Source organism: Cupressus sempervirens, chromosome 4, assembly GCF_028749045.1.
Source record: "Cupressus sempervirens isolate cs-2001-9-10 chromosome 4, ASM2874904v1, whole genome shotgun sequence".
In the NCBI taxonomy this organism is placed as follows: domain Eukaryota; kingdom Viridiplantae; phylum Streptophyta; class Pinopsida; order Cupressales; family Cupressaceae; genus Cupressus; species Cupressus sempervirens.
This window is the reverse complement of record NC_143121.1, coordinates 120,995,152-121,067,240: the sequence shown is the minus strand read 5'-3', so window position 1 is coordinate 121,067,240 and position 72,089 is coordinate 120,995,152. Positions and strand designations below refer to the sequence as shown.

Sequence of the window (72,089 nt, the reverse complement as noted above, 5' to 3'; positions counted from 1 at the left end):
TATATTATTATATAAATTTGAAATTCTTTTAAAATAACACATAAGCTTTTATTTTATTTGAGATTTTTGTATATATTATTAATTTATAATTATAAATTATTAGATTTTGCATATATTATTATTTAATATTTAGTATTTTATAATTTTAAAAATAATTAAAATTAGAATGATTTGTTAAATTATTTTAAAATAAAAAATAATAATTTTTTTAATGAAAGCATCATTAAATTCTAGCTCGTGGCTATCATATATGTTTTGTTTATGATATATTTGTTAGTGTAAATAATTAATTACTATTTACACTTTGCTTAAGTTTACTTAGGTTAATGCATTATTATATTAATTGTCATGTAGACACCTAGGAGTATGCATACTCATATGAGTTGTCTTGTTGACAACACGAGAGTTAGCAGCTCATTTATGCACATGGTGTCTACAACACAGGAGTTAGCAACGTGTCTACAACATCTCTATATGAGATACATCTTGTCATACTTATCCTCTCATTGTTGAACATACATTCATGCACAATGGAGGATAATCCACTTCTGGTGGATGTGTACTTAGTTGTTGAGCTTATCCCTTCACTAACTCCTAGTCATTGTAGAGGCCTTTATATATAGGCACTTCAAGTGTGTATATACATGAGATACATGAGGAAATCATCTATCATTGAATAATCTAATATCCAAAGAATCAGTTATTCATTCTCATATTGGTATGATCATACATCATTTGGTCCATATTGTGCTAAGTCTTGTGCTTCTTGATCTTGGCATTATTTTTCCCCAAGGAAAATTCTTACATGGTATCACAGTTGAGGGAACTTCATTTCATAGCCATTGGAGAACATTTTTTCTTCACCTCTTAGAGGACAATGATTCAGATCTAGAGTATCAGCGAAAATTGAGAGCATCTAGAGCCAAAGTGGACCTCACCATTGTGTCCAGAGCATCGATTCGATGAATTTTGACTATAAATTTGCCTACCCTAGGCCATAGACAAATTTGAGGCAAATTTTTTTGCAAATTGGAACCCAAATTCCCGATTTGCAAAATTGGTATGATCTTTTCAGATCTGTACAATTGATTTTTAGATCTGCATTTTTCTTTTGCATCTTTATAAAAGAAAATTGAATTTTTGAAAAAAAGAAATTGACCATTAGGCCAGTACGAGATATTTTTTGTAGGAGAAGGTTGGAGCTTGTTGGTGCAAATGAGATATTAGCATCATATTCAAAAGGTCAAAAAACCCCCAAATTGACTTTTGTTTCATCAAAATTAGACATCTGAGGTGAAATCTAGAGTCATCTCATTTTTGGAGGTGCAACAATGGCGATTCAAGAAAAATGATTACTGAGGTGATTTTCAAACAACCATATCCCCCTCATTCAAACTCCTTCTTTTGACCAATTTTTTTTCATTTTGGGGTCGAATTTCATCATCTACACATTCGTGTAGGATGTTTGAGATCTCTATTCTTGAATTTTTTTGCAAATTGCAAATCCCAATTTTTGCAACTTAAAATGCTTAATATGGGCTCATCTGGACACATAATCAAAAAAAAAATTTTGAAAGTGCATAATTTTTTGTCTACTTTCCAAATCTACAATTAGATTATAGGCTTGTGTGGATAGAAACATCACTTTCAAAAATAGGTCCTTCTTTGCATTGTATTGCTTCAAAATTATTGTATATCGAAGCTACATTGCTTAGTACTAGATTTGAACTCTAAAAGGAGGTTGTAAACAAAAAAATTAGAAGTCCACTAAGGCCTAAATTGGCAAGTGGCTATTATAATCGCACTAAGTATAAAGTGCCAAATCATTCATTAGGGGGGGTTTCTTGATTTTTTTGCATTTTGGGGGGTGCATATATTTATTGATCTCATGGAGTCTTGTTTTACATGTCAGATTGGTATGAGACCAATGTTGACAAAGAGGAACTATCACAAATATAGTTCTTTAGTGATTGATCATCTAAGAGAACATAAGGAAGTATTTCCTTTTCTATATTCCAAAGAACTTCCCTCATACACTAATTTGACACCTATTCACATAATTGTATCAACCATTTTTTCTAGTATCAGTTATGATTGTTTTGTTATCCTTAGAAAGGTCAGTGAATCTTATGATATTTGGATGACCCTTTAGAAAGAATACAAAGATCCAATAGTTCCTCCATTTCTAGAGGACATTCTAGCTGAAGTCATTCCAGTTATGGTACCTACAACTCTAGTTGAGATCTTACCTCCTGATGCTCTTGTTGCTTCTACTGATCTAGTTTCAACCACATATGCTCCTAATTTAGTGCAGTAAGAAACACCATGTCTTCCTATTTTAGCTTCATGGGATGACTTCCTTCTAGAAATTGCAGTTCTTTTTTTGGAGTCTTACATTGAAGATGTGGGAGACATCATTGATGACATCAATCTTCTGTGTGTTGAGGAGAATTCTTCTTCACTTGTTGTGAGGGAACACTCTAACCCTCAACCACTTGATCTTTCTTTTGAAACTGACATGATTGTGGACACTTCTTTTCAGCAGTTGGAGGAGGACTCTTTTACTTCAAAGGAGATATCTTAGTCTTTGGAGATTGTATTCTAGTTTCCTCAGATATCATATCTTCTAAGGATTCTTCCTACTAGTTGGGGAGCATTCTCTACTACACCTTTGGCACCATTTCTTCCTACAAGGATGGACATCATTCAACCTTCATGGTGTAGCTTCTTCAGTCATCAAGGAGCCTCTATCATGGGTGTGCATTGATCATTGAGGGGAGGTTGCATTGCTTCTCTTCCAAATCTTCCTATCAAGATGTTTCATTATCTTTGGAGGTTGATTCACTTTCATACATGGACATGCCATCTTGTTTGTCATCTTCTTTTGGGCATCCACTAGATTGGCTTGTGGCATCTACATTCATCAAGGACTTGTCAATATATGAGCATAATTTAGAGGAAGCATCCACAACATACTACATATGGATCCCTCTTCCTTCTTCCTATCCACAGTGGGAAGCATACTTGCACCTATACTTGGTGTATCTTCTTGGTAAAGGGAGAAATGTTGTTTGTAAGCATTGGATTCTCTTTTGTCTTCAAGCACTCATCATCAGGAGATCCTTCACTAAGGGGGTGATTTCATGGATGGATTCTCATTGTATGTGCATGATGTGTGTCATCATGGGGGGTCTTGATTACTCCATCCATACATGCATCTTTCTTTATTGTACTTATCTCTCTTTTTGGGGGAGGGTTTTTCCCATGAGGTTTTCCCTCTTTCCCTATTTTTAGAGAGATTTCATTGCATTGCATTGTATGTACAAAATTGCATTTGTACATGGGTACCTAACATGGCCTAGTAGTCGAGACCCATCATGCATTTTCATCATAGCTTTTGTGAGCTTAAGTACATTCCCCTAAGTTACACTTAAGGGGGGATATTAGTGTAAATAATTAATTACTATTTACACTTTAATTAAGTCTACTTAGGTTAATACATTATTATATAAGTTGTCATGTAGACACCTAGGAGTATGTGTACTCATATGAGTTGTCTTGTTGACAACATAGGAGTTAGCAAATCATTTATGCACATGGTGTTTACAACATAGGAGTTAGCAACTGATTTAAGCACATGGTGTCTACAAAATCTATATATGAGATACACCTTGTCATACTTATCCTCTCATTTTTGTACATGAATTCATGCACAATGGAGGATAATCCACTTCTGGTGGATGTGTACTTAGTTGTTGAGCTTATCTCTTCACTAACTCCAAGTCATTCTAGAGGCCTCTATATATAGGCACGTCTAGTGTGTATGTAGATGAAATACATGAGGAAATCATCTATCAGTGAATAATCTGATACCCAAAGAATCAATTATTCATTCTCATATTGTTATGATCATACATCATTTGGTCCATATTGTGCTAAGTCTTGTGCTTCTTGATCTTAGCATTATTTTTCCCTAAGGCAAATTCTTCATAGTATCATAGCTATACCAAGTTCTTACAATATTTTAGAAAGATTGTCTTTATAAAGACGGTAAAGGTTTCAATTTTTTTAACATAGTGTATTTCATTATTGATTTTTCATTGCTACATATATTTTTTATTCTTTTATAAGTTTACATGTGTACATTATCATACTTTTTTGTGTATGCAATTCAATTTACATACATTTTCTTTTTGTTTTATGACTTATTATATAGAACAAGTGCTAATAGTGGTTGAAGTTGATTATAATTATAATAATAAATATAATTTAATTAGATATAATAAGAATAATGTTAATGAAATATAAAATTGAATATCTATGTTCCCCTGAGTTGCTGGTACTAGGACGGTAGGACGGGTTCCTGGAAAGACAATTTTTTTTGGCAATTTTGGGGATGAATGAGGGGGGATAGCAAATGGGGATGACTATATATATAAGGAAATTTTTAAATATACATTGAAATTTTAAAATTCACATGTCATTCATATGAAACTAAGCACAAAGCATGTCATTTAAACATTATAGAATGATAGCATATAACATTTGAATGCCATCTAGGAAATAATATCTAATTTTAGTACCCAATTGTCAAAATGCATATCAATATCAATGAGCATTAACAATTTTCAATATCATAATGTCATAATGATAAACATGATAAATCTAAAAATCAAAATCACAATATGCCCAAAGCTATAGGCCCAAAGGGTAGATGGCTTCCATAAAGTAATAAGTATCAATGTATCATAATCATGTTCATCTTCAACATAAAAAATAAAACATAGAAAAATGAAGTAGACTGCTGGTCATATTCTGCCTCTACTGCCATGGCATCAAAATTAGAGTCCTCCTCACTATCATCTTTCATAGGAAGCATAGTCTCATCTAATGGAACCCCGACCAATTCTGGTGTTTTGTCATCCTCATCTATCTAGGCCACATCCTTAGGCTCAACATCCCATCACAAAGCTAGTGTCTGCCTATACTCTAAAGTTTGACGATTGGCAAGTCAAATAGCATGATGCATTATCACTAGCTTCTCCGCTCTTTTAGAGGTAAGTCTATTCTTCTTGTGTCATGCTCGAAATTACAAGGCAATACACGACTCCAATTTTATTATTATTATTTTTAATGTTAATTGAAACATTAACTAGGGTGTATTGAACATAAATTAGCACAAGATGCATTTATGTTAAATTACACATGCAACATTATTAGGTTGCAACATGATGATGATAAGTTAAGTATTTTTAAGGGTGGACATTCTTAAGGTATACATGGGGTTCTTTCAAGTGTTCATCGACTAGTTGTTTCTTACTATCCTCTTATGGATGTTCGACCACTTGGTTCATCCTCTTATAGAGATAACATGTCAACAAGTTACATAGAATCAATGTATCCCTACCTTACAAATATATGTTTTCATTTGAATTTTTCCTTTCTTCTCTATTTATAAGATTAATTATTATCATGATTCTTATATTAAGTCTCATTCAATTAAACATCTTTTTAATTGTTCAATATAAAAGATATACATATAATTTCATTGCCTACTGTAAGATATTCTATATACTTAATTTGTATACACACACACACACACACACACACATATATACATAAAAATCTATTAATAAATTTATCAAATAATAATTTATTAAACTTAACACATTGCTATACTAACTATCTAACCCACTCAGTTATCCCCTAACTACATAAAATAATACTCTACCGTACTAACTTTTACTAACTACCCATTATCCAAAAACTAAAAGAAAGTTTAACCCTAAATACTATACTAAATACCTTATCTTTCTAGCATCCTCCCTTATCCAACTAAGCTTTTTACCTTACCAAAATGTGGCCTTCCTAGGCTCATGTGACAAGCATGAGGGGCATCTTCTTTTTACATTTAGCTCCCTTTTTGAGCCCTCCTCCCTAGGTTTGATGGAAAGTTTATTATGCATTATGTTGAAAAGGTATGTTTAACTTTTCCCCCACCTCATCTTCCCTTTTTACACCTCCAAGGGGCATGCATTAGATTTTTTTTTTTCTTGGGGTGTGGGGTGTACTCTTCATGCAGGGAGCTCTCACATGTGTGAGATGATGGGGCAATGAGTGTGTAGAGAAGTGGTCGACTTTCTTTATGGTTGTTGTTTTAAATTGTTTTATAGTTTTTTTCTTTTGCTTATTTCAAAATGCATGACATGCCCTTGACTATGTCTTGGGTTTAGTGGAAGGTTGAGTGTGATGGGCACTCCTTAGGATAAGGTTAGTATTCTAGGGATTATTATTATTATTATTATTATTTATTATTATTATTATTATTATTATTATTATTATATATATATTTATTTATTTATTTATAATTTTATTTTTTATTATAAATTTTATATAGGGGAGCTTCCTAGGAATAAAATATTGGTTTGTAATTGGTGAGACTTTGATTTCTTATCCTTATACAAATTCGAGAGGACAAAAAGTGCACCTACAACATACCTTTCCTTATAGATTTAGAGTGTGAGTTACATTGAAATTACTTTCCTCTCCCCTACTATGGATTTTAGAGAGTTTTCTAAGTGATAGGTTAGTGATACTATAGTCCATTTGTGCATTAGTATTATGTGACTTAATTTTAACACTCACTTGCACAAACCTAGATTTGAAAGTTTTCCAAGGAATGAGTTAAAATCATGCACTAAATTTCTTTCTAAAAACTAAATCATTTGTCAAGCATATACATGGACAAATGCAATAATGGAACCTTTATTCTCATTAAATTAAGCACAAAATCTAAACTTTACAATGATTCCTCTCATCCTATTTAAACAAGTGTTTCATTGACTCTCTCTCCCATGAAGAATTCCTCAAATTTTCTATGCATTAAATTTCTTGGACCAATTTATATGCAAGAGCTATCTGCCACATGAATCTTCTAGAATGATGAATATTACTACACTTGATAATTTGCAACAAAAAATTTATATTCCTTACATGAAACTATTTCTTTCCTCATATACAAAAATGAAGCTACTATATCCACAATAATAACTACATGCATTTCATAGTCCATATGCTAGATCTCCACATTTCTTTTACATTTCAAAAAAACATGATAATGAGGATTGGACCTTCATAACACATAATAAAATAACATAACAAAAGATGAACTCATCATAGCCCTTGGTTCTTTAATAATGTTAAGGGAAAGCCCCAACTTCTCCAAGATGTTCATTTCCACAACCTGCACACAACAACACAAACTAGGAACCATGGAGGCTCACCTCCCATCCTAGGCTTCTATGAAGCCACCCACTAAGTAGGGGAAACAAGTCCAAATGGGATACACACATGCAACATTTGATAATGCATGAAAACATACAACACAACACATAACACTTCCTTCCAAGGTTTTCACATTGATTGACCATTGGAATCATTAACACAATGAGTGAAGCTAGACTCTTCAAGGAGGAGAATGCCATAGCCATAACACAAAAATCAAATTGCAATTCAATTTTTGCCTCTCAAGGCTATCATAAAATCTCCTCCTTCTTACACATACACTTATACCTCTAAAAACAACAAAAGTCATATGGTTTCAATGGAGCCCATACTCCATGAATGAAAGAACAACTCCTCACCATGAGGTACATTTTCTCAACTACAATGTTGAGCCCAACTAAGCCCTTCACCCAAGGCTTCTCTTCCCTCCCAAGGGTGAGTGAAGCCTTCACACCCATGAAAATTTCAACATTCAAACAAAACAAGGAAATCAAGAAGAAAGAATCAAGAAAATGCATGAAACACAAAGAAACAATCTCAACACAACACAAGGATTACAATAGAATACATGATCTGTAACAATACTCCATACTTGTAGTTTCATTATGCAATGCTAAAACAAAATGTGGTCATGGTTGGAGCACCAACCTTGGTCCAAGCTAATGGCAATGCTAGTTGATGAAGAGCTCCCTTAGTCCTCCTCCAAAACCCTAACTGTCTCTAAACTTAGAGAGTGGGTAAGCACCCCACTAGTTTGTCCAAGACTCTCTAAAAAAGTCTTCCCACTAAGGATTTTAACAAAAACACCAAGCCACTTCCTTTTACAAACTTGTCTCCCCTTAAGTTTGTTATTTTTTACTTAGTGGGAACATGGGAAAGAGTTCATGTGACAACTCCATTTTCGAATTGATGGAAGAAGTCATTGGTAAAGAGGTCCCTTAGGCTCTCTAGATACTATTATGTTCAAAATTAGGTCCCTAATATGTTATACTATCTTATGGGTAGCTTATTTTCACACAAAAGACACTTTGGGACCACCTAATGACCCTTCAAAACCCTAGACAAGTCTAAATTCGATTTTCCTTTGATTGTGAGCCATCCTATCCCTTGTCAAGTGGGTTTACTTAGTCATTAACAAGATAATTAGTTTTAGGGTAAAATCCTACCATGACCAAAACCCTAGGTGACATGTCATCAATACACAAAAATCCACAAGTGTCAAGTGACACATAAAAACACATTCCACATCATCATGACACATCCCTAATGCATCTTTGAGATTAAAAATTTCACACACAAGAAAGCTTACATTTACATAATAAAATACATCACAACGAGGCTTTTGAATCTTCCAAAGATTTTCCTTGGCTATACTGTGTTCACTTAAGTTTGGAACTTGTTTCCCCCAAAGATTTCCATGGTTCCACTTCCTGCACACTAAACTCAAGCATCAGTAGTCCAAGGAGGTCACATCATAAATGTATATGAATTTAAATGTTACATAATTCAATGGAATTCCTTTACTTAATCATTTCAAATAAGACATTTAAAATGTTAAAATATCAAAATCTACACATCACATTTAATCATAAATCATAATAATCAATTATAACATACTCTATTGTCATAATCAACTTGTATTTCTCAATCATTTTCATATAAAGTTTTTTAAACGTTAAAATGTCAGAATCTACATATCAACATTAATTTTCTAATCAAATGGCCGAACTAACATTCTAAACCACATCCTAATCCATTTCCTATAAAAATGATGAAATGTTGGATCTATATTACTAAATCAACCAACATAAAAATTGGTTATGATTACATACCTTAGGCCAAAACCACCAAAATGTAATCATCATGACTAGTATTCTTTGATTCAATTACATATAGTTTGATTACTAGCACCATCGCATTATCATTATGAGATATTATGTGATAAGGCATATGTCTCTAAAATCACTAATGTTAGAAAATTAGGATGTTTCCTTAATCATGTCTGCATAGGTTCAAAAGCAATCATTAGGTAAACCCAATATATATGTTAGTCAATATATTATATCTTCATCTTAATCATCATTCACTGTGGCTTATCCACCTAATACTACTTGTAGTATAATCGACCTATTATATTTACTTCATGTCGAGCTCTACTGAGTAGGCCTTTATCAAAATTGATAATAATTTATGTCTATAATTATTATTAGTACTCATAAGGGCAAGTGATAATTCATCTTTTCACAATAGCCACCTAAAAAATTTATCCTAATAGATCATAACATACTATGAACCTATCGACATAGTTTCTAAGTTATAACATCTCGAATCTTTATTCCATAGGGTCTTAGCTTACCAACCTGATAAAATTTTGAATACAATACTTATGACAATAGTGACTATAATGTATATTAGTCTCAATTAAGATCTTAGGTCCAATATCAGTAAGAAGGATGCTAATCATGAAATGCCTAAATCTCAGAACCTACTTATCCTTATTCTATCCTAAGGTGTATGGTAATAGTCTATATATAAATCACATACCATGCATGAGAGACAAAGACATGACATCTCACCTCCTTACACTTCCTAGTTCTGACCATCTTCATGTTATTTAGGGTTTATGGATACTGGGGAAAGGGGTCATACATCTTGATAGAGTGGATATATGAATGTGTGGAGCAATTCATCTCTACAATTGAGGAACTAGTAACTTGTGCAAGGAGGCGAATGAAAAGTATTTTTAACTTAGGTGTATCTCTCTCATGCCAGATCCACCATCTAATAGGATCTCTCTATGCCAAAACAACTCTATCCAACCTTATTTGTGGCTTACCCAAGTTTGGGCCATGAAGGTTGATGAAGTCAAGGAACTGTGCACAAAGAGTAGAGGCATCTTGAGTTGAATAGATCTTATCAATTGCTCTTGTGAAGCCATCCAAAACCTTAGGATCATCACATGGGAGGCCCCTTCCACCCAATTGTACATACCATTTGAGATTTAGAGAAAAGGTTACCATATGAAGCGAGGTATTCATCATGTTCCACCTTTGTTTCACAATAGGCATAATATGCTCCTCATAAAACCCCAATGTAGGATCTTTGCTGCAACAATTCTCTTCATCTTGCCCAACATACTACCAATAGTCTCATAGATCTCTCCAAAAATAGGAGCATCAATATCAGCATATCTACTGACATCTACAATGGGTGCTATGACAGAGAAAATATATCTTTAAGATGCAAACAAAAATTAAAATTAGAATTAGAATTTTAAGAATTTTAAGACTATTAGTAGGAAAATCAGCAAGCAAAAGACTAGCAGTAAATTTAAAAATTAGTAACTTACTTCATTGTGGACCACCAACTCTCATCAAGGAACCTTTGCCTCACCACTTTTCCTTCAAAGGACTTAGAATTAGACCATCATCCCCACTCTGGATTCACTGCCATCAATTGAAGGGCCTCATACACCTCAATATCCTCTCCATCAAGATGAAATATGTGCAATACCTATAGCAACAATTATAAATTAAAATATTAATAAAGTTAAACTTAAACATTAATGATTAAAATTTAAAACTAAAAGCATCACATGTAAGTAAACTTATAAATATTTTTTTTAAATAACTTAAAGTTAAAACAAATTAAAAGTAAACTATAATTAAAATTGACATACCTTGTCCCAACTAGTTTGAGGAACTCCTTTTTAGAGAAGGACCTGAATAGAGCAAGTGAAGTGTGGTGGTTTCAAATAAGCATTTACACTTCTCTAGCTTCTAGCACCACTATTTCACCCATTCAATCTTCCCTATGTCCTTCAATTCATTGTTCAAGGAATGAACACAACAAGAGGTCCAAAAGATGTGCCTATAAGAACCCTCTATCATCAAACCAGTTGATTTGCACACAGGTGCAAAATCTGTGATAACTTGTACAACACTAGACAACCCAATCTCCTCTATGGGATCTCTCAAAATGGTGAACTGGTATTATGCATCCTTCTTCTTTCCTAAGAAATCTATGACTTTCAAAAAACAAGAGCAAGTAAGGAACATGACAATGATATTGATGAGTGGCCGATGTCTAACATCAGTCCACCCATCTATCACAATAGAGAAACCCATCCTAACCCAAGTGTGTTTCATATCCTCAAATAAAAAAGCAACCTTTGAGTACCCTTCATCTAGGATGGTGGTTCGTAGCTTATGGTCACCAGGGGGTACAAATTAAGAATTTATTCTCAAAATATCTTTCACCATTTGTTTATAATATGTGGAACAAATTGCATTATATGGGATACCATTAGCAACAAAGAATCTACCAATGGATACCTCACACTTTTCCTTTGTTTGTGCATTAAACATACTTTCCACCGAACCTCTCTCACCACTACTCATCTTTCTCTTCCCTCTAGACTCAGTAGGGCTGACACTAGTACCAATGGAAGATGACATATGCCTAGATGATTATGAGGGAATAAATGGTGATGTCACTGTCAAATTGTGGCCCTCTATTTCAGCCTCTAAGTGAAATCTTTGGCATTCTAATTTTTGTTCATCAGTCAAGTTAGGAAAATTTTTGACTCCTTGGCATGAAAGACCTAAAAATGTGACTTCACTCTTGTATAGCTACCCCTAAAATCATCAAGACAAACATGACAATCCCACACTCTAGTCCCTCCCAAATTGATGTAGGTATGCTCTGATACCACTTGATAGAGGGCCACACCACCCTTACCCACTCACAATCAAGAAAGCAACAATATGGAGACCAATAAAAAAATGCTTCACAAGAAATTTTATTATACTTGAAGATCCTTACAACACCCACAAGATGATATCGAGCTTCTCCTTGAGCTTCTCCTTCCACAACTTCTACTCCTCGAGCTTGATTACAAATGATAATAAACCTTGCTTAAATAGGCACTTCTAACCCAAGACATTACAAACACAACCAATGTGGGATAAAAGGTAAATACAACTATCTTTAAATAAATATTAAATTCCCACCCAAATACAACTAAGCACCCAACAAATATTAAATACATGATTTATCCAAAACCTTCTAGAATTTCCACCTACACACCTCGATTAATGGAATGACAACTATTTTTCTTATTTTTCTATTTTATGCCACCTATGCACCTCGAAAATAGAAATTCCTCTTTTTTTCTTTTTCTCCTTTTTCCCTTTTTTTTTAATTTATTATTTCTCCTCTAATTTTCGTCACTTTCTCTCTCCTCCAGAATTTTTTTTTTAATTTTAATTTTTTTTTTTTAAAAAAAAATTCAATTTTTTTTTCCAATAATTTTTCCATGCAAGATGCTATTGCATCACAAATTCTTTTTAACTTTTGGCCTAGGTGTGACATATTGGAGAAGAGGTTTTTTCCTATTGAAAGGACCCCTTGCAAAATTCTTCATAATGTTGGAAGGGCATTTAAACAAATTAGATTTAGGATCAGATTTTTTTCTAGTCTCACTACTAGCAACATCAACCCCAACCTCATTTTCTTCATGACTACTACTACTAGTACTCCCATTGTTTCTCATTATGCTTTGTTTTGAGTCTTGAGGTTTAAATATGCAATAGATATATGAGCTAAAACAATGAAAAAATAATTTAAAAAATTAGACTTTGCAAGCTAAAAATCTATTTAAAATGATAGATGGAAGCATAAAGAATTTCATGCTTACTTGGTGCACAAAATAGAAAATCAAACCCTTGGTCAAGCTCTTGGAAGCAAAAATATCACCTCCTCTTCTTGCAAAATGAAAACTCTAGCTAGCTGCAACACAAAATGAAAACCAAACAAATGACAAAACAACTAAAATGTGTTGAGTTTAAAACTTTTAGGGCATTTGGAGGGGTGGAGCCCACCTAGCTGACCAAGTTCGAGCCTTTAAAATATATTTTTATGTTAACTTTTTTTAATTTTATGCAAACAAAAAAGGGAGACGGTTAGTCATACCTAGTACAATTGAGGGACGTCTAGATGTCCCCTTTCCATACCAGGTATGGCTGGTCATCCCCCTTTTTAACCTCTGGCATCCCCAAGTTTCTAAGATATCCCCTACATTTTTTCACTTTTTGGGGATAGCTGGGGGACGTCCTATACCTGTCCCCCCGTCCTCGGGACGTCTCCGTCCCTAAAATGCTAGGTTTGAGGCTGGGTACACATCACCAAGAAACATAGTTGAAGAATTATAAAAAAAGTTAAATATTATTCTATTTAACACAAAATTTTATAATTAAAATTCTAATATACTTAAAAATAAAAAAAATGTAATATTCAAGTAAACAAACATGATGTATCCATTAAATTCTCCAATGAACTCAAATCATGGATCCAAAAAAATTGATAAACATTATTTTCCAAAAACTCTATTGTCACAAGATTTACAAGAAAACCCTTCATCATAGGGCTAATAAAAAAGGCCTGCTATTTACCCACTAAAATTTGTACCTCAACATGGTCTAAAATAGGGAGAACTTTTACATAAGCTAAACCTTTCTTAAGATAAAAAGGAAAGATTTTTGCATCCTATCATAGTCATCTTATAAGGAACCTCTAGAGACTGCAGATCCAATGCATCTAAAAATCTTAACTTTTCAAGTTTTGTATGAGCATAGAGAAAAATAGAGCCATATTGAGATGTGAAGTGCCAATTGCTAGAAATAACATCAACCTCCATTAATATGCGCTCTTTCTAAACAATGTGAGAAGGCTGTGCAGAAAAAAGATTTTAGTATTTGATGTCATGAACGGAACTTGAAAAAGCTTGATTAGCAGTAGCCTAGAAAGAATTTCTTCAACTATTTCTTCAGGAAGAACATCAAAATGATCTATTGTTCGTGTGCTATGCCTTTTTCTTTTGCTTTTGCTTTTTCTTACTAACCACTTCGAAGAAGCCATTAACAAGGTATTTTTACAACTTGCTTTCTTTCCTTTTTCTCCATAGATACAATTTCTTGCCTTTTTTAATCCAACTTTTGAATTTATATTCATATTTATAGTTATTTTCCCCCGAGCCTGCTATTTTTAGGGCTTTATTCCAAATGAACTTTTATTTATTTATACAAAAAGCATTAAAAATTTAATAAAATTTGACAATTTTTTCTATTATTATTGTCCAAAATCATCAGTTTGAATTATGGGGAAAAAAGCAAACATGCTTTTAACTGTCAAATATTCATTTTATTTTTTTCCCATTTTTGACTTATCTCATATATTTTTGGGCTGGCAAAAATGTTTTGTAGATGGATACAACATTTTTTTGTGTTGTGCCGTGTAGTTTCTTTTTAACATGTTTATGTTTATTTTTATTGATTACTTTATTTATTTTTATATTATATTTGGATTATAAAATAATTTTATAATATTATTAGAACTTGCCTTTGGCAGGATACTATTGTTTTCATTCAATTCAATTTTTTAATTTAACTGAGCAATCAATTCATAGGATTTAAAAGATTAAAAGAAACTTCAAAGGTTTATATTTTTTTTTCTAATTTTTAATTATTTTATAAATCACATTTTTCATTCATTCTATTGAACCATTCTATTTTTGGCAATGAAAAAATTCAATTTTTTCCAACAAAAATACAAATATCTTTCTAACGACTCTATCATGTATTAATGAATGCATTAATTACAACTTTATCTTTTCTACATTTGTGATAAGTGGATTAAAATTTTAAAAAAACAATCATTTTTATCTTCCACCTCACAAATGAATGTCTAATCAATATTAATTATCACTATCTATTTTTCTTACCAAGTTAAAATATAGAGTTAAATGTTTTATATTTCTTATTAGTTTTACATTGATGTTTATTTTTGTAATTTGTAAAATATTATTTCTTTAAGTTTACACTATATTTTACTAGCTACTATTTTCGAATCTTACATTGATATTAATAAAATAATAATAAATATACTAATAGTTAATTATAATTTGTTTTAACAAATACTTATATAATTAAATTAATTTTTTTTAAAATTAAATCATTGCACTATAATATTTAATTAATGTCGATAGGCATTCTACAATGAGAGAATGGAGGAGTGGGATGGTGTGAGTGTGTTTATGTTAACTTTTATTCTTGTAGGTTAAATTTGACAACCATCGACATGTCAAAAGTTTAAATCTTATTATAAATAGAATGTACTTTTAAAAATAGTTTAATAAATAGAACATAAAATATTTGTTTAAAATAATATTTGTAGATATAAATCATTCATTTTTTAAGAAATTAAAATGAAAAACTTAAATTAGTAAAAAACTAAATAAATGGAGATAAAGGAAATATAACTAATTTTATATTAAGTTAGTTAAATTATAATTATTTTGTAGTGGATATCTATCGGCATAATTAATTTTAAAAAAAAATTAAATCATTACACTATAATATTTAATTTATTATTTATAAATTTAAAAGTATATAAATTATGAGGAAGTTGAATAATAAGGTCTTTTTAAAAATAAAAAAATACATATATATTTTGGTTTTAATATTATTTTATAATTTTAAAACATATATTATATGAAATTTAGAAATCATTGCTATTTAACTTTGAAAAACATATATCAAGCTTTGAAGCTTTTAGTAAGTATTATTATTATTGAAATGACATTGTTATTATTAAATGTTCAATATTCTAGCACTATTAAGGTAATAATTACAAGACTTATATTTTTACACATGAGACAACTAAAAATTGAATAATGATCTATAATTTAGTCATGAGTAAATCAATCATACCAATACTATTACATTACTTTTATAAGCCAAAATTATTATTATGTTATTATGATCATTATTATTTTTTCTTTGATTTGTTGATCTTAGATTTATATGATTTAAGTCAAAAGACATATTTATCATTTAAATATTTTTTTAAATGACATAAAATTTTAGATTTTCCATCTATAGTAAAAAACTAAAGTTTTAATTTATTTAGTTTAATGTCAAAATTTTACAAACTATAAATTTTACCATTAAATGTACAACTTTACAAACTTCACTCACCTCCTACCCCATAATCCACCACACTAATAAAGGAAGGAACTTTGGCGCTTGCGCCCCTTGTTTTTAATTGAATTTTGAAGTAAAGTTATATATATATATATATATATATATATATATATATATATATATATATATATATATATATATATATATATATATATATATATATATATAAGATTTAGATAATTGAAAAAATAAGTCTATTATTATTGGTTTAAGGAATGATTATTTTTTTTAAATGGTCTTTGATTATAATATATTTAATTTTATATAAAAGTTATATTAATTTGAACAATCGTGTTACCTAATGGAACCCTAAGTATTTTCCTCCCTCTCAATTATGTGAGAAATTAATTTTTTTTTAAGATTTTAAATTTTAAATTATTTTGCATTCATTTAATATTTATTTCTTCAAAGGAATTAAATATTAAAGTGCAAAGTAATTAGATGGGCACTGGACTCCTCCTCCCTGTGGAGTTCTGAAAATTAACACTGATGGTTCTTCTCGTGGGAATCCTAGTCCGGCTGGTATTGGCGGAGTGGCTCGTTGTAGTTCTAGGAATGTTAAATTTTTCTTCTCAATTCATAAGGGTGATTATACTAACAATCTCATGGAAGCTCAGGCTATTTTATATGCTGTGGAACAGTGTTGCTTGTGGGGATGGAGTAAGATTATTTGTGAGTCTGATTCCCAGGTGGTGGTGAACATGCTTTCTTCGCAAGAGCTTGAGGATGTTAGTTGGCAGCTGGCCACAATTGTTAAGCAGATTCTTTTCTTCTCTTCCTCTTTTCAGTTCATTAGGTTCAAGTATATTTCGTGAGAATGGAATAGACCTGTTGATTGTTTAGCCAAATGGGCTTCTAGTCATGATCCGGGTTGGAATATTAGGGATAGGGGGCAACTGTCCTTTGAGATGGTGCAAGAATTTGATGATCTTGTTGCTTAGGATCGAGCTCCTTGTTGAGCTCTCCTTGTTGTATTCCTTTCTGTCTTAATAAATTTTTACCCCTCTTTTTGCAAAAAAAATAAAATTTAAAATTTTTTTAAAATTAGGTATTAAATTATTATATAAAATTAATTTCTCACCTAAAAGAAATAATTATTATTTCAATTTATGTGCCCATAAGAAAAATATAAAAAGGGGGTGGGCAAGTTTATAAATATAAAATATATTAATTCTTTAAGAATTAATATTATTGTAAAGTGCAAAATAAATATTGCACTTATCATGGGAATAGAAGTGGGGGATAAGGCAAATGTTAAAAATAATTTGAAATAATTAATTCTTATAAAAGAATTAATTATTATAATAAAATGTCAAAGAGCACAAAGAGTTTGGTAAGAATTTAGGGCAGTTGCCAAACTTCTTGGCAAAATTTATTTAATGGGAGAAAACTATTGTAAAGGGGTTCTTCTGGAGTTGCAAATTGTCTACACATTTTTCAAGAAAAAGGAAGAGATTTTGAGTTGGAAAATTTGTAACAGGGAAAAAAGAGATTTATTTTGTTTTACCATACTTTGATTTGATTTGCAGGAACAAGGTAATCATATGGTTATACTGTTATATATTTGAGCTGTAGGAACTTTATATGTCAGATTTTGGAGTCTAGATACGAATTTCTTAGACTAATGTTGATTATATAGTCACTTTTGTCATATCTAAGATACATTTCTTGTATTTCTATTTATTGTTTGTAAAACAAAGAAATCTTCCTTCCATTTTCTCTGTAATAAGAAAGATTGGCCAGGTAGTCTTGTGGCTACTTGTTCATCTTTCTTCTTCTATACAGTTTATAGATCTTGTAAATGCATTCATTTCATGTCTATGAATGAATGTCAGAAAACCTTAAGTACCTTTAGGTTAAAGGTACATCATATCATTTAAATTCAAAAATCATAATAGATAATATTTTTATAATATACTATATAAATTTTCTTTACTAATTTGAAATATTAGTATTCAAAAATATAAACTTAAAAACTTTCTTAAGTTGGACATATTGTTAATTACTTTGAATAATTTTATATTAATTTTTAAAACTTATGAATTTAGAAACTTTGACATATGAGATTTTTTAATTACTATTTATATGTATATTATATGATTTTTGACAATCAATATTCATCTCAAAATGTAAAATGAAAGGCAATAATATGACCAAACCGTCATTAAAAAATAAGAGGGGTGATCATCAAATTCCAGGCCTAGTCCACATGTAGCTATTAAATTTATTTGGTTAGTAGCTTTACTCAAATTTTTAGATCTAATGTGTAAAAATGAAAAGTTTTTGTTAAAAATAATTAAAACTTAAACTAGAACTTTTTTCAGCCGATAGGCTTATTCCTCTCAGACTTGCCATCGGAATTTTATGACACTCCGACAGTTTTGGATGTCGTTAAAATAAATGAATGACCAAAATTCCAGTTTGTGACAGTTGTTAGAAGACCCAGTTGGAAACCTAGTTTGCGATGGTTGTCAAAAATAGTAGTATAATTACTTAAACACTGATAAAACAAAATCTTTAATATAATTTATCAGTTGTCTGCTCATAGGCGGATTCAAAATCAGTGTTTATCTTTTCTTTTAATTTCTAATATGTGAATCTTGACAATAAATAAATCCCAGCACATACTGCCCTTACAACTTCATTGATGAGCACCTGTAAAGAGCTGACATAATCATATTGAGCACATTTTAATCATCACAGAAAGGTGAAATAATTTCCATCATTGATTCTTTTCTTGATGTTTCGACTATTAATGCATATACTACCTATTAGAAGGAAATATTTAATTTAGGCTATGGGCACTTGCCCCCTTTATGTCTTTGTACTGCTTGGTAATCAATGTCTAGTGAATATTTTTTTATATAATATAAAATTTCTCTTTATATACTAGTATGATTTATCTTTCCTCACTTTGTTGTCCAATTAAAATTCACCCTCTAACATGGTCATTTGAAGGCTTTTTTATTTGACTAGTTTTTCCCTTGTTTTGTAACTCTGCAGGTGACAACTGTGGCTACAATATTTAAATAAATTGGTAAGGCATTATTCAATTTACCAAATGCTTGAAATTGTTAAGAGAGGTGCCTGAAGTGAGACTATTTTTATCAATTAATAGAGTGGGTGGTTAATAGGTGTGTGAAAGATATCGATCACATTTTTCTAAGAATTACTAGTTTTGATTTAGATAAATGTGATAATGGTTTGAACCTTTACAAAGCAATCAAATAGGTGGATTAAAGGGAGGACCTCCAAGAAAGAGAGACCACAAAAGATATAGATAGATAGATAGATAGATAGATATGAGTGTGTAAGTATTATTTTTTTTCTATTTTTCTTTATCTAATCTAATTATCTTTAGAATTATGTTGTCAAATTTGAAGTCTAAAGTTCTCAAAATTAGAATGTTGTTTTAAACAAAAGTTATTTTGTATTAGTGAAAATTTATTTATTAACAAGATTAAAATTAAATATTTTTTAAATAAAATATTAAAATTTCAATTACAAAATATTCTATTATTAAATATTTAATATTAAAATTTTAACAATTTAAAATAAACTAATTCATCAGTTTAAAAGAAACCAAACCATTTAAATCTCCAAGAAAAAGATTTTAAAGAAGTAGATTGTTTGAATTTATAAGTCTAATAGAAAGAAATTTTGTATATTCTTCCTAAAGATTGCTCATAGTAATTTGAATAGTCTCCTAATCATTTTCAAATTAGGGAGTAATTTATATGGATAACAATAATTTTATTTTTAGTTAGTGGAAGTGATTTGAATTGAATTTTTTTGAAAAAGAAAAATTATCTTTTTAAGAAAATATTTAAACAACATCTATTCATCAATTTAAAAAGGATTGTATTAACATTCTCTATAGAAAGAATATTCAAAAACCCTTCAGATAGTTTATCCAATGATTGAATTTGGCGTTTGCTAGCTTCCAATACCATGAAACCCATGTTTTTTGTCGGAAGAGCAGAACAAACAACAAACAAAAAAGAGCATATGGGTCAATAGGGACCCAAACCTTCCTTGTCACCATTTTTTGGTGTTTCTATATAGTGGGTATGTACTATAAAGCGCTCATGCACTATAGTGCATATGCACTATGTAAAAAATCTCTCTCATTGTGATGTGGAGCCTAATTAGATTTGGAGGTTTATTCGGCGTGGTTTTCTCCCCATATTATTTTCTCCCCCTATTGGATGACTTATTCTAGCCCTAATCTTGTAAGTGACAAAAGCTTGTATAAAAGGGCTTAGGCTTAGGGATTTCATAATGTAAGGGTGATAGTGTAGTTTCTTGCAGTGATATTGAGCTGTAAGGGATTGCAGATTGTAATCACTAGATAATAATAATATTGGACTGGTTGTTGGTGGACGTAGTCCAAGGATTGGGTGAACCACATTAAATCTTGGTGTTGTGTGTCCTCTTGTGTGTGATATTGGTTATATTTGCATGTAGCTATTATTTTTGTCTAAGGTTAATCCTAACATCTCTCTCTCTCTCTCTCTCTCTCTCTCTCTCTCTCTCTCTCTCTCTCTCTCCCTATCTCACCCTCTCCCATCCTCTACTCTCTCTCTCCCCCTCCCTCCCTCCGTCTCTATCCCATCCTCTCCCATCCCCCCTCCTCTCTCTCTCTATACACATGGGCGCGCACGCGCGCGCGCGCGCGCACACACACACATATGTAATGTTCATTTTCTGAACCTTACCTTTTGTCCAAGTCTAAAGGGGGAAATGTTTAATCTATACAGTGGAGCAGGATGTCATAGGGTGGAATGGATATGCATGTACAAAGGAATGGAATGTCATACAAGAATTTGGCGGGATGGAAGATGGTGTTGGAAGATGGCAAATGGAAGTTTGCAAATGGAAGATGGAAGTTTGGGAGATAGAAGATGGAAGATGGAAGTTGGTGGATGGAAGTTGGGAGATGGAAGATGAGGGATGGAAGATGGCAGATGGAAGTTGCAAGATGGAAGATGGTGAAAGGAGTATAAGGAGTACAAAGGAATGGAGGAAGAAGTACAGAGGGAGGAGTACATCAGATGGAGGGAGGAGTATGGATGGAGGTTGGTGGATGGAAGTTGGAGATAGGAGATGATGGATGAAAGATGGCAGATGGAAGATGGAGATGGAAGTTGCAAGATAGAAGATGGTGGAAAGAGTACAAGGAGGACCAAGGGATGGAGGAAGAAGTACAGAGGGGTGGAAGGAGGAGTACAGAGAGAGGTGGATGGAGGGAGTACGGAGGGAGGTAGTACGATAGATGGAGGGAGGAGTACATCAAATGGAGGGAGTACGGATGGAGGGAGGAGTATCAATGGAAGTTGGCAGATGGAAGATGATGGATGGAAGATGATGAATGGAAGATGGAGATGGAATATGGTGGAAAGAGTACAAGGAGTATGGAAGGATGGAGGAAGAAGTATGAAGAGTTGGAGGGAGGAGTAAAGAGAGAGGTGGATGGAGGGAGGAGTACGTAGGGAAGAATACGCAAGGTATTGTATTAGAAAGAGAATACAAACTCATATACAAGTAATATTAGAATACAACACCATCAAGTAAATGCCAAACATAAATAGATATTGAATACCAATATTTTCCAATTAATACTCATAAACAAAGATGGTGCTCCAATTTTCTAGATTCGAGCAAAGTATTATAGGCGATGGAATAAGGTGAGGGTTGAATTCCACTAAAACTAGAAGGCCAAGTAGGGAAGATCTTTCACTTCTAAAATGGTGAACAATAGAGAACTCCAATAGGAATTCGCAGTACAAATAAAATAATCTAAATAACATACCAACTACTACCTATAAGCCATGTTTAAATACCTATCAGGGAATTTTTTTTGAGGGTGTACAGAGATAGCCAATGGCAACACTTACTAATGGAAACTAAAAATTAAAATAGGTCAAAGATATATTAAATCAATTGAAACCACAAATACAAATATTAAGTTGGCCCCATATTAATTAATTAAAGTAACTAATTAAAGGTCCTTTTATATTATTTAAATTTTGGGACTAGTTAATTAATTAATTTAATTTAATTATTACATTTTTAAAAATGGGGACATGAAAAATCCTCACTGCCCAAAGATTGCTTGCCCTCAAGCAATTCGTTATTTGATGAAACACCAACGGCTCCAAGGTCCCATATCAAACATACAGGCAAGAAAAGTGAAATGACATCAATTCTCCATAGCACCACATTGCTATCAAACTTTCATTGCACCACTCTGATATTAACATTATTGTATCTTGAGTCACCAAGATCCCAAACCAAACACAGAGGTGAAATGAGTGAATTTTCATCAAACCTCCCTTGCACCCCACTGTTAATAAGCGTTCATTGTGCCACTCTAATATAAACATTGTTGTATCTTTCACTAGGATCCCAATGACACAAATTGATGAAATTTTTCATGTCATTATGTTCAAAAATCTCTTTGGGTATGGTCATGTTCATAGACATTGATGCTAGCAAAAACTTACCCATTGACACAACCACAACGATCACTATTATATTCCTGACTGATGAATCCTTCAAGAAGAGAGCTTCAATGATGAGAATGTTGATGATGGGAGCCTCAACAAAGAGTACCTTAGTAAAGGAATCCTTGGTAGAAAAAACCTCAATGAAGAGTACCTCTGCAACAAACAAAGTTTTAGCTACAGATAAAACCTCAATGGTACATAGAGCCTTGGTTGAAGCCTCAATGATTGATAGAGCCTTGACAATGGGCAATGTCTCAATGGCAACAAATGTAACTATTACGACCGATGTAGCCACAATGATGACAGACAAAACCATGATGTTGTTGATGGATACAACTACTGCAATGGATACAATCTTGACGACGAATACAAACTTGATGTCTATGATGGATACAATGAGGTTGGCAGGTGCAACAATGGTGATGAACATGATGATGGAATTGGCAATAAACACGGCTATTGTGACAATAACAGACACAATGAAGATAACACTCATGACCACAATGGCAATGTTAGACATGGAAACAAACACAATGATGATGACAAATATGGTGATGATGACAACAACAAACACAATGATGGGGGAAAACTCAGTTAAAGACATGAACTCAACGTCGGTGAAAGAAATGATGGTGACAAACATGACAATAGTGATGAACACAAGTTCAACAATGGACTTGATGTCGATGACGAACACAAACTTGATGTTGGTGATAGATATGACAGTAATGGACATGATAGTGATAGACACAACGACGGTGATGGACACAAACTCGAAAATAGGCACAGACTCGACGTCAGTGATGGACATAATGGTGATGAACACGATAGTGATAGACACAACAATAGTGATGGACATACAACCTCTGTGATGGAAAAGACGATGATGATGGACATAGCTTTGGTGATAGACATAGAGCCTCAGAAACAGGCACAACTTCTATGATGGGCACAACTTTGGCAACTAATGGAACTTCCTCAATGGATAGTGCCTTGGTGATAGGCACAACCTTGGGCACAACTTCGATAATGGGCACAACTTGATGTATCCATGTCTTCATAAGATCCATGCAAGAAACCTCTTCATTTTTTTGGTGTTCTTCCCATGTTGGTGTAGTAGAAAGATTTAGCAAATCCTCCTAGAGTAGCCCTATGATCATGCCTTCATTTTCCTCATGTAAAGAAAATGAGATATTAGTTTTTCTTCACAATACTTGAAAACATTACTGACCAATCTATATGTTTCTATAGAGGTCACATAGATGTGATGGGTTGGGACATCTCATCCATCCCTTCAATGCACGAAACCATAAGACTCTCCATAGCAACTGAAATCTTAGCATCATGATCTTCCTTGATGGTGACTAAGAAGTGATGAAACATATCATGGACCAAATTTTACAATTCAAGATCTAAGAGAAAGTTACTTACTTTGACATTTGCACAATTCTCCAATATTGTAGATCTCCTACCAAAAGGATCACTACTGAAGTTATTGAGAATCTGAAAGTTGTCAACTATCAATTGCAATATCTCTATCATGGTGTTATCATCATATGGTGCTTTATGAACCAAAATTCTCAAGACCTCACTAAGACATGTTGCAACTACCAATCTTTTATCCTTGTCAAGGTGTCTCAAAAGCCTGGGTTGACTTAAGGCCTCCTTAATCGGTGAGAGGATTCTCTGTATAAATATTGAAGGTAATTGGTTCACCTAATATAAACAAACATCTAATATATCTAATGGAAGATCAATACCCTCATTGAGCTCTTTGCTAATCTTTTGTAGTGCCTTCAACCACCACTCTCCATCGCTGTTCAACACCATAGTGTGATCCAAATACCAAAATCTCTCAATCATCCCAATAGGCTTGCAAGATCATTAGCTCTGATACCACTGTAATGTTCCTTTTTTGAACCTTACCATTTGTCCAAGTCTAAAGGTAGAAATGTTTAATCTATATGGTGGAACAATATGTCGTAGGGTGGAATGGATATGCCTATATAGAGGAATGGAATGCTGTACAAGAATTTGGTGGGATGGAAGATGGTGAATGAAAGTTTGTAGATGGAAGATGAAAGTTTGGGAGATGGAAGATGGTGGATGGAAGTTGGTGGATGGAATTTGGTGGATGGAAGATGACGGATGGAAGATGGCAGATGGAAGATGGAGATGAAAGTTGGTAGATGGAAGATGGTAGAAGGAGTACAAGGAGTATGGAGGGATGGAAGAAGAAGTACGGAGGGAGGAGTACATCAAATGGAGGAAGGAGTATGGATGGAGGGAGGAGTACATCAAATGGAGGGAGGAGTACAGATGGAGGTTGGTGGATGGAAGTTGGTAGATAAAAGATGACAGATGAAAGATGGCAAACGAAAGATGGAGATGGAAGTTGCAAGATGGAAGATGGTGGAAAGAGTAAAAGGAATAAGAAGGGATGGAGGAAGAACTATAGAGGGGTGGAGGGAGGAGTACAAAGAGGTGGATGGAGGGAGGAGTGTGGAGGGAGGTAGTATGGCAGATGGAGGGAGGAGTACATCAGATGGAGGGAGGAGTATAGATGGAGGAAGGAGTATGGATGGAGGTTGGTGGATTGAAGTTGGTAGATGGAAGATGACAGATGGAAGATGGAGATGGAAACTTTGGAATATGGAAGATGGCAGAAGGAGTACAAGAAGTACGGAGGGATGGAGGAAGAAGTATGGAGGGATGGAGGGAGGAGTATGGAGGGAAGAGTACGCAGGGTATTGTATTGGAAAGAGAATACAAACTCATATACAAGAAATATTAGAATGCAACACCATCAAGTAAATGCCAAGCATGAATAGATATTGAATACTGATATTCTCCAATTAATACTCACAGACAAAGATGGTGCTCTGATTTGCCAAATCTAAGCAAAATATTATAGGTGATGGAATAGGGTGAGGGTTGAATCCCACCAAAACTGGAAAGAAAAGTAGGGAAGATCTTTCACTTCCAAAATGGTGAACAATAGAGAACTCCAATAGGAATTCACAGTACAAAGAAAATAATCTAAATAGCATACCAACTACTACCTACAAGCCATGCTTAAATACCCATCAGGGAAACCTTTCCGAGGGTGTGCAAATATAGCTGACAAAAATACTTACCAATGAAAACTAAAAATTAAAATAGGTCAAAGATATATTAAATCAATCGAAACCACAAATACAAATATTAACTTGGGCCCATCTTAATTAATTAAAGTAACTAATTAAAGGTCCTTTTATATTATTTAAATTCTGGGACTAGTTAATTAATTAATTAAATTAAATTATTACATTAAAAAAATTGGAGACATGACAACACACACACACACACACACACATCATCCTCTCCAATCCCTTACTCTCTCTCACCCTATGCCACCCTCTCCCATCCCCTACTCACTCTCTCTCTCTCTCTCTCTCTCTCTCTCTCTCTCCCTCCCTCCCTCCCCCCTATCACACCCTCTCTCTCTCTATCCCACCCTCTCCCATCCCCTACTCTCTCTCTCTCTCCCCCTCTCCCTCTCCCTCTCCCATCCCCTACTCTCTCTCTCTCTCTCCCTCCCTCCCTCCCTCCCCCCTATCACACCCTCTCTCTCTATCCCACCCTCTCCCATCCCCTACTCTCTCTCTCTCCCCCTCTCCCTCTCCCTCTCCCATCCCCTACTCTCTCTCTCTCTCTCTCTCTCTCTCTCTCTCTCTCTCTCTCCCTCCCTATCCCACTTTCTTCCATCCCCTACTCTCTCTTTCTCACCCTATCCCACCCTCTCCCATCCCATACTCTCTCTCTCTCTCTCTCTCTCTCTCTCTACCCTATTCCACCCTCTCTCATCCCCTACTCTCTCCCTATCCCACTATCTCTTATCCCCTAATCTCTCTCTCACCCTATCCCACCTTTTCCCATCCCCTTCTCTCTCTCTCTCTCTCTCTCTCTCTCTCTCTCTCTCTCTCTCTCCCCTACTCCCTCTCTCCCTCCCTCATCCCCTACTCCCCCTATACCACCCTCTCCCATCCTCTCTCTCTCTCTCTCTCTATCTATATATATATATATATATATATATATATATTCATGTATCTATCATGATCTTCATCTCCATATTTCTCTAGCTAAATATCTCTCCTTCTCCTCTCTTTTACTATATATTCTCACACACATCTCTCTCTCCCCCTCTCACATCTCTCTCTCTCTCTCTCTCTCTCTCTCTCTCTCTCCCAACCTCTCCCATATCTTATTCTCTCTCCATTCTCTACTCTCTCTCACTCTCTACCCTTTCTCCTTCCCTCTCTCCCTATCCATCCTCTCTATTGAAATACAAGGCTTACAAAGTGTATGCACGCTATGTAAGCCCTTAATTTAAAAATGATTTAAATAGCGTGTGCATGCTATTTAAAGCTTTAGATTCTACCAAGCCTAAGGTTTGGATTTTCCTTCGAGATCCAACCCTATTGATGTAAATAAGTATTTATTATTTACACTTACTTAAGTTTACTTGAGTTAATGCATTATTTAATTATTTTGCATTATTTTATTATTTATTTAGGTGAGACACTTAGGAGTTTGTGTACTCTCATGAGTTACACAACTCTAATTATGCACATGGTGTCTACAACACAGGAGTTTGCATCATTCACCGAGTTGTCATGTTGACAACACAATTATTCACACTCTTAATTTAGCACATGTTGTCTACACCACTGATCTACATGCTACACCATTATAGGCTTATCCTCAAATCATCGCACTTAATTTCATGCTTAATGGAGGATAACCCATATCTGGTGGACATCTGCCTGGTTGTATGACTAATCATGTTGCTGACTTCAATGAATTCTTGAAGCTCTCCTAAGGCCTTTATATACAGGCACTCCTAGTGTACTCTCAAGTTGGCATATTGAATGAATATCATCATGCTGATCATACTCTCTCTGTTGGTCTACTGTTGTCCTTATCTTTGAGTTCCTTGGTCTTGGGTGAATTCTAGCCTAAGCCAAATTCTTACAAACTCAAAGGTTTGGAGTCTCTAAATTGGTCTAAGATGTGTTTTATAGCGAGCATACAAAAAATTATTGATTTTTCTTTTGTGCTCTCCTTCAAGTTTCCTCATGGTTGAGCATCGATAAAATCAGGATACATGATATTGTAGATCTCTGTGTTAGCTATATAACCATATAATTTATTTCGAATTCATACTATTTCAAGCCTTCCAACTATAATTTATTTTCAATGTATGTTTATTTTCTCTCAAAAGCCACCGTGTACTAATTGGGATGTAGATTTTAGCTCGTTCATCGAATTTTACAACAACATAGTTTTTTAGAAACTAGACTCCATTCTACACACTTTGAAAAAAAGTTTTAATTATAGATTAGTTTTTAGTTATTTCTAGAGGGAGCAAACATATATTTCACATTTTTGGAATGTGTCTTATTACAAAATTGATAATAATTTTGGGGGGGGCACACTTTGCACTATGTTATGTTTTTTTTTTTTTTTAAATGTACTCTTTTTGTGGCCCCCTTTTTTGAGGACCTAAAACTAAACTATTTTGAAAAAAATTAGTAGTTTAGAAACTAGAATCAAAGGACTACTAATTTTGGCTTTTTCATATCTTAAAATTTTGAGCTTAACTATCTTCAAATTCTTGTCGAAGTTCAAAAATTGTTGATTCCAGAAGGGAAAAAAGTGACCACTTATACCCCCCTTTTGGCACACTTGGTGCACTTACCCATATATTTTTCATCTATGTTGCCATCAATGCCAAAGCAAGAGATTGTTAGCATGAATGTTGATGGTATTCTTATGGGAGAGTATCCTAGTAGTGCTAGAGACATGATTTAGAGATTGTATGTTGCATTCATGATAGAGTTTGTTATTGATGTCAACATATTGATTATTATGTGAAGACTAGCAGAGCAACAAACAAAGTTTGGCTTCATGCAGGTCGATAATTAAAGATCAACTTATGCACACTTGGGATAATGTTCTAGAGTATGTCTAAATGCTACAGTTAAGAGTGCATGCAAAAATATCAAGACAGGACAGAGTTATGAAGGATTTGGTGAAAGCAGCTTTAAGACATTGTTTGTATTGTATCTCCTAACAGAGATGGAATCTAGTTGAGAAAACTTGGATAAAGGATTATACATGTTGAGGATGGTGTGGTTAATCACACACATTCTGAAGATCAACTAGTGAAGAGTTATGAAGACTCTGAGCCGACAGATTGCTTATAATTGTGAAATTGATGTAATATTGTAATGCAATAACTTAAGTTGGTCCTATATTATTATTATTGTAAATTATTGAGAGTTGTCTTAATTGCATAACTAATTCACCCAACCCCTCCATCGCCTCCCCCCAAGTTATCTTGGGGGAGTTTACTTTCTAACACTACCATGATCCAAGCTCGTTGACATTAATCCCACCTCACCAAGTTGTTACCTTTTTGTTGCAAAAGTATCACAACTATGATCTACAGTTCTAGACTCAAAGCTTTAAGAACATGAAGATGACACTTTCACTAGTTATGAACCCATTGGGAATGTAGAAGATTGCTTAATGAAGGGTCAACCAATTTGAATAATTAAAACCCAACCCCGATAAAATAAAATAAAATACTTGTGATTATCAATTCATGAGCTTAAGGGGCTTTCTAATGAATGGTTCATATGGCACAACACTTGGTGAAGGTTTTGCAAATGGGGTTGCAAGCTTTGAGTTTAACTATGGAGGAAACTCCGTAGTGAAGCGCGCTCAGGCTGGAGTAGTACTGGGATGGATGACCTCCCGGGAAGTCCCGGTGCTTCACCCCTGTGAGCATCACCTAGATCCAATGAGTGCTAAGTGTTTCATTTATTCTCATGAGAGATGGATTCATGTTGAATCACTACTCATGAAACATGGGTCATCGAGTTTGACTCAAAATCACACAGCTAAATCCTGATATTCATATCACAAAAAATACTTTGTTTGCTCAAATTTTCATCATTATGATTTCATTTTAGCCATTATATTTTTTATCTTATGATTAATTTCTTTTTAAAATTATATATTTATTTATTCATAATTCATATGAAATTTATAAATTTGAAATACAATTTAACTTTGTCAAAATTCTTGGTACAAAATGGATCGAGAAAAAATTACTACTTGGCAAGCTCAAGGGCATGCTGCAATATCTTCCTTCTCCAATATACATTTAAAAAAATTAAAAACTGTTAACGATTTGCTCCTAGCCATTTCTTATGTTTGAAATTGGGTATGATCTGCCAAGTGCTAAGAAAAATCTAGTAAATTAATAATCTAGCATGTTTCATTATAGAGTGTTCAACCTATAAGGATATTTGGAAGAATTATATTGATATCTTGAGTGAAGAACTTTATAAATTTGTTTGGAGAAGAAAAGATCATGAGGATAGCATATTTCGTAATAAGATATAGGACAGAAAATTCAAGCTACTGAAAGAGAGAGAGATGTAATGATGTAATGGTTGAAATCATGTTGCGTTTTAGTTTTCACTGGCTTACTATATGCTTCTTGGTCTCGTAGACATTAAAAACGTTCATTCATTCATAGAAATGCACTTATGTACTTTTCAACAATTATATATTTAACAACTGGATAGCACTGGCCTTGACCTTCTCAGATCCAATCTCAAAATTTGTTTGATCTCCTTTCACATAAATGTTGTGAAAAATATACCATTAAAAAACCTCGAAATGGTGTATCTACATCACCCAACATAGTTAATATGATGTGTTAATTTTGATATACAAAATGAAATTGTATGGAGATCTATCTGCAAACTGATAATGAATGGTTACCAAAATATAAATTGGCAGGAATGCATTTTAACATGGATGCCAGTGAGGCGAGAGATACCCAAAAGAGTTTAAAGTATTATCTAGTATGTAAGTCTGACAATATAGAAATTGGCACCATAGATCATTTGGGTAATCTCTGATTATGACAAATTTATGTTAAGATGAATATGTGCTAGTGAAACAATTTAGTCCTTCTAAAGCTATTTTACATTAAAAATCAATTAGTTCCAACAATGCCTGAGAATTGGGACTACAAATCCTTAACTTGCAGTAGTAAAGCACCTGCTCCTCAGATAAATACACCACCTCCAAATTCTTCCCCATCTTTGATTCCCAAAGGGCTACAAGATCATTGGTGGAAATAGTGTTGGCAGGAGGCCTCAAGTAGAGTGTCTTGTTCAAGGTTCTAGGATCATCCACTGCCTTGATAGCGAATGTCCCAATATCTTCTTCCTTCATATATACAGCTGCATTCTCATTTAAACATATTTCAGACAAAATATCAAGCAAAATTTCAATAACAGTGACCCCTGATCTATTGCTGCTTTGCTGATCCTTGTCAGAGATCATGACTTCACATGGAACTCTAGCAACAGAGGTCATATGAATCACCAAAGAACTATAATAACATGAACGTAGTGAAATCATGGATTTTGATAGAAACAACAGTCTATACAACAGAATCCAGAAATCAAGCAGTAATCTTAGTGGACGGTGGAAATCTAATATTTCTTATAATAAAGATAGGTCATGAATCATGAGTCAAAAAGAGAAAAAACCATAGCAGTAAATGTAGCCATATCAGGGATTTTATATCATAGATCCCTAAAACAAAGGAATTTTGTTTGGAAGTTGGAACCCACAAAAGAAATCATAACTTTGAAAAATTTCCGGCTTCAAACAGATAGCAGGAAATATAGTTCAATTAAGGAATTAATAACAAAGACCCATAACCAAGAAAAAATCACTGAAAACCGTGAGTGATACATGTTGAAAAACCTGAATGAATTGCTTCAATGGAGATGCTATTCATTAATCACTATCAAGATAGGAAATATCACTTACCTTTAGTAGTCCCATTTCGACATACAAAGATTTTATCCCTCGGAACTATCACGCCAAGCTATGAAAAACAAGTAGGAAAGTGGGGTGAGCTTGGGAAAGGCTTGCATTGTCACATGCTTGCCAATATAACCACTTCCTCCAATTATCAAAACTCTGCTTCCTTCCATCTTCTGTCAGAAAGTAATTTCTGTTTTTCTCTGATCTATTTCAATCAGCAATTCTATGCAGCTTGAAGACTGAATACCCATTGTTAACATCTCATGCCAGTAAGACACAGTAAGAGTCCAAAGAGCAGTAACAAAGTAAGTTTCCAACAAAAGGAGATAAATAGGGTTTGACTTCCTTTGATTTGACTAATAATTTAAGAGGTCTGACATCCCAACGGACATCTAAACCAGCTAGGAAATGATATCGGTGACGTGGGAAAGGGAATCGATCTAAAGCAGAGGAAAAAATTACAAACTTGCGTGTAAATAAAGAAATGATCATTTAGGGAAACCATTCAGTATTTTGCACACCTACAGTTTCTAATTCGTAAGTTGAAATTTGTCAATTTTTTTGTGAACATCAGTAGGTGAGTGAAGATTTTAAAGCTTCACTTACGCCTTTCCCGTATTTATGGACCTCTCTGTAGAGCTTGTGGAGTGCAAGGCGGTCTAAAAGCGTCATTTTTAAACATTCACCTAAAACCTACCAGTAAGACCCCCCAGTAGGTGCTCACCCAAAAAATTAGATTTTATTGTACAAATAGACCAATCAGCAACCAAGAAAACTTAAAAATGATCAACTATTAGTACAGGTGTGATCGACTATTAGTACATGTGCAATCATTTTTGGAAGATTTTTATGAGAGGTAATTGGGAGAAATGTAGCAGTAGACGTGGCAATAATACAAACATGGGCAGCAACTGACTCATTTCTCCTATATCAACAAAATCATTTTATACTTCATTATTTAGAAAGGATCCATAATTACATTTTTTATAACTAGTTTTTATAGTTTTAATGGGAAAAGAGAATTTGTATTTTTTTCCAGACATAGTAGAGTGCATCATTTTGTTATGGAATGTTTGATATTGTGACAATCACAACGATTTATGATAACATTTTGAAATGGTCTAGTTTAAATATTTGTTTAAGGAAACTAAGACAATGAAAACATTTTGAAATGGTTTAGTTAAAATATTTGTTTGAGGAAACAAAGACAATGACAAGTTTTTTAAATCAAAATTCAATATTATAAAGCAGATCTAGAAGTGAGATCTTCAAATTGTATAAGGTATTTACACCACCCTAGTTTTTTGTTGTGTGTTGTTGGTGGGTCCTATAAGCTGCTTTGTCCTCATGTCAATTAAAAAGAGAGCCAGTGATCATATAGGGTGATCCAAAACATTGATGCTAAAAACTTCCACACAAGGATCACATAGGGTGATCCAAAACGTTGATGCTAAAACGTCCACACAATTGAAGCTAAAAAATATAATGCATTGATATGGATAGTGGAAATCTGATAATGTTGAATTGTTAAAATCTTATTTTTGTTTGTATGAGATTGTTCTTTGTTAATCTTGAGCATATTACAATACAATATTTTCCATGGGTTTTCAAGTGGTCACAATGCTTAGAGGATTTGCTTGATAGCGTCAACAAATTCACTTTTTTGTGCTCACCATGATTATAGATCCATTTTTGGTGGATTGTGCATCTTTGTAATGATCTCTGAACTCTTCTCAAAGGTTATAATATATTTACTTGTCAAGTTGTAACCTTTTTGTCACAAAGCAAGTACCTCAGACTTATCCACAATACAAAATATTAGAATCAAAAGTTTAGAACATGAAAACCAGACTTTCATTCATTGTGACCCCATTTGACAACGTAAAAGATTTGTACAATGAGAGGTGAGCCAATTAAAATAATTGAAACCTGGTCTCAAAATAAATATTTGTTGCTTTGATCAATTTTTCATCATTACGATATATGATCATTATAATATTATAAATAAATATTTGATCTACCCATTACATTTCTCTATTATGATCATTTTCTTTTAGAAAACTTATATTTATTATTCCTGAATTCCTACCCAATTTATGTGAATTAGAAATACGATTTAATTTTGTCTAAATCTTTATTTAAAAAACATCTACTTCCTCAAAAACAAACTATAATAAATAATAACCACTCACAATTTCACCACTCATCCAAAAAGATAAAATGAAACTCCTATTTGCTCACAAAAGGACATGCTGCAATATCCACCCTTCTACAATTTGTGCATTTTTCGAAGGCAATATCCACCCTTCTTCAATATGCATTTTTCATAGGGAAAAAACAAGATATTAGCGATTTGCGTCTGCCCATTTCTTACCCTTGACACAAAGACCTATTGAATCATTAACTTTTATCATGTCATGTGTTTCATACAAATGCACTTATGTACTCTTCAACAGTTGTATATTTGACATCTGGGTACAGCGCACTGGCCTCAACAGCATCAGCTCCAATCTCAAAATTGGTTTGGTCCCCTTTCACATAAATGGTGTAAAAAATGCATACCATAAAATTCCCTGGAAATGGTGTATCTGCATCACCCACACAACAGTTAATAATGTGTTAGCTTTGATATACAGAATAAAATTGTATGGAGAGGGTCTAAAATTGATCAAAGTAGAATAAGCTATCCTCTTAGATTATGTATCTGCAAACTGGTAATAAAAGGATACCAAGATCTAAAATTGAAAGGAATGCATCTTAATATGGTTACTAGTGAGGACAGCGATACCCAAAAGAGTTTTAAGCGTTGTCTAGCATGTAAGTGGTGAGGACAAAGAAATTGCCACCATGACTCTTTTGGGTAATCTCTGGTCATGACAAATTCATACTAAGATGAGTATGTGTTAGAAGCCTTTGTGCAGAGATTTTGATATAGCTAGACACTCTGGACTGAATGCATGAAAGAAGTCTTTTTAAAACATCACCATGTAAGCTGTTTAACTTTGTTTCTACACTGAAAAACAACCAATACCTATTAGCAGCAATGCCTACGAATTGGGACTTCGAGTGCTTACCTTGGAGTAGTTTAAGAACCTGCTCCTCAGATAGATAGACCTTCTCCAATGTCTTCCCTATCTTTGACTCCCAAAGGGCTACAAGATCATTGGTAGAAATGGTATTGGCAGGAGGCCTCAAGTAGAGGGTCTTGTTCAAGGTTCTAGGATCATCCACTGCCTTGATGGCGAATGTCCCAATATCTTCTTCCTTCATATATACAGCTGCATTTCCATTTAAACATATGTCAGACAAATGGTCAAGAAAAATTCCAATAACAGAGACCCCTGATCTATTGCTGCTTTGCTGAACCTTGTCAGAGATCATGACTTCACATAGAAATCTAGTAACAGAACGGTCATGAATCAGCAAAGATCTATGATATCATATACCATGAATCAAGAGGAAAAAAACCATGACAGTAAATGTAGTTGATAAGTAGGCAGTCTTTTTCAGAGAAAGTCAAATTGTGATATTCCTATTAGGATTCAAGTGTGTAGTTCTTGAGACAAACTCTTTGACCCATGCTTCATGAGTAGTGGTTCACGCAAACCCATCTCTCATGAGAATGAATGAAACACAACATTTATTGGGTCTAGGTGGATGCTAATAGAGAGGAAGCATTGGAACTTCCCTGGAGGTCACCCAACCTAGTACTACTCCAGCTCGAGCACACTCAACTACAGAGGTTTAACAATGGAGGAAACTCCGTAGTTAGCACACTTGAGCTGGAGTAGTATTGGGGTGGGTGACCTCTCGGGAAGTTCCAATACAATACTTCAATGAGCATCACATAGATCCAATCAGTGCTAAATGTTCCATTCATTATCATGAGAGATGGGTTTGTATGAACCACTACTCATGAAACATGCATCAATGAGTTTGACTCAAGAATTACACCATTGAATCCTGATAGCAATATCACAAATGTAGTTGAATTAGAGAATTAATAACAAAGATCCCTAAAAAAATGCAACTTTACTGGGAAGTTGAAACTCATAGCAGAGATCATGAATCAGCGAATTTTTTTTTTTTTAAATTGCCACTGAACGCAGTACAATTAGGGAATTTATGACAGAGATCCCTACAATAAGGCAATTTTTCTTAGAAGTTGGATCGCATAATAGATATCATAAAAGTTTCTGCTTCAAACAGATAGCAGCAAATATGGTTGAATTAGGAAATCTATAACACAGAAACAAAAGCAAGAACAGATCATCCAAAACAATGAGTAATACAGATCTTGAATTTACCCAAATGAATTGTTTCAATGGCAATTATACCCCTATATCAAGAGATGAAATAACTCACACCTTTAGTAGTTCCATCTCCATAAATAACAATTTTATCTCTTGGTGGAGCTGTCAGGCCAAGCTGTGAAAAATTAGAAAGAAAGTATCCTGCAAAACAATGTGAAGCGACATATGTATGCGGAATGCCTTCTGCCTCAATCGTCCGGCGAAGTTTGATTTTCAAGTCGTACGAGCTCTTCATTGGCTCCAATGTACGGTGCTTATCAACATCATTCCCAAACTCTGATGGGAAAAACCTCTGCAAAAGATACACACAAACTCAATACGAGAAAGTTGGACCTAAACCCTCGTCATGAATTTGATCAAACTACAGAAATGTATTGTACCTTGACAGTCCCAACATCCTTAATGGCCTTGATGAGAGTGAACTGATCTGCTATCTGCTGAGAACCCACTGCTGAAATCACCACATCCACCTTCTTCACTGCCTCTACAAGGCTTGCATAATCATCTATGGACCCCTCCATTTGGGTATTGCAAAAACAACATCATTAGTAAGAAAAGCATTTTATGTTATGAAATGATGATTGCAAAACATTTTATGAGTAACTTACATGAACTCCTGCATATGGGTATTGCAGAAAAAGTCAGAAAATACAATGGCTGATGGGTTAAAACATTGTGGGTTGTTGAATTGTGATGGGACAAACACGTTATTCATTGTGGATTGTTGAAATGTGATGGGAAAATGCATTATACGTTGTGGGTTGTTGAATTTTCACGGGAAAACAAATTATACATTGTAACTTACTTGAATCAGAGTTGCTCCTTTGGATGTGAAGGACTCGAGCAATGAAGCCTTTTCAGGGTTTGAAGGTGTGGTGTCCCTAACAAGGAGGAAAGTGGGGTGACCTTGGGCAAGGCTTGCATTGGTCACATGTTTACCAATGTAACCAGTTCCCCCAATTATCAAGACTCTGCTTCCACCCATCTTCAGTTGCAAGCAACTTCTGTATTTGTCTGATCTATTTCAATCAACAATGCTCTGCAGCTTGAAGATGAATACCCAGCGTTAATATCTTGCACCAGTCAGACACAAGAACAGTCCGAAAGAGCAGTATCAAAGTAGATCTCTAATGAAAGGGGATATGTGGGGTTTGGCATTCTTTGCATTGGGTGATAATTTTAGTGGTCTGACATCCCAACGGACATTCAACCAGATAGGAAAAGATATCTGTGATGCGGGAAAGGGAATCCTTCTAGAAGCAGAGGAAAAAAATTTGCACCCAATTTAACAGTTTATGTAATTTATTAATTAATTTTAAAATCACAAAATCACTGATCTATGACTTTAAAATTAATTAATAAATTGTATAAACTGTCAAATGGAATGCAGATATTCGGCTGTTTAGCTAAGGGCAAAATTACATATCTTCTTCGGAATATCTGCATGTAAATAACGAAATGATCATATAATCAATTTTTATATATTTTCATTATTAAGAAAGAATCTATGATCACATTTTTTTATAAGTTTAATGATAAAAGAGAATTGTCCTTTTTTCACATTAGAGAGTGTGAGTTATGGGTTCATTACGGCTTTCTTTGAGACAAAATGCACTTTGATCAAGTTTGAAAAAATCTAAAAATACAATGGATTCTTTTGAAAAAAAAATTGTTCTTCATGATATGTAAGACATATTTTATTGTCTTGCTTCTATTTTCACTCAATTGTAGGCAGATTCCAGGAAGTGTACCATGACAACATATCAGGTCCAATGTATCTAGCACCAAGTAGTTCAGCTAATCAAGAATCAACAAAATGGGGTGCTTCATAGTCTTCAGGCTCTTATTCGGATTCTGATAAATTGTATTTGAAAATGTGTACTCTTCTCTATGTACCTCTGTGGGTTGTTTTGCCTCATGTTTCTCTATTGTAATTGTTGATGCGAGTTTTGTATCACTTACATAACATATTAGGATTTGAATATTCGATACGAGATATCAAACATGCAACTTCTCTCTTGAAAAGTTAATGCTCATGAGACATGAGTATAACTCCAATGTTCCTTACACTGTTGGACACTCGCTCAGTTTTACTGATGTGATTTTCTGGTAATCACGTAGGCGGCCTTACGCTATTCATTCGAGGATGACTTGAACTTTGGTGGAATGATGGAGATGATGATGGGTTTGGTTTGTGAAATGCGCGGGTGGCAGATAATGTTGATGGCAGTGATGATGGAGGATGTGTATGCTAGTGATGATGTTAATGGGAAAGTGATGGTGGTGGAAGGTGAATGGATGTGTTTTAATGCTTGACCTACTCCTTCTAACTTCCCTCTCTAAGCTTCGACTACCCAACTACTCACTACTCTACTCCTACTCCTATGGATGGAAGGCTAGCAAATGGACGAGGATCGAACCTAATGAGAGCTTACCGGCGGCCTCACTTCCACAGGTGCAATGATTCGAAGGAATAATAAACTAGTTTACCACACAAAGCTTCCCAACCAGCCGCTAGAATGCTAGTAGCCTAGTATTGATCCCTATCAAACATTTACCAATGCTACCATACAACTATCTATCTACTTTAACTTCACTTAAACAACTTCAAATGCAATTTGCTTCAACAACTTGAAACGAAATCTAACTAAGTGGAAGTAGAAAACATGCAATAATACCCAATGTTCCTAATCAACATGCAAATCGCAACAATGAAAAAGAGAGCAATTTTGGTATTATCTTCGCAACAATTTCTCCAACCACCTTACAAATGAGAGCAAATGGCCTTTTATAGGGGCCAGAAATACAACGGACGGTGGAGATCAAAACAAGATCAACGATCCAGATTGGATCCTCAAAACCCTAATTAGGGTTGCCACCCCATCGGCCAATGAGAAGATGCCACCTCATCAATAGACCAATGAAAAAAGTGCAAAAAGTGGCAACCAATGAGAAGGCACCAAAAATGGTGGCCAATTAGAAGTAGACACTTGTCCTATTCTAGAAGAAAGGGAAATTGCCACTTGGGCTTACATCAAATGATCTTCTAATATAAATCTTCCCTTTTCTTTCATTTTTTTAGCTAAGGCAATGAACTTAGCTAGCCTTTCATTAACTTCTTCCATAGGAGGACAAGGTGTGTGCTTCACCCTGAGTTCCACTAACTTCGTCACGCTGCTTGCTGCTTGTAGTATCCTTTCATGATCCTTCTCATATTCTTTCTCAAATCCAAAAAAAGCATTGAGAGAGGAAAGGGTGCCCAAATGCTTCTTCTTGATAGCAACCTTCCCCAACTCATCCAACCTCGATCCAAAATCTATTTCATTGCCATCCTCTTCTCTGATATCCTCAAAATCAAATGCCACCTCAACGTTGCTCATCATGGTTGAAATGGAAGTGTCGATGCTTGGGTTGTGATGTGCAACTGCCTTTTGTATATCCTTTTATTGTACCACCATTGGTATTAGTTATTCGCCTCATTTTCAAGAAGAAGAGTGTTTTGGGCATCATATCCTCTTTGTCTTTCTCAGTGTTTGCCCACTTGAGATTCTTACTTGCACTACCATCCTCCCTGCTCATTGCCTTATTACTGGATGGTAGAGTGGTGGACCAGAAGGCAAGAAGAACCAAGAGGAGCAATCCTTAGACTAGAGCGAAAGATGGATGTCAGCTTAAGGACTCCTTGCAACTCTAAATGATTTGAAATTACCTCTATCTATAGCCAAGGGGGATTGTCCTTCCTTTAGTCTATCCTTCATCTGTATCATGTCCACTGTAGCGATATTGGTGTCGGTTATTCTCTTCATTTTCGAGAAGAAGAAAGTTTTGGGCATCATGTCCTCTTTGTATTTCTTAGTGTTCGCCTACTTGAGATTCTTACTTGCACTACCATCCTCTATGCTCGTCGCCCTATTACGAGATGGTAGAGTGGTGGACCAGAAGGCAAGAAGAACCAAGAGGAGCAATCCTTAGACTAGAATGAAAGATGGATGTCAGCTTAAGTCCCCTTGCAACTCTAGATGATGAAAATTCACCTTAACCAATAAGGGTATGTGCAGGATCATGGTGTGCCAAAAAGTGGCGATGTGAAAAAAAAAGAGTTTGAAGACGCCTAAAAGCGCTTCAAAATCCGCTCTGACTTTTTTTTACCTATCCAGGAACCAAACCTGGAAGGTTAAGCCGAGCCTTATCGGATATCAGATTTTAAATCAAATATCTGACTAATAATTAAAATCATATAATAGTATGATATATTATTTAATATTATTATTATTGATATAAAATAATAATAATAATATTAAATAATATATCATACTATTATATTATAATAATATTATTATTATAATAATTATTATATTATAATTGTATAATATTATACTATAATAATAATATTATAATAACATATTATATTATAATAATATAATATAATATTTCATATATTATAATATATAGTAATGTAATATAATATATATATGATATAATATAATAATAAAAAGTAATATCTTATAATATAATATATAATAAAAAAGTATAATATATTATAAATTATAATAATAATATTTTATATTATAATATATAGTAAATTAATATAATATATAAATATATAAAATGTAATATATATTATATATTATATGTTATATTATATATATTGTAATGTCATATCGGATATCCGATACCTGAGCATTGGATTAAACAAAATCACAGACCTGCGGCCCTTATTTTACGCGAATTTGGGCTAGTATTGCCACCACAGATCGGATATCAGATACCAAATTGGATATCAGATATCAGGTATGTTCCCCCCCCCGACTCATTTTTAACCTAAATTTAATAGATTTTAACATGATTTTGTTTGTTTTAGTTGAATCTAGGGTTTTTTTGACAAAAATGGTTAAAATTTAGATTTTTTTTTAATATATATTATGTTTTGCAATTCAATAGGAATGGCTGATCAAAATGATGACACTGAGGCAGGGAATAATATTCCTCGCAACCCACCACCAAATGATCCAATATCCCCACAAAACCGTCCACCAAATGATCCTCTACCTCCTCAAAACCCTCCTCGAATCGAGGATTTGATAAATGAAAATCTCACTGAGTTGAGAGGTTTGCATAGAACATACAATAATGTACCTACACTGGCTCCTCTGTTATCCACGTTAAACACCATAGTGGATAACATTGAAACCCTTGCAAACCAACAAAATGCTGCTCTTCGTTGGCGTGATGAAATGCACCAGATATTTGATGATGGTTTGGATTATGATGAGGTCGCGGCCCTCAACATAACCAAAGACGATTTGGCAAGCCTTTTTGCTAACCCAAAAAGGGGTATACCAGTTGACCCAAAAAAAACCAAACTATCGATTAAATAGTGCACAAATGATGCCATATGTGCAAATTTTTGGGACCGTTGGTGGATGGTCTTTGATATCCCTCCACATGGCAATTTAGACATACCATTTCATTTCCTTAGAAAATTATATGCAGAATTTGTGCTGAAACTTAAAGTGAACTATTGGAGCATGAAGCCCAACATGGGCTTAGGACTAGGAGCTCCTCAGGATAGACCCTCTTCCCAGCGGAAGAAACTTGGCACTTTTGTCCCCCCCCTGATATCTCCCCCCCTCCTCAAGTGCAGCATCCAGATATTATGGCAAAGGCTAGCTCTCAGACCATCAGAGCCATTCATAAGCTAAGTAGCCTAATGATATCTCAGGCTAGGTCAGTCCTGCCTCCTCGTGTTGATGATGTTGGTGCCAATTCATCATCGGCTAGCTCATCACATGTTTGTGTGCCTCACACTTGCATTACATGCAAGAATATTTTCCTGGGTCCCATAGGTGATCTTCCTGAGTATCATTTTGTATTAGACAAGGATACACCAGACGCACATGCAGAGGCTATAGACCCTGATGCGAGAGAGGAGGGGAATGCAGAGGCATGGACTCTTTCGGTGTCGGTACGTGTATACATTTTTTTGTTATGACATATGTGATTTAAAGTTAATTTTTATAGTAGAGTAATTTTAATTTTTAAGCCATACTAACTTTTACATGTATGTGATCTTCATTCATGTTTAGTTGATGACTGAGAAGGAGCTCAGACAGATAGATGATGCTACACTCTCGACCATTTCATTTGGCCTTGAGACATCTATAGTACATTATGTTGTGTTTGCATTTCTTTTTTCTATTTGATATTGTAGCATACATGGTTGCTAATCTTTCTTTTATCTTGCAGATACCACCTGCCCCGGGGGGACAAAGTGCAGGGGGTGAGCCAGCATGCATTGACAAAGGAAAGTTAATTAGATGTTTTCTAATTGATTAAATATTGATGCATTCTTGTAAAATTTTTGTGGTAATCTCATTTAATTACATTATTTATTGTATATAGGTTGTGGCTACTGGCGATGAGCCTGTATAGATTCGGCGTCCTAGATCATCAGAGATTTTCATTCGCACAGAGAGCCCCATTGTATGTATAAGTATCATTTATTTTTTATTTTTTTAATTGATGTAGAGGAAAGTATGATTGTTGTTCTATACAATTTCTGTGATTTTTTTCGTACCAATAATGATTCATGTCTTGCATATGTTCATTACAACTTAAATAGGCTTATATGCACCTATCCAACCGACCAAGTTGGTTACAAAGGTTTATTTAATCAAACAAATACCAAATTACTACTTTCCCTCCAAAACTAATATGACCGTTTGAATTTGAAATTCAAATTTCAAACTATAGTTTTTATGCATTCCCTAACTTTCTAAACTATTCCATTGACTGAAAATTGGTCATATGGATTTATTAAATGCAACTAAGTAAATTTCCAAAAAATTGAAGTTTTTATTGTTTTTTCTCCAAACCACCGTACACTCTGATCTCCCCCTTTCAACTGAGATCACATATGACATATATAAAGGTCTACATGACCGTTGGAACAACCATATAGGCATTCCCAACCATAAAACAAACAAACAACCACTTTTTGCTAATACTGTTTAGACTCTAAATACCCCATTCTAAGGCCTTTTGGTCCCATGGACTCACTTGGTTTATAACCACACCAAAATGCTTGTGGGCCTTACATGTGCCTTTATTACAAAACATAGAACAACTTGTAAAATATGGACCAAACCTTTATTCCAACTTCCTAATCTACTTGAATCCTCGCTTTCATGGAGTGGCAAGGTGTTCGGCAACAGAGATACTTGTTCCCCCCTGCCACATAGGTTAGGTGCCCTGCACCACCTTTCCTCTCTCTCTCATTCTGAACACTAGTCCACCAAGTGAGTGATGTTCCTCTCAGTCTTGTTGTTGCTACTTTTACCTTCTTATCTGCCTCTATGTCTTGAAGATCAAAGTAGTTCTCAAGGGCCTCTATCCACCCTAGCACTTCTTCACTATCCATTTTACCCTGGAATATTGGAAAATCAATATGGTTCTTCCCACCATTACCTTGTACTACCTTAATGATTCTCATAAATCTCCTTTCTTCAGGATCATATGTTGTCTCATGCTCTTGCCTTGCATTACCAACCTCTTCTTCTTCATGGTTCTCTCCATGATTTCTTGCTCTAACCTCTTCTCCTCTAGGTTCTTGCCTTTCTTTTTCTAAGGATTCTATCCTTGCAATAAGCTTCAGCCTCTCTCTTCTCATCTATCTTTCTTCCCTCACTCTAGATGCTTCAAGTTCTCTCCTCTCTCTTTTCTCTTTTGCCAACTCTTCTCTCAATTCTTCAAGTTCTCTAGCCATTTGATTTTTAGGAGGCATTTTCACAACAAGTTTTCTTCCTTCCCAAGGGCCAACTCACTGATTCTCTTTCTTTCCTCACCAAGAAATCTCTGGACACCACTTATGTACCTTTCAACTCTAGGACACACAAGGAGGAATTAGACACACCAAGGCTTCAACAAAGGGACTAGCACACTAAGGATTTTCAAGATTATAGGTCTTGGTCACACTCCTAAACACCCAAACTTCAAAACCCTCCTTAAAATGGCTTAAAAACTAGGGCTTGCTTGTTCAAACCCCAAAAGTCAATTCTAGAACGTTTTGACTTGTCTAATGACAAGATATGATCATGACAACCTACATGAACCTATCAAATGACTCATCTACCATATGAAATCCTAAAATCCTATCTCATGCCCAATTACAACTTTCTTCCACATATGAGTCCAACATTATAACTTTGTATGCTTCCATGAGCCATAATTGGTGCAAGGATTGCCCAATTGACTTCAAGAGATGTTCCATGACCTTTGTAATTCCTTGGATCTTCAATGTTCCCCTGATGAGCATGGGATGCTCTTGCATCACTTATCTTTATAAATAAATTCAAAACTAATTTTTGTGATATTAACAACTACTATTTTGTATCTCATAGGAGACTCCTAGTGCACATGAGGTTCGATGGGACAGTTATGTAGATTTGATGACACAACCACTCACTCCTGAGGAGGAGCCTACAATAGTAAGTTGTAGTTTGAATTCATGATTAAATATGTTATAAATTTAGCATGCTATGAATTATAATGTTATATTTTAAATTGTAGATTCATTTGACAAAGGTATTTGAACATATACAGCCCACAATCACAAAGGTACCAACATTGTCGAGGGCATACGAGAGGACTCTTGACCAGTGCAGGAGGTCGACGAGAGAGGTATTTATTATGAAATTTTGATAATATTAATGTCCAATACGGAAAAGATCATTATGCATTTGAGTAATTCAATGTTAGATACGTAGAATCATATAAATTTAGTAGTCTAACTTTGGGTTTTCCTTTTTTGTTTATGTAGGAGGCATTCGATCCACCTAGTGCAGCGAAGAGGCTGCATTTTGATCATCCACCAGCACCCTAGGATAGTATAGTTTTTGTAGGATGCATCATGAGACATTTTGAGATGGCATATGCCACATTGTATACAGAAACATTGATATTATACACATTCTGATGGCAGGATCAGCCACATTTTGTATATGGATCTATGTATATTGATATATATATATATATATATATATATATATATATATATATATATATATATATATTTGAGTACTTTTTCTATGGATACATGATCTTTGATATATATTTGTGTAAAATTTTGTCTATGGATACATGTATTTTGATATATATTTTTGTCATTTACGTGCACAATGATATACATATTAATTTAGTATCTAGTATTGTTCAATTTATCATGGATCATGTGTCATGCCCTAAATTTTACTAGTAAAAACACAACAATTTTTTATTTTTTTTGTAGCTTATGAAGTCGCATAAGAAATTACATATTGTAAAACAAGGTTATCATTGAATAGGAATTCAAGACTCATGTGAATAGTGTGAAGGTGTTAACATTTTAGTCACAGGTGGTTTTCAAATAGATTGGATGACAGTCTAGTTCAATTTAGCATCACGAGTCAAATGAGCAAGTTCAAGATACAACACTCATAAATTAGTGAGGTAATTCATATCCTAACAAGCCTCTGATACTAATATTCTATTAGGGTCTATTGGTTGTATTATATGGACTAGGTCGTGATTCTAGCATGTAAGGGAAGGGGATCTGAATTACTTATTATCTTCATTACCAATGTACACACGTTCATTAATCATTACAATATATATTAATGTGACAATTACTATATTACTATATCCTCATTATCTATCAACATTGCTTCCTCACCAAACTAGCACTCACTACAGTTTTCTAAACACAAAAATTACTATTTCAATACATAAATTAAACTCACTCTAACAAAAGACAATTACTAACTATCTAGCTCATCAACTACTAACTAATCTAGCTACATTGCCATGCTTTTACATTTACTATTTTAATTACTATAATTACTATACTATTACATTTACTTTTTACATTAAATTACATCTAACTATTCACCATAAGCTCACTTTCTCACTATCAATATTATTATTATCAAAGCATGATAAGATTCAAAGTAGTTTCATGTACGAATTAGTAAGCACATAAAATGAGGAACTCTTAGTAAGTCTAAGGGCAAATTCAAAGTACTTAACTCAATAATAATTCACGATTTTTATTTAAACACATCCTACTACACCATCGTATTGAGTGTGTCAATTTAAATTTGTTAGATGAATTGTTTATGCAAGGATTAGGTGCAAGCGTATAAATAAGGTTTGTATATAACATACCTTGTCGTTCTGACATATATGTATCAATGTATCAATGTTCTTTATTGACTAGATAAAACTAGATTTGAGTTATTATTTTAATCCACCATCCATCCTTATCCTTGATTCTCTAATCCCATCATCCCGACAACTTACTTCATATTAAAACCCTATTATATGTACATCCAATCAATCTTGGCTTTTATTTTATTTTTGAGTTAAATATTTAAATTTGTCATATTCTCTAACATGCACACTAATATGCCTTTATTTATTTAATTACTAATTTATTATTTGAGTGTTGGATGTGACTTAGAGGTCACAAGATTGTAATGTGTACCATTCTGTCACTTAGAAAATATATTAGTCTAGGACACTCATTAGTCTCTATATGCTATTATTATTTTTATTTTTATTGGATAGCAGTCTAGAATCTGGGAATATTCTTTAATATTTTATTGCTCTGTATTAAGGAAGGGATTTATTTGCCTTTACCATACATTTTCTAGAGAGGAAAATGCATGCCTACAGCAATGTATCTCATAGATTTTATTATGTCTTCTCTTACAAAAAACTTCATTTTGTTATATCATAAAATTAATTTGATGATTTTCTTGCTTAGAATTGCATTAAGCTTGGTAATTAAAATCAATGTTATCCATGCATGTGATATGAACATAAAAATTTCCTTCCAAATTATTGAGTGCACAACAAGATTGTAAGCAATCTACTAAGTTTTAAATTTATACAATCAATGGTATCACATAACATCTATGGATTGTTATTATCAACTAGTCATTTACAATACCACAAGGAGAAAACTTTCTTTCACATTTTCAAATGATAACAATGATGTCAAAGCAAATCTGTGACTTGTACCAATGCTTTCATAACAATATAAACTCCAAATGAAACATGCATATACAACCTTATCAATTATTTCTTCTACACATACATTAGGTAACAATGATACAATCTCCTTCCATCACAATGGGGCAACATAAGGGACTTTTCAAAATCATAAGGAACATGGACATTGAAAGATATGGACAATGAGTAGCATGAACATTGTCCAACATGATCGTTGAGAACATGAACAAGCTGGTGAATCCTCCTTCACAAATGATGGCACAATGTCAAGTTTTCTCATCCAACATCAATCTGCAAGATGATCATTCCAAGCCATTTCCATTGCTCCCTTGGACACAAATCTGCATATGCAACACAACAAAATAACAAGGACCATGGGTGCTTTCCACCCAACCATAGGCCTCAAAGAGACCACCCTCGCGCTAGGGAACAATGCTCAAACTGGGATACACATACAATCTTTCAATGCATAAACATTACATTACAAACTTGAACAATTTCCCCCCAAGACTATTTCACAATGGCTTCACAGATGGAATCATAAACATAGGGTGAAGGTGTGTTCTAAAATGGAGACTTGCCATACCAAACCATATTTGCAATAAACAATTTTCATGCCCTCTCGGGGCTATCATAATTCACCAAATTTCATGTCCTCTCGGGGCTATCATAAATGAACCATTTAATGCCCTCTCGGGGCCTCCACATTTCCTCCTCCAAACCCACTACCATCAGCTGTAACTCCTCAAACTTCCTTTCTACACCATACTTTCCTTATCACCCCCAACAAGATATGAAATGTTATGGCATACAATGGAGTCCATACTCCAAGGTTCTCAATACATTTTTCGAACCCAACTTAAGCCCTTCACCCTGGACTTCTCTTCCCTTCCCACAAGGGTGAGTGTAAGTCCCACGCCCATAACAATACTCAAGCACAAAACAAGAAAACAAAACCAAGTAGAAATAAAACAAGAAATTTTCAAGAGCACATCACATTTTCACAACACAATATCAACACCCATAATACAACAAGGAAATAGACAAAATCCAAACCTCATACTCACAATACTCCACACAATACAACAAGATGCACAATGGTGTCACACTAATCTACATGGAATGAACACCATTCAAGCACTTACATGAATGCTACTCCACAATGCAATGCAATGCATACTCCATTGATAAACTCCACACTTGCATATTTGCTTAACCATGCTAAAAGAAAGAAATGGAAAAGAAGCAAGTTTGAGATACCAACCTTGGTCTAAGCTAGGGTAAGGATAGTTGTAGTAGAGCTCCCCTAATCTCCCTCCAAAACCTACGTGTCTCTAAAATTAGAGAGTGGGCAAACACCCCACTAGTTTGGCCAAGACCCTCTAATAAAGCCTTCCCACTAACTTATTTTAGCAAAAACACTAAGCCACTCCATCCTTACAAACTTGTCTCCTCTAACGGTTCATCGATAGCCCTCACGAGCTCTGAGTTATGACCCTCGAAGGATTGACCTCAAAATGCACTTAGAGCACCTTGAAGACTCCTCGTACGGGGTGGCCGCAAATGATGGATGGTCTTCATGGCCAGAACAAGGGTGTGACTAGGGTTCACCCGCCCATCCGGAGCTAATGGCACTGATGATTCGATGCCAAGATCAGCAGTTTCAAAGTTACGCTGTGGTGCACCTATGAACTGAGCCACACTGTGAGTTTTGGCATCGAGCGAGATCGCTATGCTGAATCCAAACGGAATGTGATCTCTCAAAAATGAGATAGGTTATTTTAGGCCTCAGCATCACTGTCCTATAGCATTTGACAGTTCATCGATAGCCCTCACAAGCTCTGAGTTATGACCCTCGAAAGATCGACCTCCAAATGCACTTAGAGCACCTTGGAGACTCCTCGGTACGGGGTGGCCGCAAATGATGGATGGTCTTCGTGGCCAGAACAAGGGTGTGACTAGGGTTCACCCGCCCATCCAGAGCTAATGGCACTGACGATTCGATGCCAAGATTAGCGGTTTCAAAGTTACACTGTGGTGCACCTATGAACTGAGGCACACTGCGAGTTTTGGCATCGAGCGAGATCAATGTGCTAAATCCAAACGGAATGTGATCTCTCAAAAATGAGATAGGTTATTTTAGGCCTTAGTATCACCGTCCTGTAGCATTTGACAGTTCATCGATAGCCCTCACGAGCTCTGAGTTATGACCCTCGAAAGATTGACCTCAAAATGCACTTAGAGCACCTTGGAGACTCCTCGGTACGGGGTGGCCACGGACGATTGAGGGTCTACGTGATTGGAACAAGGGTGTCACTATGGTTCACCCACCCACTCGGAGCTAATGGCACTAACTTGTAGCCGTTAGGAGTTAGATTTTGAAAAGTTGTCAAGAAAGGTTGATCCCTTTGACTTGTATCATGAAAGGTTGCTTTGTGCCTTGCTTGATTGTTTGAAGACTACTCCATGTGTCACTATCTTTCTTGGAAAAAAAATTGCTTTTGAACATCAAGCTTGCAATATTATCAATTATTGTCAAACTTTTTCAACCAAGTCAAAACGTCAAATGCAAATATTTGTTTGCATTTTTTGCTAAGGGGAGTTTCATAAATTGACTTTGATTTTCTATGTCTCTAGTGCTTGAACATGCTTAAAATGGCTCTTTGGTCTTAGAGCTATTGGTATTTTCTAACTTCATGGTCTATGATATGCATACTAAGAATTTCTTTCACTAAATGGTTTCCTTGATCTATTGACTACACTTAAATTTGTTCACTTTCCATCTCTCTTTCTATATGTTCAATACAAAGAGCTAGAAGAGACAAATAATCTTTCTTACCTTCATCTCTCTAAGCACATGATAGAAATCAATTCTAAACTTGAGAAAAGGTTAGAGGAGAATATTGCATTCTTAAATTAATCTCCCTTAAGACCTTTACATACACATGGGGCATTCTTAAATTAATCTCCATGGAAGAAAATTTCATAAAACTAAAGATTCCATAGTGTTGAAACATAAAATCCAAGATCTCATTTATGATGGGATTGTTGATATCTCTAATGACTCATCCACTCATAGCCTTCATATCCAACTTCATATCATGTCATTATGCATGTGCTATCTTGCTTATTAGCTTTAGTTGCTTATCCTACATGCTATCTTCTTTCATGGATTTCATGGCTTATCCCAAATGTGCTTCATACAACTTTTCAATATGAAAGTCTTTCAAAACATTATACAATATTATGACTCTTTATGCTTTCAAATGCTATGATTGGTTGCAAAATAGAAGAAATCAAGTATTCTAATTGTTCATCCATACTTTCTAGATTTTTCTTATTTGATTAGTTTGATAAAAATAGTTTTAATAATCATAATGTCAGCTTTATGTCAAATAAGGAAAAAAACAAATTTGTAATAAGATATCCGCATGCAATTATCTTTCATATAGTTATAAATGCTCTTAAAATTGTCGTTATAGCCTTGTATCACATGCAAATATGATTTGGAAGAACTTGTTCAATATCTTCCTCTTATAATTCCTTACAAAGAACCTACCAAAATACAAAAACCATATACAAAAAAATACACATTTTACATCATAATACATCATAAATTTTAGAAATTCTCCCCAATACCACCCCCCACCAACTCTTCTTGTTGCCAAAAAACGTCTGATATAGTCTTGAAGCCCATAACCGAATGGTTCTTTCTGATTTTTTTCCTTCCAAACTAGTCATAATCGTTTCATCAATTTCAATTATCCATTTTGGTGTTTTAGAACCTTCATGTCAATTATAATTAGGAGATATGTAAGGTTCTTCTGCATTAGGTTCCTGTGCATTGTCATCTTCGACATGATCCATTATGCAATTTGGATTATGACTTGGTGGCATTTCTTCTTCAAAATTTTCAATCTCTAGATTTTCAATTTCCGCATTATCATTTTCAATAGGTACATTTTCATTCCCCAACTGTACATTTTCATTATCTGACTCTATTATTTCACCTTCTATTAATTCATTGTCAACTTGATTGATATTTAGCATACCTTGTCTTTTTTTTCGGTGTTTCATTTTGTCCCTTTCCCTATATGCCGCAATGTCTTCATTGGATATCTTCCTTTTATGTTTATCCTTTCGACGACTGCTGCTCCCCATTCAGATGGAAAATTCGAACACCTAAGGTTATATTTTTGAATTCTTTTCGATTGGTTGGGCCCCAAAACGCGACTTTTTACGAATCCCATGAAAAGAGAGGTAAAAAAGTAATGTTGTCGGGTCTGTAGGGATGGTCAAATATTGAAAATTGATGCCAGTAAAATTGGATATCCGATATAGGAAAAGGACTTTTGGGGGCAAAACTTGCTAAGGTTTTCCTCCTTTACCACAATAATATTAATATTATGAAAATATTTGGAGGCAAATGACTTTAATTTATAACTAAGTTAATAGTATATTAGTATTAGCATAAAGTATCAATAATTTTAATATATAACAGTATTAATATACCTATAGTATCAATATTATTATTATACCTATAATAGTATTAATATTATTAATATAGATATAATAGTGTAAATATATAGTGTTTATTTATATTAAGCTACAATATAAAGTATTAATATATATTATTATTATAGCTATAATAGTATTATTATTATTACTATACATATAATAATATTAATATTTAGTGTTTATTTATATTATAATTATTATCCTAAAATAGTATAAATAGTATATCCTAAAATATTACGTTATATATCCTAAAATATTACGTTATTATATAGATATATTAATAACATACATATTAATATAATAATATTTATAATATATATTATATTTAATAAAAATATTACGTTGTTATATATATATTATATTATTATACATATTAATATAATAATATATAATACAAAGAGGGTCGTCGTTTAATGGGTCAAAGAGGGTCATGACCCCATTTGACCCATATGAACGATTCGACTATGTCCCTAGGGGTCCTAGGACCCCTAGGGACATATGTCGTCATTTGATGGGTCAAAGGGGGTCATAGGTCACCCTATGACCTCCTTTGACCTATATGAATGATTCAACTATGTCCCTAGGGGTCCTAGGTCCCCTAGGGACATATCTCATCATTTAATGGGCCTATGACCCCCTTTGACCCATAATACCCATTCGAATATGTCCCTAGGGGTCCTAGGACCCCTAGAGACATATATCATCGTTTAATGGGTCAAAGAGGGTCATAGGTCACCCTATGACCCCCTTTGACCCATATGAATGATTCGAATATGTTCCTAGGGGTCCTAGGACCCCTAGGGACATATGTCGTCTTTTAATGGGTCAAAGAGGGTCATAGGTCACCCTATGACCCCCTTTGACCCATATTACCCATTCGAATATGTCCCTAGGGGTCATAGGACCCCTAGGGACATATGTCATCGTTTAATGAGTCAAAGGGGGTCATAGGTCACCCTATGACCTCCTTTGACCCATATGAATGATTCAACTATGTCACTAGGGGTCCTAGGACCCCTAGGGACATAGTCGAATCGTTCATATGGGTCAAAGGAGGTCATAGGTCCTCCTTTGACCCATATGAATGATTCGACTATGTCCCTAGAGGTCTTAGGACCCCTAGGGACATATGTCATCGTTTAATGGGTCAAAGAGGGTCATAGGTCACCCTATGACCCCCTTTGACCCATAATACCCATTCGAATATGTCCCTAGGGGTCCTAGGACCCGTAGAGACATATATCGTCATTTAATGGGTCAAAGAGGGTCATAGGTCACCCTATGACCCCCTTTGATCCATATGAATGATTCAAATATGTCCCTAGGGGTTCTAGGACCCCTAGGGACATATGTCATCATTTAATGGGTCAAAGAGGGTCATAGGTCACCCTATGACCCCCTTTGACCCATATTACCCATTCGAATATGTCCTTAGGGGTCCTAGGACCCCTAAGGACATATGTCATCGTTTAATGGGTCAAAGGGGGTCATAGGTCACCCTATGACTTCCTTTGACCCATATGAATGATTCGACTATGTCCCTAGGGTTCCTAGGACCTCTAGGGACATATGTCATCATTTAATGGGCCAAAGAGGGTCATAGGTCACCCTATGACCCCCTTTGACCCATATTACCCATTCGAATATGTCCCTAGGGGTCGTAGGACCCCTAGGGATATATGTCATCATTTAATGGGTCAAAGGGGGTCATAGGTCACCCTATGACCCCCTTTGACCCATATGAACAATTCAAATATGTCCCTAGGGGTCCTAGGAACCCTAGGGACATATGTCATCGTTTAATGGGTCAAAGGGGGTCATAGGTCACCCTATGACCCCCTTTGACCCATATGAATGATTCGAATATGTCCCTAGGGGTCCTAGGACTCCTAGGGACATATGTCATCATTTAATGGGTCAAAGAGGGTCATAGGTCACCCTATGCCCCCTTTGACCCATATTACCCATTCGAATATGTCCTTAGGGGTCCGAGGACCCCTAGGGACATATGTCGTCATTTAATGGGTCAAAGAGGGTCATAGGTCACCCTATGACCCCCTTTGACCCATATTACCCATTCGAATATGTCCCTAGGGGTCCTAGGACCCCTAGAGACATATATCATCGTTTACTGGGTCAAAAAGGGTCATAGGTCACCCTATGACCCCTTTTGACCCATATTACCCATTCGAATATGTCCCTAGGGGTCCTAGGACCCCTAAAGACATATATTTTCATTTAATGGGTCAAAGACCTATGACCCCCTTTGACCCATATTACCCATTCAAATATGTCCCTAGGGGTCCTAGAACCCCTAGAGACATATATCGTCGTTTAATGGGTCAAAGAGGGTCATAGGTCACCCTATGACCCCCTTTGACCCATATTACCCATTCGAATATGTCCTTAGGGGTCCTAGGACCCCTAAGGACATATGTCGTTGTTTAATGGGTCAAAGGGGGTCATTGGTCACCCTATGACCTCCTTTGACTCATATGAATGATTCGACTATGTCCCTAGGGGTCCTAGGACCCCTAGGGACATATGTCATCGTTTAATGGGTCAAAGCTAGTCATAGGTCACCCTATGACCCCCTTTGACCCATATTACCCATTCGAATATGTCCCTAGGGGTCCTAGGACCCCTAGAAACATATATCATCGTTTAATGGGTCGAAGAGGGTCATAGGTCACCCTATGACCCCCTTTGACCCATATGAACGATTCGACTATGTCCCTAGGGGTTGTAGGACGCGTAGGGACATATGTCGTCGTTTAATGGGTCAAAGGGGGTCATAGGTCACCCTATAACCCCCTTTGACCCATATGAACAATTCAAATATGTCCCTAGGGGTCCTAGGACCCCTAGGGACATATCTCATCTTTTAATGAGTCAAAGAGGGTCATAGGTCACCCTATGACCCCCTTTGACCCATATTATCCATTCGAATATGTCCTTAGGGGTCCTAGGACCCCTAGAGACATATATCGTTGTTTAATGGGTCAAAGAGGGTCATAGGTCACCCTATCACCCCCTTTGACCCATATGAACGATTCGACTATGTCCCTAGGGGTCCTAGGACCTCTAGGGACATATGTCATCGTTTAATGGGTCAAAGGGGGTCATAGGTCACCCTATGACCTCCTTTGACCCATATGGATGATTCAACTATGTGCCTAGGGGACATATGTCATCGTTTAATTAGTCAAAGAGGGTCATAGGTCACCCTGTGACCCCCTTTGACCCATAATACCCATTCGAATATGTTCCTAGGGGTCCTAGGACCCCTAGAGACATATATCGTCGTTTAATGGATCAAAGAGGGTCATAGGTCACCCTATGACCCCCTTTGACCCATATGAATGATTCAAATATGTCTCTAGTGGTCCTAGGACCCCTAAGGACATACGTTGTCGTTTAATGAGTCAAAGAGGGTCATAGGTTACCCTATGACCCCATTTCAACCCATATTACCCATTCGAATATGTCCCTAGGGGTCCTAGGACACCTAGGGACATATGTTGTCGTTTAATGGGTCAAAGGGGGTCATAGGTCACCCTATGACCCCCTTTGACCCATATGAACGATTCGAATATGTCCCTAGGGGTCCTAGGACCCCTAGGGACATATGTCGTCGTTTAATGGGTCAAAGGGGGTCATAGGTCACCCTATGAACCCCTTTGACCCATATTACCCATTCGAATATGTCCCTAGGGGTCTGAAGACCCTTAGGGACATATGTCGTTGTTTAATGGGTCATCTGAATATGTCCCTAGGCGTCTTAGGACCCCTAGAGACATATATCATCGTTTAATGGGTCAGAGAGGGTCATAGGTCACCCTATGACTCCCTTTGACCCATATTACCCATTTGAATATGTCCCTAGGGGTCCTAGGACCCCTAGAGACATATATTGTTGTTTAATAGGTCAAAGGGGGTCATAGGGTGACCTATGACCCCCTTTGACCCATTAAACGATGACATATGTCCCTACGGGTCCTACATAGGACCCGTAGGGACATATGTCATCGTATAATGGGTCAAAGAGGGTCATAGGTCACCCTATGACCCCCTTTGACCCATATTACCCATTCGAATATGTCCCTAGGGGTCCTAGGACCCCTAGGAACATATGTCATTGTTTAATGGGTCAAAGGGGGTCATAGGTCACCCTATGACCCCCTTTGACCCATATGAACAATTTGACTACGTCCCTAGGGGTCCTAGGACCCCTAGGGACATATGTCGTCATTTAATGGGCCACCTATGACCCCCTTTGACCCATATGAACGATTCAACTATGTCCTTAGGGGTCCTAGGACCCTTAGGGACATATGTCGTTGTTTAATGTGTCAAAGGGGGGCATAGGTCACCCTATGACCTCCTTTGACCCATATGAATGATTCGACTATGTCCCTAGGGGTCCTAAGACCCCTAGGGACATATGTCATCGTTTAATGGGTCAAAGAGGGTCATAGGTCACCCTATGACCCCCTTTGACCCATAATACCCATTCGAATATGTCCCTAGGGGTCCTAGGACCCCTAGAGACATATATCGTTGTTTAATGGGTCAAAGAGGGTCATAGGTTACCCTATGACCCCCTTTGACTCTTATATATTAATAATATGCACATATATATATATATATATATATATATATATATATATATATATATATATATATATATATATAATGAAAATATTATGTCATTATATAGATATATTAATAACATACATATTAATATAATAATATTTATAATATATATTATATTTAATAAAAATATTACATTGTTATATATATATATTATATTATTATACATATTAATATAATAATATATAATACATATTACATTTAATAAAAATATTACGTTATTGTATATATTAATAACATACATATTAATATAATAATATATAATACGTATTTTATATATATATATATAAATTACGTTATTATATTTAGTAAAAATGATAATAATATAAATTATATTTATAGATTGTAATAAGATTAACATAAGATATTATTATATATTACTAGATTATATCTTGTATGTTTACATTACGTTATTATATATCTATAATATATTAAAATATGCCTTTACATATTAATATAAGTGAAATAATTTAAAAATAAAAAACTAGAACGTTTAAATCGAATTTCCCTCCAAAATTTAAATTTTTTTGAAATTTGACTACCGAGCCATATCGGATATCCGATTTGGAATCAAATATTTGATCAGGCTTGGTATTTACCAAGCCTGCCCGGTCAACCCCAAAGACGTGTTTATAGAGAGTTTTAGTGACACTCAGACTTCGGGTAGTCGTCTGATAATGTTATTTTGATCGAAATTGAATGAAACGAAATGAGTTTTTTAATATCGCTCTTTAGATTCCATCAATATAATTTCTGTCAAATTCTGAGTTCGATAAGTATTTATTAGTTAATTATCATTGAAGATTATTGTAAAGTGCTGATTGACATACTGAATGAAAAATAGCTATAACTTTCAAATGGTATAACATTTTTTAAATCTAAAAGTTGCGTCACATTCTATACTTCGCCTAGTATAAGAAAAAAAATAAATTTAAATTTGGTCAAATTTTCTATTAGTTAGGGTGGTCAGACACGGGACTTTTTTTAATCCTACTTTTTATTTTCGCCTTGAAATTTTCTTAGTACTGCATTAAAATTCAAACTTTTGACCAATCAATTATTTTTTTCTCTTGCTAAGGCCTAGTAGTTTAGAAACTACATTCAATTTTCTACAAATTATTTTCTTACAAATTTTTGATATAAAGTCCATAACCACTTCAAAATTATGTGTCAAGTTGACATAAACCTGATTTGCTGATTTTTCACTACCACTTAAGGCCATAGTTTGGTACACCATGATCCTGCACATACCCATAATCTTATAGTGACTTTTCGGAATGTAGGATATGACTTCAAGAATTTCAAATCCCTTGCAAATCAAAAATTTATCATGCAATTCACGTCCAAATAAAATTACCCAACCTAGGGCAAAAATTGCAGCCTCTTAAAAAATTTAGAATTTTATCTTTCAAAAATTTCGGTTCCCACAAAATTCGGCTTCCACAAATTTCGCCCTCCACAAAATTCGCCAAGCAAGAAGAGTGCAGACCTGCTCTTGCAAAATCATCAACACCTTGAGAAGGAGAAGTGAAAAGTGAGGAAGAAATGGGAGAGAGGCCTTCTCTTATACCCAAATTTCTTCTTGGACCCTGGGAGAAAGAAAAAAAAATAATTAATGCAAAATTATGGCCCACAATTAAATACTTAACCAAAATTAATTTTGCCATGATGAAAATTAACTTTCTAAATTGCCAATTAGTTCTAAATTGCAAAAAGAAATTAAATAATGCCTTGAGGGTGTTAAATATTTCCATTTAATGGGGGTTTAGTAATTAATATGTCATTAAATTTGGATTTTGGCTAACCAAAAGCCATTTTTTCAATATTAAATTACCAATTTCATTAAATGTAAAAAGTTTTCAAGGCAACTTTAATCTATTAAAACCAATTTTTTGCAATTTATCTCCAAATCAATTTAGGTAAGCAATTTTAGTTTTTTAACACAAATAAAATTATTTCTCTAGAGCCTAAAATCGATTTTTCAATTTTATTTCACCATCACAAAAATTAATCCTTTTCACCAAAAATAATCAAGATTTTCCAAAAGACCAGATTTAAGAAAATTTTCATTTTTTGAAAACTATCCAATTTTATACAAGTTTATCCAAATTTTCAAAAGAAAATGTCTAAATACAAAATTTACAATTTTATCCTGCCAAGTGTTGCTCTTTTAAAATTTGTTCGGCCTAAGGATGAAATTGGTGCCTCTGGAAAATCAAGCGGAACAAGGTCAAAAAAAGCTAAGCCTCCCCACATTTGTCTTGAAGGTGCCAAGGCGTGAAATTTTCAAATTTGAAACCTTTGGACCTTAAATTGCTAAGGCAATCGAAAAAAAAGGGGGTCTCCAAAATTTTGGGGTGATGGTGTGAAAACCTCACAACAGTAATGTTTTCTTCATTCTTTCCAGCATTCTCTATGAATTGCTCTTCTTTCCTTTGTAAATTGCATTTTTTCAATATTATATATAAAAAAAAATTGAAATCTAAAAGAGCAAAACAAATTGGAAAAAAAAAAAGTATTTTGAGAGATCTCACATTTATTTATTTTAACTTTTTTTTTGTTGCGGGCCTTTTGAAAATGGACTTGTTGAGGAAATAAAGGCACAACTATAGATCTTTAGATCAAATTCGTGTAGTCTAGAAATGAGATTTACAAATTGTATAAAGCTTTGTTGCTTTATGGAAGTTATTAAAATCTTTTATTCATTTACTAATTCTTTTTTGAGAAACCTTAAAAATAAAAGTTTTAATGTTCTATTTTGTATAGAAGAGATGATTGGTAATTTGGTAGTATGTATGGGAGGGAGCTAACTGTGGGAAAGAGTAATTGGTATCATAGAGTAGTGTCTTAAAACAATTCAATATTATATTTAATTATTATTCACATATAAATAACTTTTACAAAATATTTGTTAGATAATTTTTTTTAATTGAAATAAGTTTTTATTTATAAATATATTTTAATTATTTTAATATATATTTCAGGTTGAAGTTTAGAAGGTGAGGGAACTTGTTGATTGGGTAAGATATGTTTGGTTGCAAGAATTGGGTGGGAATAGTAAAATCTAAATACCCACATTAATCTGATGTTTGTTTGAAAAATACAAAATTATAATTAGAATTTGTCAATCCTAATTTGATCCCAAAATGAGCATAGCGGCATTCCTTTAAAAAGGTGGAATAGGAATAGCTTATTTTTATTCTAGTTTTTAATAAACCAAATTTGATGGATTGTCGGGTGCATGACTTTGCTATTCAATTGTATTTTGCCACTTGGATACATTTTTGGACTATTTTCTCCATTCATCATAAGATATAAACTAGGTCAACATTATTTAAAGTTTAATATGTTTTTTTTAATGACAAAAAAGACTATCAATATCTTTTATAAACTTTCATTAAATTATCTTTTCAAATAAATGTTGTGTTTAGTCTTATAATTAAAACTATATTGAAAGAAACAGATTTGATATCTTTTATAAACTTTCATTAAATTATCTTTGCAAATAAATGTTGTGTTTAGTCTTATAATTAAAACTATGTTGAAAGATCATTTAAATATCATATTAAGGATCTTGACTTATTTGTATTTTTTCTTTAATATGTTTAAAAATAAAATGATTTTAGTTCTAGGGAAGAGCCTACAACAAATAATTAATTACAAACAATAATTAATTTAGGCTCTCATTGTTTACCAATCCAAAAAAAAATGATTTTAGTTTTGATCTTATACTCATTAAAATAATTTGATTTGATTTAAAATTATAATTATAATTGACAATATAATATGTCATTTGAATTTTGAAGTATTTCAAAGTTTGTGGTATGCCTTTCACTAATAAAGTCAATTTAAAAAATAAAATAAAGGCTATTAAAATAATTTAGCTTTTAAAAAATTAATTAGAAAGCTCATTTTTATAAATAAGAAATCTTGTTTATTTAAAATATTACTAAACTAAAAAAATAATTTCATTATAATTTTTTTAAAACAAAACTTATTCCAATTCCTATTTCAATTGTTGCAACCAAACATAGAATATGCATCTTTCGACTCCTCTTACAAGTCAACCAAACAAGTCCAAATGATATTCTAGAACTTATTTTAAGAATGGACGAATACAAAAGAAAGATTAATCCAGCATAGATGAATGTCGCATTAGTGAATTCTTGCAACCAAACAAGCCCTAAGGTGTTTGAAGATTAATAGGCATAATGAGTATGTTTTTCTCATGTATGACATTATTAGAAAACTGATATTTAGGCTATTGAAAGCTCCATATTTTTGGGTTGGGTCCTTCATATAATGTTTTCTAAATGCTCATTTGTGTGAAATCTAATACATGAAGAGATGATTTTCATAGTTGCAAAAGACAAACATAGATGCCGATATTGTTAGCAAGCATTGTGAATAGCTAAAGATTGATATATTCCTTTTATTTCATAATTGGTATAGTTTGTGGGGTGTTGAAACTTACATTTCCTTAAACATCACCAACCAAATGGATTTCTCCAACTTTAGATGATGTGTGCTTATCCTTGTTGTGTAAGTGTGTAAGAATATTTTTTGTTGATCTTGAGCACACTGGTACAATATTTTCCATGTGTCTTCAAGTGGACACAATGCTTAAGAGGATTTATAAGGGAGAGTTGGCATGTCCACTTTTTTTGTGTTGAAGGTTATAAACCCATTTTTGGTGGATCGTGCATCTTCTTAATGATGAATGTGCCCTTTTTGAAGGTCACAATATATTTTATTACCAAGTTGTAACCTTTTTGTTACAAAGAAATTATCTCAAACGTAGCACAACCTAAAGTTTTAAGAACAAGAAGATGTGGCTTTAATTAGTTGAGTCCATTGACACTCTAAAAGTTTTGCATAATGAAGGGTGGGCCAATTCAAATAATTGAAACCCCTCCCACTAAAAATATTTTTCACTTTGTTTGCTCAATTTTTTCATCATTATAATTTTAAATTTACCCATCACATTTCTCTATTATGATTCATTTCTTTTTAGAACTTTGTATTTACTTATTTCTAAATTTTCACCCAATTTATATAAATTTGAAATACAATTTTATTTTGTTCAATTCTTTATTAAAAAAAATCCACTTTCTTTCAAAACCATAAAAATACAATACCAATTTACAACTTCACCACTAAAGGGAAAAAAAAACTTCTATTTGCTGACAAAAGTAACAACTACTTCAGAAGCTCAAGAGGGTGCTGCAACTGCAACAGCCGCCCTTCTACGATATGCATTTTTCAAAGGGAAAAAACAAGATATTAGCGATTTGCTTCTCCCCATTTCTTACCCTTTGACACAAAGGGTATGATTTGTCAAGAACTGAGAAAGACCTATTGTATCATTAACTTTTATCATGTCATATGTTTCATACAAATGCACTCATGTACTCTTCAACAGTTGTATATTTGACATCTGGGTACAGCGCACTGGCCTCAACCCCATCAGCTCCAATCTCAAAATTGGTTTGGTCCCCTTTCACATAAATGGTGTGAAAAATGGATACCATAAAATTCCCTGGAAATGGTGTATCTGCATCACCCAACGCAACAATTAATAACGTGTTAGCTTTGATATACAGAATATAATTGTATGGAGAGGGTCTAAAATTCATCAAAGTAGAAGAAACTATCTTCTTAGATTATGTATCTGCAAACTGGTAATGAATGGTTACCAAAATCTAGAATTGAAAGGAATGCATCTTAATATGGATAGTAGTGAGGACAGAGATACCCAAAAGAGTTTCAAGTGTTGTCTAGTGAACATAGAAATCGGCACCATGAATCTTTTGGGTAATCTCTGGTCATGACAATTCATGTTAGGTTGAATGTGTCCTAGTAGCCTTCATTTCTAAGCCTCTGTATAGAGATTTTGATATACGTAGACAGTCTGGACTGAATGCATGAAGCAAATTGGTCTTTTTAAAGCATCTCGTGTAAGTTGTTTTACTTAGTTTTCACATTGAAAAACAAGTAAGATGAGTTGGCTTGAGGTTGTGGGTAGTTTCTTATGGTCTCAAGTTCAAGTCTCTCTCATGTTTATAAAGTGTGACATTGTGCGGCATCGGCTGCTGGTCATCACTGGGCTAGATTACAGGAACACTCATTTAAAAAGCAAAAACAAAAAATAATAGTTATTAGCAGCAATACCAAAGAATTGGGACTTAAAATCCTTACCTTGGACTAGTTTAAGAACCTGTTCCTCAGATAGATAGACCTTCTCCAATGTCTTCCCTATCTTTGACTCCCAAAGAGCTACAAGATCATTGGTGGAGATGGTATTGGCAGGAGGCCTCATGTAGAGGGTCTTGTTCAAGGTTCTAGGATCATCCACTGCCTTGATGGTGAATGTCCCAATATCTTCTTCCTTCATATATACAGCTGCATATCCATTTAAACATATGTCAGACAAATGATCAAGAAAAAATCCAATAACAGAGACCCCTTATCTATTACTGCTTCGCTGAACCATGGCAGAGATCATGACTTAACATGGAACTCTAGTAACAGAGGTCATGAATCAGCAAAGATCTATGATATCATAGATCATGAATTAGGAGGGAAAAAACATGACAGTAAATGTAGTTGATAAACTGTAGGCAATATTTTCCATAGCAAGTCAAGTTGTGATGTTGCTATCAGGATTCAAGTGTATAGTTCTTGAGCCTAACTCATTGACCCATGCTTCATGAGTAGGGTTCACACGAAGCCATCTCTCATGAGAACAAATGAAACTCAACATTCACTGGATCTGGGGGAAGCACTGGGACTTCCCCAAAGGTCATCCAACCTAGTACTACTCCAGCTCGACTGCACTTAACTACGGAGGTTTAACCATGGAGGAAACTCTGGAGTTAAGCACACTTGAGCTGGAGTAATACTGGAGTGAGTAACCTCTGCGGAAGTTTTGGTACTTCACCTTCACTTCTATGAGCATCACCTAGATCCAATCAGTTAAGTGTTCCATCCATTCTCATGAAAAATGGGTTCATGTGACCACTACTCATGAAACGTAGGTCAATGAGTTTGACTCAAGATAGCAGCACGTATTATTGAATTAAGAAACATATAAGAGAACCAGAAGCAAGAAAAGGTCACTCAAAACGAGTAATACAGATCTTAAATTTGCCCAAATGAATTGTTTCAATGACAATTATACCCATCAATCAATACCAGGAGATGAAATAACACACACCTTTAGTAGTTCCATCTCCATAAATAACAACTTTATCTCTTGGTGGGGCTGTCAGGCCAAGCTGCGAAAGATTAGTAAGAGAGTAGCCTGCAAAACAATGTGCAACAACATACGTGTGTGGAATGCCTTCTGCCTCAATAGTCCGGCGAAGTTTGATTTTCAAGTCAAACATGCTCTTCACTGGCTCCACTGCATGCTGCTTATCCATATCACTCCCAAACTCTGATGGGAAAAACCTCTGCAAAAGATGCACACAAACTCAATTCAGGGGAACTGAGCTTAAAAACCCTAGTCATGAATTTGATCAAACCATAGATATGAATTGTACCTTGACAGTCCCAACATCTTTGATGGCCTTGATGAGAGTGAACTGATCTGCTATCTGCTGAGCACCCACTGCAGAAATGACCACATCCACCTTCTTCTTCACTGCCTCTACAAGGCTTCCATAATCATCTATGGACCCCTGCATTTGGGTATTGCGAAAACAACAGTATCAGTAGGAAAAACATTTTTGGTTGTTGAATGCTGATTGAAACGACATTGCATGAGTAATCATCTATGGATTCGTGCGTTTGGGCATTGTCAAAATAGCATAATGGGCAAGAAAACCATTTCGTGTTGTTGAATGGTGATTGAAAAAGCATTGAATAGCTTACATAGACCAGAGTTATTGAATGCTGGGGGACTCATGCATATGGGTATTGCAGAAGGTGGTCAAGAAAAGCATGGCTGGCTGACATAGTAGAACGTTATTTATTTTAATTGAAATAAGATATATATAATATAATCAGAGTAGCTGTTTAATAAAGCCAACAACTGTGGACTCGCAAATACGAGTTACAACATGAAGGGCGTATTGAACAGCAGTTAATTTTACTCGCAGCGAGTGGAACATATATGAGTTGTTGAATTGTGATGGGAAAAACACAGTATACATTGTGGATTGTTGAATTTTGATGGGAACAGACATTAGGCATTGTAGATTGCTGATTTTTGATCGAAAAAGACATTAGGCATTGTAGATTGTTGAATTTTGATGGAAAAAAACATTATACATATTGGATCATTGAATTTTGATGGAAAAAACACATTTATGCTAGTATCTCACTTGAATCAGAGTTGCTCCTTTGGATGTGAAGGACTCTAGCAGCTGAGCCTTTTCAGGGTTAGAAGGTTTGGTATCCCTAACAAGGAGAAAAGTGGGGTGACCTTGGGCAAGGCTTGCGTTGGTAACATGTTTGCCAATGTAACCAGTTCCTCCAATGATCAAAACTCTGCTGCCTCCCATCTTCAGTTAGAAGGCAATTTATGTTTTTCTCTGATCTATTTCAATCAACAATCCTATGCAGCTTGCAGACCGAATACTCATTGTTAACATCTTATAGCAATCAGACACAGGAACAGTCCAAAAGAAGAGTCTCAAAAGAAATTTCTAGTAAATGGACATAAATGGTGTTTGATTTTCTTTGCATTGGTCATAATTTTAGTGGCCTGACAATCAAGCGGATATTCAAACCAGATAAATAAAGATAACTGTGATGTGGATAAGCGAGTCTTTCTAGAAGCAGAGAAAAACGTACATGTCCTCTTGAAAATTGGCATTTAAATAAGAAAGAACAGGCTAATCTTTAGACAAAATGCAACAAAGACAAACTAAAGTCAAACTATGCAGATCGTGAAGATCAAATGTAAAAATTTCCGGAAAAAAATGGGAAAAGATAATTTGTCTTGTTGACAATATAGAGAAGCATTTTGTCACGGAATGATGTTTCATATACTCTATATATATTTGTTTGAATTAGTCATGAGTAATTTTGAAAATAGTTAGATTTATTTTAAAAAAAGTAAAACAACATAGTAAATTTTTTATTTATCAAATTTTGTTGTGGAAGATTTAGAGAGGAGATTACAACTTGGATAAGGTTTTGGTGTTGTAGGAGGTGTATTGTTAGTAGGTCTTATATATTGATTTTCCTTGGTGAATATTACTAGCACCTCTCATTCATTCATTAAATGTTTTACACTTGTAATTAGATTAAACAAGATGAGACATTGAAGAAGAAAGTTATAATATTTTTTAGTTTGGATGGCGAGATGCATTATAGTCATATTGTGTAGAGGAATTAGTTGTTAGGAAGGGTAGTTAGTGTTACAAAGTAGAGTCCAAACTAAATTAATATTGTAATCAATAAACTATTAAGAAATAAATAATTTTAAACTAAATATTTGTTAGATAAGACTTTCAAAATTGAAATAGTTATTTTTCTATAAAATATATTAATAATTTAAAATACATATTTCATATATAAATTAAACTTATTTATCTTTTTAAATGATGTGAAAAAATATCTTTTAAATTTTGTATTTAATAATAAACATAAGTAAACATCAAAGCTCGTCTATAGCAAATAAAGGTATATTTTATGATTTTGTTGGTATACATCAACATATGACTTTCAATAAGTCAAAGAATATTGGTTAGAAAAGTAACACAATGTACAAGTACTAAAATATTTTTTATTTAATTGAACAACGCTCAATAAAATAATTCCAAGTCTAAAATACTTTTTTCAATGCCTGCCACTAGACTAAATTATCTTTCATCATTTTATGAATTGCTATTGTTGATCTTATTTAGCAATTGAATGATTTATTTTAACCAAACTTAACATCATTTTCTTCATATTTGTAAAATGTTCCTTAAAAAAATATCATTAAAGTTTTTTTCTCTTCTTTTATAGGTTACACATTCCTTGTTATAGACAACAATTCAAACTAACCACAATTTACACTTCATAAACCTTATATTCTACATATTAAAACTAAACAATTCAACATTGAAAATAATTCTTATTTATAGATGCAAATTTTATATTTTAAATAAAATAGCAATTTTCATTAACGCTTGTTGTATAACTATTTTAAAAAAAAATTTATTATGACTCTCATTAGACTGTAATCAAGCTTGTGATTAAATAGTGATTGTAAATAGTCAGGATATTAGAGTTAGATTAGTCATAAGTTTGAATTAAAAAAGTTATGTAACCAAAATTACAATTATTATAATCAATATAATCATCACTTCGATTATTAAAATCAAATTGCACCTTAATTCTAATTTATTGATCACAATTAAAACATTACAACTTATATCTGTCAATATTTTTAAATTACAACTATAATTTCATAAGGATAAATAGAAAAACTATTCATTACCTAAACATATGTCAATCAAGACAAGACATTGAAGAATGAACTTTTAATATTTTTTAGTTTGGATGGTGAGATGCATTCTAGTCATATGATGTAGAGGAATTAGTTGCTAGGAAGGGTAGTTAGTGTTGAGTAGAGTCCAATATAAATTAATATTGTATTCAATTAACTATTAAGAAATAAATAATTTTCAACTAAATATTTGTTAGATTTTAGACTTTTAAAATTGAAATAGTTATTTTTCTATAAAACATATAATAATAATTTATAATACATATTTCATATATAAAGTTATTTATCTTGTTAAATGATGTGAAAAAATATCTATTAAATTTTGTATATAATAATAAACGTAGGTAAACATCAAAGCTCGTCTATAGAAAAATTGTTATAAGGTATATTTTATATAGTATATATATCCATCATGCTTTAGATTGTTGAAATTTTAGGTCCCATTATTCTACTACAAGAATGGGTCCCTCTATAAGCATATTACTATAAATCAATCCTAGAACGAGGCTTTATTGGAGATTGAAAGTCTTTAAATACGTGAAAAGTTTATTGCTACATATGTTCTAAAACTTATACAAAAGTGTAACTAGCTCCTACCATGGGTGATGCATTTGAAACAAACTCTAGAAATGCTATGTATTACATTTTTGAAAGAAAATAATCACTTTTCAAGGGTTTCTTACATAGGTGAGTTCAATGGCCTTTGAGCAACAATGAGAATGTCATTGGGCCAATGGTTTGTAGCCTTACAAACCCATCAAGATTTTTTTTGAAATCTCAAATGGTCCAACACAATGTGTCTTAAACTTCCCTTGTCAATCCTTATATCTACAATTGTAATCAATGTACAATAGTAAAATTCAAACTATTTTCTTTTACATATATGATATATTATTTCATATGTTAATATCAGATTAGTTATGTTGATGGAGCAATTTTTTCATGTTTCATTAAATTAATTATGTGTCATAATCAACAATTTATTTTCTTTAGAGTGGTCAATGCCAAGATCCAATGGTGTCCTCAATGTTTTATGTTTTAGAAACTCTCTACCCATAAATAAGCTCAAATAAGGTGAAACATGTAGTTACCTTCCATGTGGCTATGTAGACCTGAAACCTGGTCCTTTTTATGTATAGAAACTATTTAAGTGATAATGTTAGGATATATTTACCTATTTGTCAACTCTACTTTTCTATTGACCTATGGATGATATGGAGTGGATTTCCTACCCATCCACACACAAATTCATCAATGTCTTTGAGAGTCAATGTGACTTGTCTTCCTTGATTTGATATTATCTCTTTGAGAACTCCATATCTCATAAGAATTTCTCCACAAAGGAATATTGTCACCTTATTGCTTATTTATGCTTTATCCCTCTAACCTCATCCCATTTAGTCAATTAATCAATAAATAACATTATATACTCCTTATTGTTGGATAGTGGATCTTTTAAACATATGAAGATTATCCCCATTTACCAAATGATGTGATCACTACTTTTGAGAATGTAGTGGCATTTTATATGATCTTTTAAGCTCCCCATCTACTAAAATGAATGAAATTATCTTGTATACTTTAACAAATACATGTGTACTAATGGCCAAGAATAACCAATGTTCAATATGTTCATGAAAGAATACAAAGCTACAAAGTAACCCCTACATGGCTCATCATGAATAGCATGAAAATTATCATCTATATCATCCTCCCTTATGAATACCCTCATGCAATCATTACACATAACATTTGTAAAGTTGGTATCCAAACAACTAAGAGTATGGAAAATGCTTTTCTAATCGCCAACATTTTTATTTAAAAGAGAACTAAGTTGGTGAACTATTTTTGATACTACTTAATTCGTAATATTTAAATACCATGGGTTATGCATTTGGAATATAGAGAGATGCTCATTTATAAAAGGATCCATCATAATAGGGTATCCATCTTCATCATGACCACGTTTAAAAATGAAATCTACAACTACTTGGCCTTACTAGGTTTATCTAGCATGGTTATATACAAAATCTATAGTAGAAGTAACCATCTTACTAACCTACCACAAATAACATGCTTATTTATTATCTTATTATTGAATTATTAGTGTGTACAAACACCTAATATCTAGTAATGTATAATGGTGTACAATCTTACTACATAGTGGATCTTATCCAATAACCAACATGTCCTAGAAAATTTCATACATCCTTTTGCTTGGATGACACATTAAGGTTTTTTGTAACTTTAACTTCCTCACAGGATTAACTTGTATCCCATATTAAGAAACATAACAACCAAGAACCTCTCCTTGCATCATCATGTATTTTTTTTTCAATTTTAATGACAAATTATAGTGCCACTCCAACCTTGTCATGGAAACAAGGCATTATGCTTTTCAATTGATGCTTTGGTGTACAAAGAAATATATTTCACATTAAAATCTTAATTAGTACATAGTACAAAATATATGTTAGATTGAAGTGGCTTATTATGAGGTTAGTGGTGACATGATCTCACTATTTCAATGAGGGCTTCACTTAGTAAACTTGAACCATAGCACGTGCATACATTGCATACTAAATAACCCTCTTATTTAAATATGAATGGACATGATATTGTATTGACCCTCTAATGAAGACTTTGTGGCTATTTCATGAATGTCATGAGATGGTATTATTATGGTTATTTTATAAATGTTGAGTATTTATAAAATGGGTGGCATCATAATGTTCAAATAAATAAATATGATTATGCTAATAAAATTCCATTTCAATAGCTCTAATTGTTCATATATTTCACTTGGGTACATGTGAGTATTAAAGTGGTTATAGATACAAAGAATTAAATCCACCTGTCTCAATAGGTGTAAACATGCTTATTCCCCAATGGTGGTTTCTCAGAGAGGACACATTGGAAAATATCCCTAAGCTTGGCCTCATCATGCATAGTTGATTACAATCTATATATTTATGAGACCCACATTACACACTAGGTACCACTATTGGTAGTGTTCAATGACCATGACTCTATGTCAAGAACTATTACAAGCACTTTCTTACAGTTATATGCATTTTATAGGAAGTTTATTGCAATTATGAGTTAATATTTAAATTAAAGATTTTCATAATTTAATGGTTTAATTTAAAGTGTTTGTAGTTCAATGGTTGTTTATAATTAAAACGAGTTCTATAGGATTCTTCACAAGAAAATAATCTTTAAAAGTTGTTTTGGGCCCTTGGGAAGAATTAGGGGTTGAAAATGATGTGTTTGCATTTGAATTATGATTTAATGTTTGATTGGGCCTTGATATGAGATATTTTGTTCATTATTATGGGCTTTTGCTTGTCATTTGTGAAGGTGATGAAACATTTGGACACACCCATTGAGCATGAATCTTGATTATTCTTAAAATCTTACCACAAATAATCTTTTGTGGAACTCTCTTGAAAGCCAAAGTTAAAGCAAATATTCCATGTCATGCATCTATAAATAATATTCTTTAATGTATTAAAATATTTTCTTGTTTAAAAACAAAACAGCTAATCTTTTATGGTGGCATTTAATCAATGTGAATGTGCAAGAGAAGAACTAATGTTTAATGCACACATCATATTAAACTTACAAATTAAATTAAATGTACATACTTGTACTATTTTTCTTCAAAAATAGTTCATATTGTGGGGAAATCACATATTAATTTAAATGTCTTTGTTTTTATTTTTCTCCTCTACATTTCTTTTTGTTCTATATTATAGTTTAACAAAAACTGTCATAATATGTCTACAATATTCTCAATTGTAGAATACTTACAATTTAATACACCCAAACACATTTATCTTATATAATCTTGCACTTATTTTCCCTATCGACGTACCCCTTGCACCTCCTTTGGGTGCAAGTGCTAGTTTATGATTTTGTTGGTATATGACAACATATGGATTTCAATAAGTCAAAGAAATGTTGTTTAGAAAAGTAATACAATGTACAAGTGCTAAAATATTTTTTATTTAATTGAACATAGCTGAATAAAATACTTCTTAAGTCTAAAATACTTTTTAGTACTTACCACTCTCAGTCAATTTATAGTGGAACCCAAACATGTGCATTGAATAGCTACAAAGCATGTTTTGAGATATTTGAGGTAGGATGGATTATGGGTTGATGTACATTTAGCAACATGGAGTGAAGCTCTAGGGGTTTACTAATGCATAATGAAAAGTTAGAATAGTTGACAAGAAGAATTTCCAAGGGTGCAATTTTAATTTGGGATCAAGAGCAATATCATGGTACAACAAGAAACAAAAGTGAGTTGCATAGAGTTTTGAAAAGACTGAGTAGATGGAAACCACCATGGCTAAATGTGATGCTATGTGACTTCAAAATATTCTAATTAGGCTCTTTGATCAAAAGTTAGACCCTACAATCATTTATTGTGATGAATATCATAGTTGCATCAAATTCTTTAACAATCTAATATTTCATGACAAGTCATTGAACATTAAGATCGAGTACCACTACATCAAAGATTGTGTGCATTAGGGGATGATGAAACTCCAATACATTACTAAACACAAATAGATAAAAGACATCCTAACAAAGGTTAAGTTGTATTTTTGGGCACAACTTTGTTTTTTCTTTACTAGATTTTTTAATTTTTTTTTGGTAAGGTTATATAAAATTAAAGTGATTTTATCCATGATTTAAAGTCAAAGAGGAAAAAAGTTAGTATTCTATTATCACAAGTTAAGTAAAGCAATTGGGCTCTATATATGTAAGATTATTGAAGCAAATTAGAAGTTGTGTTGTAAAGAATAACTTGGTTGCTATATCCAATAGAAGATCACATATTTGCAAGTTTTTTCCCGCATTACAATTTTCTTGATAAATCTATGTTATTGTCATTTTGGTACATCGATGTTAACATTAATACATTATAGTTAAGAATGCTACTTTCAAATTTTAGAACTTACAATGACAATTATACCTTAAAATTTCTTATTAGAGTTTAATACATTTGCTTCAAATATGTAATCAATACATAACTAGATTCACTCTATTTGTTGGTGGGGAAGAGTTTTTAAAATAATAAAGGCATATATGCATTGTGTTTTAAAATGTATGTAAGATTTAATTTAGATCTAGCTCACTATTTATTTAATTTCGTAAAGAGCTACTTGTTAAATTGGGGTGTCATGAATACTTAGTTTTGCTTCTTATTATTTAAAAAGTCATCTTAAATTTTATTTAGTGAAATGTATGAATTGATTCAATATTTTTTTCACTCTTATAATTACTAAATTTATTCAACTAGCCTATATATATTCTTATTTGTATTTATTGATCTTCTTGCATTGATAAAGTAAAACTTTCAATT

At 33.8% G+C, this 72,089-nt stretch overlaps 2 protein-coding genes and 1 long non-coding RNA gene across 3 annotated transcripts; all 3 read right to left on the bottom strand.

The window, feature by feature from the left end:
• Nucleotides 1-30,857: 30,857 nt before the first annotated feature.
• Nucleotides 30,858-32,057, bottom strand: LOC149560225 (uncharacterized). The gene is made up of 2 exons (XR_016363336.1): nt 31,739-32,057; nt 30,858-31,140 (listed from the first exon to the last, which is right to left on the bottom strand). It is a non-coding gene; the product is annotated as an uncharacterized LOC149560225 (long non-coding RNA).
• Nucleotides 32,058-33,941: 1,884 nt separating this feature from the next.
• Nucleotides 33,942-37,338, bottom strand: LOC149560224 (phenylcoumaran benzylic ether reductase IRL1-like). The gene is made up of 5 exons (XM_089824549.1): nt 36,854-37,338; nt 36,429-36,563; nt 36,103-36,340; nt 34,810-35,013; nt 33,942-34,323 (listed from the first exon to the last, which is right to left on the bottom strand). The coding sequence occupies exons 1-5, from the start codon at nt 37,031-37,033 to the stop codon at nt 34,160-34,162; spliced, it is 921 nt and encodes a 306-aa protein (XP_089680675.1). The 5' UTR covers nt 37,034-37,338; the 3' UTR covers nt 33,942-34,159.
• Nucleotides 37,339-61,425: 24,087 nt separating this feature from the next.
• Nucleotides 61,426-64,894, bottom strand: LOC149560223 (phenylcoumaran benzylic ether reductase IRL1-like). The gene is made up of 5 exons (XM_089824547.1): nt 64,596-64,894; nt 63,813-63,950; nt 63,485-63,722; nt 62,467-62,670; nt 61,426-61,822 (listed from the first exon to the last, which is right to left on the bottom strand). The coding sequence occupies exons 1-5, from the start codon at nt 64,773-64,775 to the stop codon at nt 61,659-61,661; spliced, it is 924 nt and encodes a 307-aa protein (XP_089680673.1). The 5' UTR covers nt 64,776-64,894; the 3' UTR covers nt 61,426-61,658.
• Nucleotides 64,895-72,089: the final 7,195 nt, after the last annotated feature.

What these genes read in the sequence shown, in the direction of transcription:
- LOC149560223 (XM_089824547.1), bottom strand. Translation starts at nt 64,775, where the DNA reads ATGGGAGGCAGCAGAGTTTTGATCATTGGAGGAACTGGTTACATTGGC. An exon ending in AAGATGTTGGGACTGTCAAG is followed by an intron (nt 63,723 to 63,812) that starts GTACAATTCATA and finishes CATCTTTTGCAG; the next exon opens with AGGTTTTTCCCATCAGAGTT. An exon ending in TGGAGATGGAACTACTAAAG is followed by an intron (nt 62,671 to 63,484) that starts GTGTGTGTTATT and finishes ATGGATATGCAG; the next exon opens with CTGTATATATGAAGGAAGAA.
- LOC149560224 (XM_089824549.1), bottom strand. Translation starts at nt 37,033, where the DNA reads ATGGGTGGAAGCAGAGTCTTGATAATTGGGGGAACTGGTTACATTGGT. An exon ending in TGGAGATGGAACTACTAAAG is followed by an intron (nt 35,014 to 36,102) that starts GTGTGAGTTATT and finishes ATGGAAATGCAG; the next exon opens with CTGTATATATGAAGGAAGAA. An exon ending in GGTTCTTAAACTACTCCAAG is followed by an intron (nt 34,324 to 34,809) that starts GTAAGCACTCGA and finishes TGGGTGATGCAG; the next exon opens with ATACACCATTTCCAGGGAAT.